Genomic DNA, 71,095 nt, shown 5'->3' on the forward strand with positions numbered 1-71,095 from the left:
AATATAGGGTCACTGCCAGTTTCTGCACCCTGCCCTATTAAACAGGGTGGTGACGTGTGGCCCTGGAAAGGTCCTTGCCCTCCTAAATCCCTTAATACAGGGGTGGCCAACGGTAGCTCTCCAGATGTTTTTTACCTACGACTCCCATCAGCCCCAGCCATTGGCCATGCTGGCTGGGGCTGATGGGAAAAAACATCTGGAGAGCTACCATTGGCCACCCCTGCCCTAACAAATGGGCTCAGCAACAGAATGTATTGGAAGGACAAAATGGTCACCCCTTGGCTTCTGAATAGTGCAGTCTTAATGTCAGATGTGTGTACATTTGTTCTTTTGCGTAGGAGCTGGCATTCATATTCCCTGTGGAGAGCAGGAATTCTCAGACAAAAAGAACTTCAAAGGGAGACTTCAGTGCAAAATTGCTGGATTAGAATTAAGAACCTAAAAAAGGTAAGGATATTCCTTCTGGATCAGACCAGTGACCCATCTAATTCAGCATCCCGTCTCAGGCATAAACCAGTCCTCTGGAGGACCAGCAACACGGCATAGAGCAGAAGAGACCTTTCTCTGATGTCGCCTTCTGGAACTGGAATTCACAGCTTCGCTGCCCCTGAAGCTGGAGGTTACCTTGAGTCACCATGGCTAGTAATCACAGCAAGAACCATCCTCCATGAATCTGTCTAATCCCCTTTCAAGCTGTCTGGGCCACTGGCATTACTCATGAATTCATTGAGAACGAATTAGAATTCGTTAAGTTCAAGATGATGTGCCTCCCAAGTCCTAACAGGGAGCTGGGATTCCTCACTCACATGCTATCCTGGAAGGTCTTCAACTATTGCTGATGTTTTATTAATGGCTGGATTTTAAATGTTAATTTATGGTCTATCTCCTGTTGTAAGCCTTCCTGTGTCCTGCTTGCAGAGAAGGGAGGCCTAGAAATTTCATGCAATAGATGAATATAAATACAACAGGAGCCAATACGGCCTGGGGTGTCTCCGTGGAAAGGGCTGCCCAGTCACAGTCAACTCTGCAGGGTTTTCAAGGCCAAGCGATGAAGCAGGGGTGGTCTGTCTTGGAGGTCAGCCATCCAAATACGGACCCAGCTTCACTTCCAGGAGTTGAGGAGAATGGCCTGTGCTATCTGTGGAACCAGTTTGGTAGAGTGGTGAAGTGTGTGGACTCTTATCTGGGAGAACCAGGTTTGATTCCCCACTCCTCCACCTGCAGCTGCTGGATTGGCCTTGGGTCAGCTATAGCTCTGGCAGAGTTGTTCTTGAAAGGGCAGTTGCTGTAAGAGCTCTCTCAGCCCCACCCACCTCACAGGGTGTCTCTTGTGGGGGGAGAAGATATAGGAGATTGTAAGCCGCTCTGAGTCTCTGATTCAAGAGAGAAGAGCAGGGTATAAATCTGCAGTCTTCTTCTAGTATCTTCAGCATGCCTGGTTCTTTATGGCAGTACAGAGAGCCAGTTTGGTGTAGTGGTTAAGTGCATGGACTCTTATCTGGGAGAACTGGGTTTCATTCCCCACTGCTCCCCTTACACCTGCTGGAATGGCCTTGGGTCAGCCATAGCTCTGGCAGAGGTTGTCCTTGAAAAGGCAGCTGCTGGGAGAGCCCTCTCAGCCCCACCCACCTCATAGGGTGTCTGTTGTGCGGGAAGAAGATATAGGATATTGTAAGCCGCTCTGCGTCTCTGATTCAGAGAGAAGGGCAGGGTATAAATCTGCAGTCTTCTTTCTGCCATCCCATGGGTGGACACAAGGACACATCACAGCTAGTCTGGCCCTAATCCTGGGCCATCTTGCAAGTTTTGTGTAGAGCCAGTTTGGTGGAGTGGTGAAGGGCACGGACTCTTATCTGGGAGAACCAGGTTTTATTCCCCACTCCTCCACTTGCAGCTGCTGGAATGGCCTTCTTGGGTCAACCATAGCTCTGGCAGCGTTGTCCTTGAAAAGGCAGCTTCTGGGAGAGCTCTCTCAGCCCCACCCATCTCACAAGGTGTCTGTTGTGGGGGGAGAAGATATAGGAGATTGTAAGCCGCCCTGAGACTCTGAAATTCAGAGTATAGGGTGGGATATCCATCCAATATCTTCCCATTCCACATCCTGCCAACATGGCCTGTTCTTCTGCAATTTCCTGTTGTCTGTAACATCTGGGAGCAGCAGGTTGTTACCCATTTTGAGGGAACTGTCACCTTTTTTATTGCCTCTTGCTTTAAACCCGCCTTCCTGCTGTGAATAGAAATGCATCGCACGGCTGGCTGAATGCTCTGTGTCGTGAATGAAGCAAGTTCTGACTCATGAAATGCCAGAATACATGTTGAGAGTCCTGAAGGTGCTGCTGGACAGGTTTCTGACAAAGAGGCCTGGCCTCTACGCAAGAGAAGCCCATCAGATGTTTAAAAAGCAACCGAGAGAAGCTGTGTCTTGCGCCAGGGAGGCTGCCTGGGAGAGGGTCTCTTCAGCTGAGCCGGGCACTTCACAGACAGCTTGGTGCAGGGGTTAAGTGTGCAGAGTCTTATCTGGGAGAACCGGGTTTGATTCCCCACTCCTCCCCTTGCAGCTGCTGGAATGGCCTTAGGTCAGCCATAGTGGTTAAGTGTGCAGTCTCTTATTTGGGAGAACTGGGTTTGATTCCCCACTCCTCCGCTTGCAGCTGCTGGAATGGCCTTGGGTCAGCCATAGCTCTCTTATCTTGGAGAACCAGGTTTGATTCCCCACTCCTCCCCTTGCACCTGCTGGAATGGCCTTGGGTCAGCCAGAGCTCTCTTATCTGGGAGAACCGGGTTTGATTCCCCCACTCCTCCACTTGCACCTGCTGGAATGGCCTTGGGTCAGCCAGAGCTCTCTTATCTGGGAGAACCGGGTTTGATTCCCCACTCCTCCACTTGCAGCTGCTGGAATGGCCTTGGGTCAGCCAGAGCTCTCTTATCTGGGAGAACCGGGTTTGATTCCCCACTCCTCCCCTTGCAGCTGCTGGAATGGCCTTGGGTCAGCCAGAGCTCTGGCAGAGGTTGTCCTTGAAAGAGCAGCTGCTGGGAGAGCCCTCTCGGCCCCACCCACCTCACAGTGTGTCTATTGTGGGAGAGGAAGGGAAAGGAGATTGGAGGCCGCTCTGAGACTCTGTCCTTGAAAGGGCAGCTGCTATGAGAGCCCTCTCAGCCCCACCCGCCTCCCAGGGTGTCTGTTGTGGGGGTGGAAGGGAAAGGAGATTGGAGGCCGCTCTGAGACTCTGTCCTTGAAAGGGCAGCTGCTGGGAGAGCTCTCTCGGCCCCACCCACCTCACAGGATGTCTGTTGTGGGGGGAGAAGATAAGGGAGATTATAAACCGCTCTGAGTCTCTGATTCAGAGAGAAGGGCGGGGTATAAATCTGCAGTCTTCTTCTTTCCACCTCTCCCTCCCTTTCCACTTCCCTTCTCCCTCCCTCCCTCCCCCCCTCCCTCCCTCCCTCCCTCCCTCCCTTCCTTCCTTCCTTCCTTCCTTCCTTCCTTCCTTCCTTCCTTCCTTCCTTCCTTCCTTCCTTCCTTCCTTCCTTCCTTCCTTCCTTCTCTGCAGCTCTCGAACATCCGACGTTCATGTCTTGTAACTCTCAGACATCTGACATTTATTCTATGTCTCTCTTACGTTAAGCAAGTTTGGCCACCCCGGTCTAGAATGGACTGAAATCCTTTCCCAGGTCCCATTCTGAAATCTTGGCAGCCACACTGCTCCCTCCCTTCTCCCCCCACAACAGACACCCTGTGAGGCTGGCTGGGGCTGATGGGAGTTGTAGGGGAAAAAAACGTCTGGAGAGCTACCGTTGGTCACCCTTGCTATATAGAGATCTATCCCCATAAGGTATAATGGAGAATTGATCTGTGAGTATCTGGGGCTCGGGGGGGCTGTTTTTTGATGAAGAGGCACCAGATTTTCAGCATAACATCTGGTGCCTCTCTTAAAAAACCCCCCAAAGTTTCAAAAAAATTGGACTAGGAGGTCCCGTTTTATGAGCCCTGAAAGAAGGTACCCCAATCCTTCTTTTTTCCCCCTAGGGAACACAGTCCCTTTAAATGTGATGGCCAGAATTCCCTTCGGAGTTCAACTGTGCTTGTCACAACTTTGCTCCTGGCTCCACCCCCAAAGTCCCCAGATATTTCCTGATTCGGACCTGAGTCGGGATCAGGGAGAATCCTGGAAGCTGAAAATCTCTGGTAAAAGGTCTGGAACGCCTCGTGGCATCTAACCTGGCAACCCTATTTGGTGGGTAGACATTTTAGAGGGAGAACTTACCCATTGGAGACCGGAGGGTGGAACCTGAGGAATAAAAAGTCTATATGGAGAGGTAGGAGGGCTCTCTTTGAAAAGGCTGGGCTGGAGGGAGGCTGCAGCTGGGAGAGTTCCCTCATCCAAAGAAAGTTGAGTGAGCTGGAAGGAGGATGCGTGCTTAGCTGCTTCAGGGCTTTTATTTTCTTTGTACCACAATTGCTGTTTCTCCCCTTTCCACTGTTGTACTAATAATTAAAGCCCAACTGTCTGTTGTTGAGCACTTACAATAAACTGATGGTGAGGAACTCCAAAGGGATCTGTTGAGGCTGGGTGAGTGGGCGTCAACGTGGCAGATGCGGTTCAATGTGGCCAAGTGCAAAGTAATGCACATTGGGGCTAAGAATCCCAGCTACAAATACAAGTTGATGGGGTGTGAACTGGCAGAGACTGACCAAGAGAGAGATCTTGGGGTCATGGTAGATAATTCACTGAAAATGTCAAGACAGTGTGCGTTTGCAATAAAAAAGGCCAACGCCATGCTGGGAATTATTAGGAAGGGAATTGAAAACAAATCAGCCAGTATCATAATGCCTCTGTATAAATCGATGGTGCGGTCTCATTTGGAGTACTGTGTGCAGTTCTGGTCACCACACCTCAAAAAGGATATTATAGCATTGGAGAAAGTTCAGAAAAGGGCAACTAAAATGATTAAAGGGCTGGAACACTTTCCCTATGAAGAAAGGTTGAAACGCTTAGGGCTCTTTAGCTTGGAGAAACGTCGACTGCAGGGTGACATGATAGAGGTTGACAAGATAATAGTAAGTAATAGGAAGCAGAGAGTGAGTATAAATGGGCAGTCTTCGCAGTGGAGGACGGTAAGCAGTGGGGTGCCGCAGGGCTCGGTACTGGGTCCCATCCTCTTTAACTTGTTCATAAATGATTTAGAGTTGGGAGTGAGCAGTGAAGTGGCCAAATTTGCGGATGACACTAAATTGTTCAGGGTGGTGAGAACCAGAGAGGATTGTGAGGAACTCCAAAGGGATCTGTTGAGGCTGGGTGAGTGGGTGTCAACGTGGCAGATGCGGTTCAATGTGGCCAAGTGCAAAGTAATGCACATTGGGGCCAAGAATCCCAGCTACAAATACAAGTTGTGGGGTGTGAACTGGCAGAGACTGACCAAGAGAGAGATCTTGGGGTCATGGTAGATAATTCACTGAAAATGTCAAGACAGTGTGCGTTTGCAATAAAAAAGGCCAACGCCATGCTGGGAATTATTAGGAAGGGAATTGAAAACAAATCAGCCAGTATCATAATGCCTCTGTATAAATCGATGGTGCGGTCTCATTTGGAGTACTGTGTGCAGTTCTGGTCACCACACCTCAAAAAGGATATTATAGCATTGGAGAAAGTTCAGAAAAGGGCAACTAAAATGATTAAAGGGCTGGAACACTTTCCCTATGAAGAAAGGTTGAAACGCTTAGGGCTCTTTAGCTTGGAGAAACGTCGACTGAGGGGTGACATGATAGAAGTTTACAAGATAATGCATGGGATGGAGAAAGTAGAGAAAGAAGTACTTTTCTCCCTTTCTCACAATACAAGAACTCGTGGGCATTCAATGAAATTGCTGAGCAGACAGGTTAAAACGGATAAAAGGAAGTACTTCTTCACCCAAAGGGTGATTAACATGTGGAATTCACTGCCACAGGAGGTGGTGGCGTCCACAAGCATAGCCACCTTCAAGAAGGGGTTAGATAAAAATATGGAGCAGAGGTCCATCAGTGGCTATTAGCCACAGTGTGTGTGTGTGTGTATATATATATATATATATATATATTTGGCCGCTGTGTGACACAGAATGTTGGACTGGATGGGCCATTGGCCTGATCTAACATGGCTTCTCTTATGTTCTTATGTTCTTATACTGTCTGGGTCCTCACGTCTCTTCGGTCACAGATAGAAGGTACCTGCTAAGAGGGAAGGCAGAGGGGTGGGTGGGTGCTCCGGGCTCTTCCCAATGGACCCGTACCAGAATGGTGGCAGGCTGTTGTGGCCCTCCCTGGCCACTGCTTGTGACAGATGGACAAAGGGGGATTTTCTCTGTTGCTGGTATCAGAGCACTCAGCGGCCTTTGGTGTGGTGGGCCAGGCCGGTCTGCGAAGGTACTTGGCATTCTGGTGGGCCTGGAAACCAATGGGGGGGGGAGATAATGCCCCAATAGTCCATGTGACCTTTTCTGGTATTTAATACCCATGATGAGGAGGGAATGAGAAGAACAGGGAGTCATAAACACAGCAGAACAGGACATGCAAGCAAATGCCCACCTGTTCTTTGATGGGTAAGTGACGGGCGGGTGGATGGATGGCCGCTAACAGCAAGCCCGTGGGTGGTGGGCAAAGAGAGGCCTGCCAGGGTTCCTACATTCCAATGCCCTGATTTTGGCTTATGCCTCCATGTTAAGTCCAGAGGCATGAAAAGCACAAGGAGTCCCCGAAGTGTCAGAACAAATGCGCCTTTTGGCCTTAGAACAAAGACCAGCGCAGTCTAGTTCAGGGTTGGCCAATGGTAGCTCTCCAGATGTTTTTTGCCTACAACTCCCATCAGCCCCAGCCATTGGCCATGCTAGCTGGGGCTGATGGGAGTTGTAGGCAAAAAACATCTGGAGAGCTACCGTTGGCCACCCCTCTCTAGCTCATTCAGGCAAGGAAGGGGAAGAGACCACAGAACGGAGTGTGGGGGGGGGTGTACAGAGAGTGTCTTGCTTTGCCTCTTCAAGAAAGACCCCTCCTTCCCTGCCAGCCCCCCCCCCCCCGCCGTGCTGAGGCTTTGCTCATGGGTGGGTCAGGCAGCAGCAATCTGGCAGAACGGTGCCTCGTGGCATCTAATCCACTGTGTGTGAGATTCCCTGTTGCAACCCCACAACACCTGCCCCCATGGAAAAGTCAGAAGTGGAGGCTGCATTAAAATGCTGTCTTGGAAATCCCGAGCCAAGGAGTTTCAACTTTCCCTTGGCACTTATATTTTTCCACAGCTGTGGTTTAGTGCAAAAGTCAAATGATTTTAAACAAAATATGGGGGGTGATGGGGGGCAGAGAAAAAAAAAACCACTCAGCTTATAGATGTGAAGTCCTCACCGCGAGGAGCTGGTGGGGCACAGAAAGGTCTTCAAGTAGCTCTTGTGATAGGGTTGCCAAGTCCAATTTAAGAAATATCTGGGGACTTTGGGGGTGGAGCCAAGATCAAGGCTGTGGCAAGCATAACTGAACTCCAAAGGGAGTTCTGGCCATCACATTTAAAGGGACCGCACACCTTTTCAATGCCTTCCTTCCATAGGAAATAATGAAGGATAGGGGCAACTTCTTTTGGGGCTCATAGAATTGGACCCCGTGGTCCAATCATTTTGAAACTTGGGGGGTATTTTGGGGAGAGGCACTAGATGCTGTACTGAAAATTTGCTGCCTCTACCTCAAACAACAGCCCCCCCCAGAGCCCCAGATATCCGCAGAACAATTCTCCATTATTTTCTATGGGAATAAATCTCCATAGGGAATAATAGAGTTACCAGCAGACATTCCCCCACTTTCTGATGACCCTGAAGTGGGGGGAGGGCCTCCAAACCGGGTGATCCCCTGCCCCCACCTGGAGATTGGCAACCCTATCTTGTGATCAGGTGGTCTGTGGAATAATCTTTTGGAGCAGAATATGTTCTTATGTGACACAGAGTGTTGGACTGGATGGGCCATTGGCCTGACCCAACATGGCTTCTCTTATGCTCTTATGTGACACAGAGTGCTGGACTGGAGGGGCCATTGGCCTGATCCAACACCGCTTCTCTTATGCTCTTATGTGACACAGAGTGTTGGACTGGATGGGCCACTGGCCTGATCCAACACCGCTTCTCTTATGTTCTTATGTGACACAGAGTGTTGGACTGGAGGGGCCACTGGCCTGATCCAACAGGGCTTCTCTTATGTTCTTATGCGACACAGAGTGTTGGACTGGAGGGGCCACTGGCCTGATCCAACAGGGCTTCTCTTATGTTCTTATGTGACACAGAGTGTTGGACTGGATGGGCCATTGGCCTGATCCAACAGGGCTTCTCTTATGTTCTTATGTGACACAGAGTGTTGGACTGGAGGGGCCACTGGCCTGATCCAACAGGGCTTCTCTTATTTTCTTATGTGACACAGAGTGTTGGACTGGAGGGGCCACTGGCCTGATCCAACAGGGCTTCTCTTATGTTCTTATGCGACACAGAGTGTTGGACTGGAGGGGCCATTGGCCTGATCCAACAGGGCTTCTCTTCTGTTCTTATGTGACACAGAGTGTTGGACTGGAGGGGCCACTGGCCTGATCCAACAGGGCTTCTCTTATGTTCTTATGTGACACAGAGTGTTGGACTGGAGGGGCCACTGGCCTGATCCAACAGGGCTTCTCTTCTGTTCTTATGTGACACAGAGTGTTGGACAGGAGGGGCCATTGGCCTGATCCAACAGGGCTTCTCTTATGTTCTTATGAGACACAGAGTGTTGGACTGGAGGGGCCACTGGCCTGATCCAACATGGCTTCTCTTATGTTCTTATGTGACACAGAGTGTTGGACTGGATGGGCCACTGGCCTGATCCAACAGGGCTTCTCTTATGTTCTTATGTGACACAGAGTGTTGGACTGGATGGGCCACTGGCCTGACCCAACATGGCTCCTCTTATGTTCTTATGTGACACAGAGTGTTGGACTGGATGGGCCATTGGCCTGACCCAACATGGCTTCTCTTATGCTCTTATGTTTAAACCACTACATCAACATCTGCTGGGCAGCTTTGTGGCAATTTAGCAGTGCATTGACTTGGTGACAAAGTCTGACTTCTTGGTGAGTGGCTGGGGGAGGGGGCTCATTTCCTTGCCTTGTGGGCACTTTTGCAGAGAAGCAGAAGTGTCCTTTTCATGCCTCTTGAATTAACGTGGAGGCATAAGCCAAAATCAGGGCATTGGAATGTAGGAACGCTGGCAGGCCTCTCTTTGCCCACCACCCACGGGCTTGCTGTTAGCAGCCATCCATCCACCCGCCCATCACTTACCCATCAAAGCACACATGGGCATTTGCTTGCATGCAGACAGACTGTCCTGTTCAGCTGCGCTTATGGCTCCCTGTTCTTCTCATTCCCTCCTCATCCTGGGTACTAAATACCAGAAAGGATCACATGGGCCCTTGGGCCATCATCCGCCCCCCATTAATTATGCTCAAGAACAGACGAGTGAACTTTAATTATTAGCACCATAGTGAAGAAGGGAGAAAAAGTCAAGGTGGTGCAAAGAAAACAAAAGTCCTGAAGCAGCTAACTACACTCCTGGACTTGGATGCAGCTTGAGGTGCCAATCTCCAGATGGGGCAGGGGTTCCCCTCTGGCAGAGGTTGTCCTTGAAAGGGCAGCTGCTGGGAGAGCCCTCTCAGCCCCACCCACCTCGCAGGGTGTCTGTTGTGGGGGGAGGAAGATATAGGAGATTGTGTGATGCTCTGAGTGTCTGATTCAGAGAGAAGGGCGGGGTATAAATCTGCAGTCTTCTTCTTCCCCACTCCTCCACTTGCAGCTGCTGGAATGGCCTTGGGTCAGTCATAGCTCTGGCAGAGGTTGTCCTTGACAGGGCAGCTGCTGTGAGCCCTCTCAGCCCCACCCACCTCACAGGGTGTCTGTTGTGGGGGGAGAAGACATAGGAGATTGTAAGCCGCTCTGAGTCTCTGTTTCAGGCAGAAGGGCGGGGTATAAATCTGCAGTTCTTCAATTCTTCTTCTCCCCCACTTCAGGGTAGCAGAAAGTGTGTGTGGAAATGTTTTCTGAGCACTCCATTATACCCTATGGAGATTCATCCCCTTAGGGTATAATGGAGAATTGATGCACAGGTATCTGGGGCTCTGGGGGGCACCACATTTTCAGCATAGCAACTGGTGCTTCTCTTAAACACACACCCCCCTCAAGTTTCAAAAAGGAGGTCCAATTCTATGAAAAAAGGTGGAGGGAGGGAGGGGATGTCTCTTGGGCACTCCATTATTCCCTATGAAGATTTATTCCCATAGGTAATAATGGAGAATTGATTCGCAGGTATCTGGGATTTTTTGGGGGGGCTGTTTTTTGAGGTAGAGGCACCAAATTTTCAGCATAGCATCTGGTGCCTCTCCCCAACCCCCCCCCAAAGTTTCAAAAAGATTGGACCAGGGGATCCAATTCTATGAGCCCCAAAAGAAGGTGTTCCTATCCTTCATTATTTCCAATGGAGGGGGGGCATTTAAAAGGTGTGCAGTGGTCCCTTTAAATGTAATGGCCAGATCTCCCTTTGGAGTTCAAATAGGCTTGTCACAACCTTTCTCCTGGATCCACCCCAAAGTTTCCTGGCTCCACCCTCAAAGACCCCAGATATTTCTTGAATTGGACTTGGCAACCCTGGGGGGAAGGGGCAGCTGATGAGCTGTGGAGTCTGTGAGGTTGCGGTGGGAGCGTATGCATCTAACTGCAAAAGTAAAAACTACAGTAAGGCCACCGTAACGGCCTGGCTCTCTGCAGCGACTGGAGTGGGGCACAATTCCAGCTCACCAGGTCAGAAGGTGCGTTGCTGTCCTTTGCAGCCCAAGAGTGCCCTCCCTTTCAAGCCACCAGAACCATCCTTCCAGGGGACCGTTGCAGAGGGGAGCTCGGTGGGTTTGCAGCAGGACAGCTGCCCGCTGCCTGCCCCACGTCCCCTTCCCTTCCCCCACTACACAGCTGACTGTGGAGTCCCTGAGAGACCAGCAAGATGGCTGGAGGGAAGAACACCTTTCAGGAGATCTCTGACTGACTATAGAGATCTACGGGTCAAGCTGGAACTGGTCCAGAGGAGGGTGACAAAGATGGTGAGGGGCCTGGAGACCAAGTCCTATGAAGAAAGGTTGAAGGAGCTGGGCATGTTTAGCCTGGAGAGGAGGCAGCTGAGAGGTGGTATGATTACCATCTTCAAGTACTTGAAGGGCTGTCCTATAGAGGATGGTGTGGAATTGTTTTCTGTGGCCCTAGATGTTAGGATCAGAACCAATGGGTTGAAATTAAATCAAAAGAGTTTCTGGCTCAACATTAGGAAAAACTTCCTGACCGTTAGAGCGATTCCTCAGTGGAACAGGCTTCCTCCTCGGGAGGTGGGGGGCTCTCCTTCCTTGCAGGTTCTTAAACAGAGGCTAGATGGCCATCTAACAGCAATGAAGATCCTGTGAATTTAGGGGGAGGTGTTTGTGAGTTTCCTGCATTGTGCAGGGGGTTGGACTAGATGACCCTGGAGGTATCTTCCAATTCTATGATTCTATGACTGTTAAGAGCAGTTCCTCAGTGGAACAGGCTTCCTCCTTGAGAGGTGGTGGGCACTCCTTCCTTGGAGGTTCTTAAACAGAGGCTAGATGGCCATCTGACTGCAATGAAGATCCTGTGAATTTAGGGAGAGGTCTTTGTGAGTTTCCTGCATTGTGCAGGGGTTGGACTAGATGACTCTGGAGGTCCCATCCAACTCTTCTATGATTCTAACACCTCCTTGGGAGGTGGTGGGCTCTCCTTCCTTGGAGGTTTTTAAACAGAGGCTAGATGGCCATCTGACAGCAATGAAGATCCTGTGAATTTAGGGGGGAGGGGTTTGTGAGTTCCCTGCATTGTGCAGGGGATTGGACTAGATGACCCAGGAGGTCCCTTCCAACTCTAGGATTCTATGAAGTGTGGGAACACCCGGCCTTTCTTCTTGCCATAAGGAAGAGAACTGATGTTGCCCCTCATACCGGCAAAAGAGAGCCTCACTCACTCTCAGCCCACTCCCGGGATTCCGAAGTCTTCAGAGAGGGAAATATTCCTGCCTGTGCCGGGTGTGTCCAGCCACCTCAGACATCCTGCTGCCCAGCAGAGATAAACTGGACTCCACGTTCTGAGCTGATCTTGTCCCATATATGGCCCAGATGCCCTGCCCAAGAGAAAGAACAGGCAGTGCCCTCTCCACCCACCCCTTCCCTCCCTTGCAGGGGCCGCACTTTAAGCCAGGCTTGGCTGGGCACTGGGCACTCACCCCCTGGCACCGCTATGGGTTCGAGAAGCACCTTCCTCCTTCTTGGGCTCCTGCTTCTCTCTGCTCAGCTGCTGTTAGTGGATGGCGCCTGTAAGTTTGGAGTGCAGCTGGGGCCCCTGGAGAACAGAACACACTTAGAACCCAGACTGTGTGTATGTGTGTGTGGGAAAACTAGTAGAGGCGGCAGTCCCATCTTTGTCCATTTGGGGGTTCTCTGGGAGTCTGCCTGGTGTGTCTCTGAAGCTGCCCTCTCCATTTCTTCATCACCTGGAGCATTGTGTTCAGTTTTGGGCACCACATTTTAAGAAGGATATAGACAAGCTGGAAGGGGTCCAGAGGAGGGTGACGAAGATGGTGAGGGGTCTGGAGACCAAGTCCTATACGGAAAGGTTGAAGGAGCTGGGGATGTTTAGCCTGGAGAGGAGGCGGCTGAGAGGTGATAGCATCACCATCTTCAAGTTCTTGAAGAGCTGTCCTATAGAGGATGGTGTGGAATTGTTTTCTGTGGCCCCAAAAGTTAGGACCAGAAACAACAGGTTGAAATTAAATCAAAATCCAACTCAGGTTAGGAAGAACTTCCTGACCGTTAGAGTGATTCCTCAGTGGAACAGGCTTCCTCGGGAGGTGGTGGGCTCTCCTTCCTTGGAGGTCTTTAAACAGAGGCTGGATGGCCATCTGACAGCAATGAGGATCCTGTGAATTTAGGGGGAGGCGTTTGTGAGTTTCCTGCATTGTGCAAGGGATTGGACTAGATGACCCTGGAGGTCCCTTCCAACTCTATGATTCTAGGAATTGTTTTTTGTGGCCCCAAAAGTTAGGACCAGAAACAACAGGTTGAAATTAAATCAGAATCCAGCTCAACGTTAGGAAGAACTTCCTGACTGTTAGAGCGGTTTCTCAGTGGAACAGGCTTCCTCCTTGGGAGGTGGTGGGCTCTCCTTCCTTGGAGGTTTTTCGACAGAGGCTAGAAGGCCATCTGACAGCAATACGGATCCTGTGAATTGAGGGGGAGGTGTTTGTGAGTTTCCTGCATTGTGCAGGGAGTTGGATTAGATGACCCTGGAGGTCCCTTCCAACTCTTCTATGATTCTAACAGGCTTCTTCCTTAGGAGGTGGTGGGCTCTCCTTCCTTGGAGGTTCTTAAACAGAGGCTATATGGCCATCTAACAGCAATGAGGATCCTGTGAATTTAGGGGGAGGTGTTTGTGAGTTTCCTGCATTGTGCAGGGGGTTGGATTAGATGACCCTGGAGGTCCCTTCAAACTCTAGGATTCTATCATTCTATGATTCTTCCATTCCAAAAAGAAATGAAGAGGACTTCCTTGGCTGTGCCATTGAGGCAACCAGTTCTGACAACCAAGGGCACCTAGAGAGGCAGGTCTGGAGGCTTCCCCACTCTTGGAAATTCCCTTCTGGGGTGGAGGCTTCTCCAAAGTCTTATCCCAGGGAATTCCCAATGGAGTAGGTATTGAGCAGGGGTCACCGGGGATGTGGGAGACGGGAGGTGTTTGTAAATTCCCTGCATCTCATTGGACTAGATGACCCTGCAGGACCTTTCCAACTCATTCTGTAACTGCAAAACATTCATGTCTGGGTTAGTCTTTTCGAGGCACAGGAGAAAGTGACCATTTTAAATCAGTTTTTGCTAGTTATTTCTATTTCGTTTCTATGGCATCTTGCTTTTCAAACTGGTGTCCGCTGCCAAAGTCAGGTACTGCTTGAGCCAAGGAGCTGCATTTGATCAGGACATCTAGGGTTGCCAACTCCAGGTCAGAAAATCCCTCGAGATTCAGGGATGGAGCTGGGAGGGACTGTCAGAGCACCGGTTTGACGTGCCCAGGGCCCCACGTTCAGCCCCTGGAATCTCCAGGTAAAAAAGGGCCAGGCAGGAGGCGATGGGGAAGACCTTTCTCCACCCGAGACCCTGGAGAGCAGCTGCCAGTCTGAGCAGCCAAGACTGAACCGGAGGGGTCACTGATGTGACACAGAAGAAGGAAGCTTCATGTGTTCATGGGAGGGTCTGGAGAGGAAAGGACTCCGCAGGGACGTGAAGCCATCGGGTTTACCTCTGAGGCAGCCATTTTCCCCTGTGGAAGATCGTTTCAAAGTGCAGCCATGTTGGCCTACAGTGGAAGTGCTGGATTCGAGTCCTGGAGCCCCTGAGAGACCAACAACATTTCTAGGGCAGAAGCTTCCGAGGGTCCAAGCACCCCTTGTCAGGTGTATTTTCTCCAGGTAGATTTAAGTCCTGGAGAACCTTCCCCAGGGAAATTTATCAGTGTTTTCTAGGGATTGGTTATAATTGCAAGAGATCTCCAGGTCCCACCTGGAGTTTGGATACCCTAACATGGGCTGTGTGGGCATCGTTGACGTACCCCCCACCCAGCAAAGACCTTCACCCATAACATGGCTCTAGGAAAGCTGTGGCATTTGGGGGACAGGGGGTTCCCTTTTGTAGCTCAGCCGGGGCTTTTTCTGAGCAGGAACACAGTTCCGTCTGGTAGGCTTGCCAATCCCCAGATCCCAGCGGGAGTTCTTCCGCTTTCCCAGACTCCTTCCCGCCCCCAGTCAGCTGGCCAGCAGGGGAAGCCCCGCCCCCAGAGGACCATGTGCCTTTGCACCTCCGGAGGCTTCAGTCTCCAATTGAAAGGCTTCCTCTTGGGATGGGGTGTCTGTGTCGCTTTGAAGAAGTTGGCAGCAACTCATGAGTAGAGAGGCCAGGCCCTCACTTCAGAGTTGCCAGAAACGGGGGGGGGGGGGGGGAGAACGTCTGCTGAGCACTTCGTTATTCCCTATGTGGAGATTGATTCTCATAGGGTATAATGGGGAATTGATCTGGAGGTTTCGGGGGCTCTGGGGGAGCTGTTTTTTGAGGTAGAGGCACCAAATTTTCAGTATAGTATCTATGGCTTCTCCCCAAAGTACTCCCCAAGTTTCAAACGATTGGACCAGGGGGTCCAATTCTATGAGCCCCCAAAGAAGGTGCCCCTATCCTTCATTATTTCCTATGGAAGGAAGACATTTAAAAAGGTGTGCTGCCCCTTTAGATGTGATGGCCAGAACTCCCTTTGGAGTTCAATTATGCTTGTCACACCCTTGTTCCTGGCTCCGCCCCCAATGTCCCCTGGCTCCACCCCCAGAGTTTCTAGATATTTCTTGAATTGGACTTGGCAACCCTACCGTCTGGCTTGGCATCAGGGGTGTGCGGCCTAATATGCAAATGAGCGGCTGGGATTTTTGTACAAAAGCCCTGAGCTTAGCCAACCTCCAGGTAGCGGCTGGAGATTTCCTGGGATACAACTGATCTCCAGGCAACAGAAATCTCTTCCCCTGGAGGAATTGGCTGCTTTGGAGGGTGGACTCTGGGGCACCGTAGCCCATCCCAAACGCCGTCCCCCTCCGGTTCCACCCACCCCTTAAATCTGCAGCCATTTCTCAAGCCAGAGTTGGCCATTCTAGGAGGAGGACAACTCTCTGCTCAGCCCTTTCCCAGGCAGTGCCCCCCTCCCCACTTTCTGGGGAGAGCCAGTTTGGTGTAGTGGTGAAGTGTGCGGACTCTTATCTGGAAAACCAGGTTTGATTCCCCCCTCCTCCGCTTGCACCTGCTGGAATGGCCTTGGGTCAGCCAGAGCTCTCACAAGAGTTGTCCCTGAAAGGACAGCTGCTGAGAGATCCCTCTCAGCCCCACCCACCTCACAGGGTGTCTGTTGTGGGGGAAGAAGATAAAGGAGATTGTGAGCCTCTCTGAGACTCTGATTCAGAGAGAAGAGCGGGGTATAAATCTGCAATTCTTCTTCTTGTTGTTGGCCCTCCAAAGGAACTGGTTGGCCACTGTGTGAGACAGGACGCTGGACTAGATGGGCCCTCACTGGTCTGACCCAGCAGAGCTCTTCTGATGTCCTTCTCAGGGGAAGGCCTCGACCTCTCTGCCCTGTTGAGAACCAGTTTGGTGTAGTGGTTAATTGAGTGGACTCTTATCTGGAAGAACCGGGTTTGGTTCCCCACTCCTCCACTTGCAGCTGCTGGAATGGCCTTGGGTCAGTCATAGCTCTGGCAAAGGTTGTCCTTGAAAGTGGCAGCTGCTGTGTGAGCCCTCTCAGCCCCACCCACCTCACAGGGTATCTGTTGTGGGGGGAGAAGATATAGGAGATTGTATGATGATCTGAGTCTCTGATTCAGAGAGAAGGGTGGGGTATAAATCTGCAATTCTTCTTCTTAGCAACACTTAGAATCCTAGGGTTGGAGGGGACTTCCAGGGTCATCTGGAGAGCCAGTTTGGTGTAGTGGTTAAGTGTGCGGACTCTTATCTGGGAGAACCGGGTTTGATTCCCCACTCCTCCTTTTGCAGCTGCTGGAATGGCCTTGGGTCAGCCATGGCTCTCTTATCTGGGAGAACCGGGTTTGATTCCCCCCTTCTCCACTTGCACCTGCTGGAATGGCCTTGGGTCAGCCAGAGCTCTCTTATCTGGGAGAACCGGCTTTGATTCCCCACTCCTCCACTTGCAGCTGCTGGAATGGCCTTGGGTCAGCCATAGCTCTGGCAGAGGTTGTCCTTGAAAGGGAAGCTGCTGTGAGAGCCCTCTCCAGCCCCACCCACCTCACAGGGTGTCTGTTGTGGGGGAGGAAGGGAAAGGAGATTGTGAGCCGCTCTGAGATTCTTCGGAGTGGAGGGCGGGATATAAATCAAATATCTTCTTCTTCTCTGCTTTCCTTTCCAGTTCGCTGCATTCTTCCCCTGGTCTATGGGAACTGCCGGGATCCCGTCAAAAGATACTACTACGACTCCACCTACAAGAAGTGCTGGCCCTTTACCTACCAAGGCTGCGGTGGGAATTCCAACAACTTCTGGAACTTAGAGCACTGCGAGCGTCACTGTGGGCCGAATGGTAAGCAGGCAGGAGCCTCCTCAGGAGAAGGCAGTGGCTGGACCCCCTGGAGCCACGAATGCCCCGTGGAAATCCCTCCCCTTCCCAAACCCCCCACCCTCAGGTCCCCCACCCCAGAATCTCCTTTGGGGTGGGCTACTGAACATAAGATCATCAGAGAAACCCTACTGGATCAGGCCAGTGGCCCCTCCAGTCCAACACTCTGTGTCACATAAGAACATAAGAGAAGCCCTGTTGGATCAGGCCAGTGGCCCTTCCAGTCCAACACTCTGTGTCACATAAGAACATAAGAGAAGCCCTGTTGGATCAGGCCAGTGGCCCATCCAGTCCAACACTCTGTGTCACAAAAGAACATAAGAGAAGCCATGTTGGATCAGGCCAGTGGCCCCTCCAGTCCAACACTCTGTGTCACATAAGAATATAAGAGAAGCCCTGTTGGATCAGGCCAATGGCCCATCCAGTCCAACACTCTGTGTCACAGAAGAACATAAGAGAAGCCCTGTTGGATCAGGCCAATGGCCCCTCCAGTCCAACACTCTGTGTCACATAAGAACATAAGAGAAGCCCTGCTGGATCAGGCCAGTGGCCCCTCCATTCCAACACTCTGTGTCACATAAGAACATAAGGGAAGCCCTGTTGGATCAGGCCAATGGCCCCTCCAGTCCAACACTCTGTGTCACATAAGAACATAAGAGAAGCCCTGCTGGATCAGGCCAGTGGCCCCTCCATTCCAACACTCTGTGTCACATAAGAACATAAGAGAAGCCCTGCTGGATCAGGCCAGTGGCCCCTCCATTCCAACACTCTGTGTCACAGAAGAACATAAGAGAAGCCCTGTTGGATCAGGCCAATGGCCCATCCAGTCCAACACTCTGTGTCACATAAGAACATAAGAGAAGCCCTGTTGGATCAGGCCAATGGCCCCTCCAGTCCAACACTCTGTGTCACATAAGAACATAAGAGAAGCCCTGTTGGATCAGGCCAGTGGCCCCTCCAGTCCAACACTCTGTGTCACAGAAGAACATAAGAGAAGCCCTGTTGGATGAGGCCAATGGCCCCTCCAGTCCAACACTCTGTGTCACATAAGAACATAAGAGAAGCCCTGCTGGATCAGGCCAGTGGCCCCTCCAGTCCAACACTCTGTGTCACATAAGAACATAAGAGAAGCCCTGCTGGATCAGGCCAGTGGCCCCTCCAGTCCAACACTCTGTGTCACATAAGAACATAAGAGAAGCCCTGTTGGATCAGGCCAGTGGCCCCTCCAGTCCAACACTCTGTGTCACATAAGAACATAAGAGAAGCCCTGCTGGATCAGGCCAGTGGCCCCTCCAGTCCAACACTCTGTGTCACATAAGAACATAAGAGAAGCCCTGCTGGATCAGGCCAGTGGCCCCTCCAGTCCAACACTCTGTGTCACATAAGAACATAAGAGAAGCCCTGTTGGATCAGGCCAGTGGCCCCTCCAGTCCAACACTCTGTGTCACATAAGAACATAAGAGAAGCCCTGCTGGATCAGGCCAGTGGCCCCTCCAGTCCAACACTCTGTGTCACATAAGAACATAAGAGAAGCCATGTTGGATCAGGCCAATGGCCACTCCAGTCCAACACTCTGTGTCACATAAGAACAGAAGAGAAGCCCTGTTTGATCAGGCCAATGGCCCCTCCAGTCCAACACTCTGTGTCACATAAGAACATAAGAGAAGCCATGTTGGATCAGGCCAATGGCCCCTCCTGTCCAACACTCTGTGTCACAGAAGAACATAAGAGGAGCCATGTTGGGTCAGGCCAGTGGCCCCTCCAGTCCAACACTCTGTGTCACATAAGAACATAAGAGAAGCCCTGTTGGATCAGGCCAGTGGCCCCTCCAGTCCAACACTCTGTGTCACATAAGAACATAAGAGAAGCCCTGCTGGATCAGGCCAGTGGCCCCTCCAGTCCAACACTCTGTGTCACATAAGAACATAAGAGAAGCCCTGCTGGATCAGGCCAGTGGCCCCTCCAGTCCAACACTCTGTGTCACATAAGAACATAAGAGAAGCCCTGTTGGATCAGGCCAGTGGCCCCTCCAGTCCAACACTCTGTGTCACATAAGAACATAAGAGAAGCCCTGCTGGATCAGGCCAGTGGCCCCTCCAGTCCAACACTCTGTGTCACATAAGAACATAAGAGAAGCCATGTTGGATCAGGCCAATGGCCACTCCAGTCCAACACTCTGTGTCACATAAGAACAGAAGAGAAGCCCTGTTTGATCAGGCCAATGGCCCCTCCAGTCCAACACTCTGTGTCACATAAGAACATAAGAGAAGCCATGTTGGATCAGGCCAATGGCCCCTCCTGTCCAACACTCTGTGTCACAGAAGAACATAAGAGGAGCCATGTTGGGTCAGGCCAGTGGCCCCTCCAGTCCAACACTCTGTGTCACATAAGAACATAAGAGAAGCCCTGTTGGATCAGGCCAGTGGCCCCTCCAGTCCAACACTCTGTGTCACATAAGAACATAAGAGAAGCCCTGTTGATAAGGCCAATGGCCCATCCAGTCCAACACTCTGTGTCACATAAGAACAGAAGAGAAGCCCTGTTGGATCAGGCGAGTGGCCCCTCCAGTCCAACACTCTGTGTCACATAAGAACATCAGAGAAGCCCTGTTGGATCAGGCCAGTGGCCCCTCCAGTCCAACACTCTGTCACATAAGAACATAACAGAAGCCCTGTTGGATCAGGCCAGTGGCCCCTCCAGTCCAACACTCTGTGTCACATAAGAACATCAGAGAAGACCTGCAGGATCAGGCCAATGGCCCCTCCAGTCCAACACTCTGTGTCACATAAAAACATAAGAGAAGACCTGCTGGATCAGGCCAATGGCCCATCCAGTCCAACACTCTGTGTCACACAGCAGCCAAAAAAACCCCAGGTGCCATCAGGAGGTCGATCAGTGGGGCCAGGACACTAGAAGCCCTCCCACTGTTGCCCCCCCTCCAAGCTCCAAGAATACAGAGCATCACTGCCCCAGACATAATAACATAAGAGAAGCCATGTTGGATCAGGCCAATGGCCCATTCAGTCCAACACTCTGTGTCACATAATAACATCAGAGAAATCCTGTTGCATTAGGCCAGTGGCCCATCCAGTCCAATGCTCTGTGTCACATAAGAACATAAGAGAAGCCCTGCTGGATCAAGCCAATTGGCCATCCAGTCCAACACTCTGTGTCACATAAAAACATAAGAGAAGCCCTGTTGGATTAGGCCAGTGGCCCCTCCAGTCCAACACTCTGTGTCACATAAGAATATCAGAGAAACCCTGTTGGATTAGGCCAGTGGCCCATCCATTCCAACACTCTGTGTCACATAAGAACATAAGAGAAACTCTGCTGAATACGGCCAATGGCCCATCCAGTCCAACACTCTGTATCACATAAGAACATAAGAGAAGCCCTGCTGGATCAGACCAATGGCCAATCCAGTCCAACACTCTGTGTCACACAGCGGCCAAAAAACCCCCAAGTGCCATCAGAAGGTCGATCAGTGGGGCCAGGACATTAGAAGCCCTCCCACTGTTGCCCCCCGCAAGCACCAAGAATACAGAGCATCATTGCCCCAGACATAAGAACATAAGAGAAGCCCTGTTGGATCAGGCCAATTGCCCATCCAGTCCAAAACTTTGTGTCACATAAGAACATAAGAGAAGCTATGTTGGATCAGGCCAATGGCCCCTCCAGTCCAACACTCTGTGTCACATAAGAACACAAGAGAAGCCCTGTGGGATCAAGCCAATGGCCCCTCCAGTCCAACACTCTGCGTCACATAAGAACATAAGAGAAGCCATGTTGGATCAGGGCAATGGCCCATCCAGTCCAACACTCTGTATCACACAGTGGCCAAAAAAGTCAAGTGCCATCAGGAGGTCCACCAATGGGGCCAGGGAAACCGTTTATCTGCTTTGCCCCAGCTGCCCCTTTCTTGGAGTGCCCCCCTCTCCCCATTTTCTGCTTTCTCTTCCAGCTCCCTGCAGGCAACGACGACTACGGGGACCCTGCCATGAACGTCATTACAGATACTACTATGACTGGGACCACCACAAATGCTTGCCCTTTACGTATGGAGGCTGTGGGGGGAATGCAAACAACTTCGAAAATTACAGCAAGTGCAAGTTTAAATGCGGGAGCACAGGTAAGGTCTCCAAAGCAGTCATAAGAACATAAGAGAAGCCACGTTGGGTCAGGCCAGTGGCCCCTCCAGTCCAACACTCTGTGTCACATAAGAACATAAGAGAAGCCCTGTTGGATCAGGCCACTGGCCCCTCCAGTCCAACACTCTGTGTCACATAAGAACATAAGAAAAGCCCTGTTGGATCAGGCCAATGGTCCCTCCTGTCCAACACTCTGTGTCACATAAGAACATAAGAGAAGCCCTGTTGGATCAGGCCAGTGGCCCCTCCAGTCCAACACTCTGTGTCACATAAGAACATAAGAGAAGCCCCGTTGGATCAGGCCAGTGGCCCCTCCAGTCCAACACTCTGTGTCACATAAGAACAGAAGAGAAGCCCTGTTGGATCAGGCCAGTGGCCCCTCCAGTCCAACACTCTGTGTCACATAAGAGAAGCCCTGTTAGATCAGGCCAGTGGCCCCTCCAGTCCAGCACTCTGTGTCATATAAGAACATAAGAGAAGTCCTGTTGGATCAGGCCAGTGGCCCCTCCAGTCCAACACTCTGTGTCACATAAGAGAAGCCCTGTTGGATCAGGCCAATGGCCCATCCAGTCCAACACTCTGTGTCACATAAGAACATAAGAGAAGGCCTGTTGGATCAGGCCAGTGGCCCATCCAGTCCAACACTCTGTGTCACATAAGAACATAAGAGAAGGCCTGTTGGATCAGTCCAATGGCCCATCCAGTCCAACACTTTGGGTCACTCAGTGGCCAATATATGTGTGTGTGTGTGTGTGTGTATACACACACACACACACATGTATATACTGGGGCTAGTAGCCACTGATGGACCTCTGCTCCATATTTTTATCCAAACCCCTCTTGTTGTTTTTAACAATTTATTGATATCATATGGTTACAAAACTTAATTATAAAATTTTCTGTACTAACCCATATGGTATTTCAATCCCCCCTCCCTCCAATGTTGACTTCCCCGAAGTTATAGATTTAAGTTCAATACTAAAGGTACTACTAACCGATCAAATTTCAATATTTTTTTTTCTCATTGATACTAAAAAATTGTCCAATGTCTTTTTACATTCCACTCTTTCTCCATATATCCTTTAAATTTCTTCCACTCCTTTTTGAATATATCCAAATCATAGTCTCTTAGAGTTCTAGTTAATTTGTCCACCTCACTCCACGATAAAACTTTCATAATCCAGTCCCATTTCTCTGGTATTTTTTCTAGTTTCCACAGCTGCGCATACAATATCCTAGCAGCTGAGAGCAAGTACCAAATTAAAGTCCTGTCTTCCTTTGGAAATTTTTCTAATTGTAATCTAAGCAAAAAAGTCTCTGCAGTTTTCTTGAAGTCGTAACCCAAAATTTTGGAGATTTCTTGTTGTATCATCTTCCAAAACTCTTTCGCTTTTTCACAAGTCCACCACATATGAAAGAAAGAACCTTCATGTTTTTTACATTTCCAACATCTATCCGACATCTTTTTACTCAGCCAGTTTTTTCGGAGTCATATACCACCTATACATCATCTTAAAACAGTTCTCTTTGATACTCTGACAAGTTGAGATCTTCATCGAGTTCTTCCAAAGGAGCTCCCACGTATCCATTTGTATTTCTCTATTCACATTGATTGCCCATTTGACCATTTGAGACTTTACTACTTCTTCTTCTGTAGACCATTTCAATAATAATTTGTATACTTTTGATATCAATTTTTCATTATCTCCAAGCAGGACCCTTTCCAGTTCCATTTGTTCTCGTCTGATTCCCTCCAATTTAATATCATTTTCCATCAAGCTTTTGATTTGTTGCATTTGAAACCAATCGTACTTATTATTTAGCTCTTCTGAGGATTTTAATTCAATTTTGTCTCCTTGGATCTTGAGCAGTTGATTATATGACATCTCTCTTTCTTCATCGGATTCAGCTGTTATTTTTATTACTTCTGCTGGCCCTATCCACAGCGGTTTTCTCTTGTCTCCATATTTCTTATATTTTATCCAAGTATTTAGTAAACTGTTTCTGATATAATGGTGAGAGAAAAAAACGTCCATTTTATTCTTCCCATAACACAGATACGCGTGCCAGCCGAATTTATTCCCATGAGCTTCTAACCATAAAGGTTTTTTATCTAACAGCATTATCCAATCTTTGATCCATGTCAAACAAACCGCATCATGATACAATCTTAAATCCGGGAGTTGAAAACCACCTCTCTCTTTGGCATCTATTAAAATCTTCATCTTAATCCTTGGTTTCTTTCCGGCCCATATAAAGTCAGACATATTCCTTTGCCATTTGTTAAATTGTTTGGCATCTTTTACAATCGGGATAGTTTGGAACAAATACATTATTCTTGGCAAAAAATTCATCTTAATTGCAGCTATCCTGCCCAGTAAGGACAAGTTAAGTCTATTCCATTTCATCAAATCCTTGTCCATCTTACACCACAGTTTTTCATAATTATTTTTGAATGGATCAATATTCTTCATGGTTATCTCTATTCCAAGATATTTGACTTTAGTAGTAACCTCACAGCCCGTCACCTTTTGCAATTCTTTTATTTTATTTGGTTGCATATTTTTACATAAAAATTTCGATTTCTCTTTATTTATATATAGTCCTGCTAACTCTCCATATTCTTTTATCTTGGCTAACAGCAACGGTGACACTTGGATCGGATTCTCTATTATGAACACAATGTCATCTGCAAAAGCTTTATATTTATAAGAGAATCCTCTGATTTTTAGTCCTTCTATTTCTTTATCCTTTTGTATTTGTTGTAGTAAAATTTCAAGAGTCATTATAAACAGCAATAGTGATAATGGACATCCTTGTCTTGTTCCTTTGCTTACTTTCAATTCTTTGGTAAGATCTGCATTTATACAAACCCCTCTTGCAGCTGGCTATGCTTGTAGCCGCCAACACCTCATGTGGCAGTGAATTCCACATGTTAATCACCCTTTGGGAGAAGAAGTACTTCCTTTTATCCGTTCGAACCAGACTGCTCAGCAATTTCATCGAATGCCCACGAGTTCTTGTATTGTGAGAAAGGAAGAAACGGACTTCTTTCTCTACTTTCTCAATCCCATGCATAATATTAAGAATATAAGAGAAGCCATGTTGGATCAGGCCAATGGCCCATCCAGTCCAACATTCTGTGTCACATAAGAACATAAGAGAAGCCCTGTTGGATCAGGCCAGTGGCCCCTCCAGTCCAACACTCTGTGTCACATAAGAACCTAAGAGAAGCCCTGTTGGATCAGGCCAATGGCCCATCCAGTCCAACACTCTGTGTCACATGAGAACATAAGAGAAGCCCTGTTGGATCAGGCCAGTGGCCCCTCCAGTCCAACGCTCTGTGTCACACAGAGGCCAAAGCACCCAGGTGCCATCAGGAGGTCTGTCAGTGGGGCCAAGACACTAGAGCCCTCCCACTGTGCCCCCCCTCAAACACCAGGAATACATAACATCAGTGCTCCAGACAGAGAGGTCCAACAATACACTGTGGCTTATAGCCACTGATGGACCTCTGCTCCAGATGTTTATCCAATCCCCTCTTGAAGTTGGCAATGCTTGTAGCTGCCGCCACCTCCTGTGGCAGTGAATTCCACATGTTAATCACCCTTTGGGTGAAGAAGGACTTCCTTTTATCCATTCTAACCCGACTGCTCAGCAATTTCATGGAGTGCCCACAAGTTCTCGTATTGGGAGAAAGGGAGAAAAGGACTTCTTTCTCTACCTTCTCTACCTTTGGGCTGTATCAACAGAAGAATAGTGTCCAGAACACGTGATGTGATGGTATCGCTTTACTCTGCTCTGGTAAGACCTCAGCTGGAGTATTGTGTGCAGTTTTGAGCACCACATTTTAAGAAGGATATAGACAAGCTGGAACAGGTCCAGAGGAGGGCGACAAAGACAGTGAGGGGTCTGGAGACCAAGTCCTATGAGGAGAGGTTGAAGGAGCTGGGCGTGTTTAGCCTGGAGAAGAGGTGGCTGAGAGGGGATAGGATCACCATGTTCAAGTACTTGAAGGGCTGTCCTATAGAGGATGGTGTGGAATTGTTTTCTGTGGCCCCGGAGGGTAGGACCAGAACCAATGGGTTGAAATTAAATCAGAAGATTTTCCAGCTCAACATTAGGAAGAACTTCCTGACCGTTAGAGCGATTCCTCAGTGATACAGGCTTCCTCCTCGGGAGGTGGTGGGCTCTCCTTCCTTGGAGGTTTTTAAACAGAGGCTGGATGGCCATCTGACAGCAATGAAGATCCTGTGAGTTTAGGGGGAGGTGTTTGTGAGTTTCCTGCATCGTGCAAGAGGTTGGACTAGATGACCCTGGAATTCCCTTCCAACTCTATGATTCTGTCCCGTGTATAATCTTGTCGACCTCTCTCATGTCACCCCGCAGTCGACGTTTCTCCAAGCTAAAGAGCCCCAAGCGTTTTAATCTTTCTTCAGATTCTCTTGCCTTCTCTCCGCCCCCCCCCACCCCCGCGGGGCCTGCTGTTACCATTTCCAGGTGCAGAAATCCCTGGAGATTTGGAGGTGGAGCCTGGGGCAGGGGTGGGGGAACTCAACAGAATCACAGAATCATGGACTTGGAAGGGACCTGCAGGGTCATCTAGTCCAATGCAGGAAACTCACAGACCCCTCCCCCTAAATTCACAGGACCTTCATTGCTGTCAGAGGGCCATCTAGCCTCTGTTTCAAAACTTCCAAGGAAGGAGAGCCCACCGCCTCCCGATGTCGGCAGCCCTGGCATCTCCCTGTTCCTAGAGCTGACCTTCGAACCACCTCACCACCACGCTGCCTCCTGCTACAAGGTTTGGCAGGACTTGTGAGTGCTGGCAGCAAGCCCCCTCCCCATACTCCCCCTGCCGAGTGCTGCCCGAGGAGCAAAGCAGAAAGCCCCCTTCCAAGAAGCCCCCCTTTGTCTTGGGAGCTCTGGCAGGGTTGCTCAGGCCACCAAGAGGAGAGCTGCTCCTCTGGGCACTGAGCCTCGGGTCGGTCCAGTGACCTGTGCGCCTCTGAGGGGCAGGAGTTCCTCCAGTGCCCCAGGCTGAGTCTGCGGAGGAGCAGAGCGAGTCCAAGGCCAAACCCAGGCTGCCCCCTTCAGGAGCTGCATGAGCACTGCAAGAGAAACGCCCTCTGACTTCCACATCCCAAGTGTGGGGCTCCTTTGGTCGCCTGCTCCATGAAGGCTACGGCTGAACTCAGCTTTCAGGGCCCATTTCCTGGTCTCCCCTCCCCCTCCTCTTTCCCCAGGGTGTGCGGGTGTGTGTATGTGTGTGTGTGTGTGAGAAGAGGCATCTCATCCAATGAAGCGAGGGGCAGCAGATTCAGGACAGACAAAAGAGAACACTTCTTTACACAGAGAGAGATTGAAGTGTGGCATTCACTGCCAGGGTGCGTGTGCAATGAGGGCCACCGGTGCAGACAGCTTCAGAAGGGGGTTTCATAGATTCCTGCTGAAGAGGTCTATCAGTGGCTACTTGCCCTGGTGACAGAGGGGAACCTCCATGTTCAGAGGCAACCTTTGAACCCCAGTCCCTGGAGGCAGCATCAGGGGAAGACCTTGGCCTCCATGCAGTTTTTGCTTGGCCCTGGCGTTCTGGGTTCTCCCTTCCCCATTTTGCCCTTCATTCTTGCCCGCCCTTCTATGCCCCCTTCATTTGCTCTGCCTTCCATCAGAGGAGGAGTGTTCCTCCCGTCCCCTTTATAAGAAAACAATTTTGGATACAAATATGGAGCAGAGGTCCATCAGTGGCTATTAGCCGCAGCATATTATTGGAACTGTCTGGGGCAGTGATGCTCTTCTGATCCAACATGGCTTATCTTATGTTCTCCTCCAAGCAAAGTGGCTAACTCAGTTCGAAATAACTTGGCAAAGGCATAACAACAGCCTGAAAAATAGGGGTGAGAGTGGAATGCAATGCTCTTTTAATAGAGGCTTAGCAGGATGTCATTTCCCAGGTGATATTACTTATCCCCAAACCTCAAAGAGATTCACCTGCCCATTTCCACCCATTAAACTTCTATTAAAGGGATGAGACATTTCCTCTCCAGCTTGTTGGCAACCCATTCCAGAATTCCCTACAATTTCTCGACCGTTCCTTCCCACTCTGTTTCCAAGTGTGGATTTTCCATCTTTACATTAAACCACGTTCAGTCTTTGAACAGACTTTAAACTTCATGCTAACACCTAATTGACAGAGGCCTCTCCAAATTGGTCTTCTCTCGCTCTACTGAGGAGGAGGAGGAAGAAGAAGACATTGGATTTATATTCCACTCTCCACTCAAGAACATAAGAACATAAGAGAAGCCATGTTGGATCAGGCCAACGGCCCATCAAGTCCAACACTCTGTGTCACACAGTGGCAAAAATTTTTATATACACACATACACTGTGGCTAATAGCCACTGATGGACCTGTGCTCCATATATTTATCTAAACCCTTCTTGAAGGTGGCTATACTTGTGGCCGCCACCACCTCCTGTGGCAGTGAATTCCACATGTTAATCACCCTTTGGGTGAAGAAGTACTTCCTTTTCTCCGTTCTAACCTGTCTGCTCAGCAATTTCATCGAATGCCCACGAGTTCTTGTAGTCAGAGCGACTCACAATCTCCTTTATCTCCCTCCCCCACAACAGACACCCTGTGAGGTGAGTGGGGCTGAGAGAGCTCTCCCAGGAACTGCCCTTTCAAGGACAGAGTCTCAGAGCGGCCTACAATCTCCATTCCCTTCCTCTCCCCCAACAGACACCCTGTGAGGTGGGTGGGGCTGGAGAGGGCTCTCACAGCTGCTGCCCTTTCAAGGACAACCTCTGCCAGAGCTCTGGTTGACCCAAGGCCATTCCAGCAGGTGCAAGTGGAGGAGTGGGGAATCAAACCTGGTTCTCCCAGATAAGAGTCCGCACACTTAACCACTACGCCAAACTGCACCAAACCAAACTGCACTACACCAAACTGGAGAGACAGAAAGTGCTGAGTTGCCAAATGCCCAGTGACCAGGTGTTATCCCCCCCCCCACACACACACTGCTACACTCTCCACCGAAAGTTGTCTGAAATGAAAAGTTCTTGAGTAGGTTTCTGTAGACTGGGGAACCCATGTGCCCTTTCCCCAACCATATCCTGGACAGTCCCTGCAAGTAACTCTCCCCCTCTCCAACACACACACACACACACACACACACACACACACACACACCCCAAGGATGCCATTTCCTCTAAGATGAGTTCGTGGGAGCTAGCTCAGTTTTTAGCCCGTGGCTCACACATTTTTGTCTTAGCTGTGGAAGGATTGCTCCAGAGCAAACTCATTTATACAGTAACCAAATCACTTGCTCACAACTTTAATGCCAGTATCTCATGAAGCAGAGTTTTGGCTCACAAGACTCCACAGTTTAGAGGGAACATTAGAGCGCAAGCTAGCTCACAGTTTTTTTAGCCTCTGGCTCACACATTTTTGTCTTAGCTGAGGAAGAATGACCCCAGAGCAAACTCATTTATGCCAGTAGCTCACAACTTTAATGCCAGATCCAAGCGGGCAGCTGGGTTGGTTTGAAGCAATAGGACAAAGCAGTAGACAAGTTCACCTTTAAGACCAAGTAAGTTTTATTCAGAATGTAGTCTTTCCTATCCTCTTAAGCAGACTTCATCAGACAAAACTGGAATGGCAAGCCATCCTCAAATATAGAGAGAGCGGGCAGTGAGTTGGTATGTAGAGTCATGAGAATGTTTTTAGCAGATTAAAAGAATCACAAATTGGGGTCTTTGTTTGTTTGTTAGTAATGTTAACTGGGCTGTAACAGCAGTGGAGGGTGATAAAAAGCAGACATGTCATAGTTATGAAGTGCCATAAATCTGGATGTCATTCTGGCTTCTTAGTTGTGGGTTTAAATGGACTTTAAACTTTAATGCCAGCAGCTCACAAAACAGAATTTTTGCCGTAGCTTAGAGGAAACATGTCAGGAAACTGACCCAGCTTCGAAAAGAAGAAGAAGACTGCAGATTTATATCCCGCCCTTCTCCCTGAATCAGAGACTCAGAGTGGCTTACAATTTCTCATATCTTCTTCCCCCACAACAGACACCCTGTGAAGTGGGTGGGCTGAGAGGGCTCTCACAGCAGCTGCCCTTTCAAGTACAACTCCTGCAAGAGCTGTGGCTGACCCAAGGCCATTCCAGCAGCTGAAAGTGGAGGAGTGGGGAAGAAGAAGAAGAATTGCAGATTTATACCCCGCCCTTCTCTCTGAATCAGAAACTCAGAGCGGCTCACAATCTTCCTCCCCCACAACAGACACCCTGGGAAGTGGGTGGGGCTGAGAGCTCTCACAGCAGCTGCTCTTTCAAGGACAACTCCTACAAGAGCTATGGGTGGGTGGGGTGGGGCTGAGAGGGCTCTCACAGCAGCTGCCCTTTCAAGTACAACTCCTGCGAGAGCTGTGGCTGACCCAAGGCCATTCCAGCAGCTGAAAGTGGAGGAGTGGGGAAGAAGAAGAATTGCAGATTTATACCCCGCCCTTCTCTCTGAATCAGAAACTCAGAGCGGCTCACAATCTTCCTCCCCCACAACAGACACCCTGGGAAGTGGGTGGGGCTGAGAGCTCTCACAGCAGCTGCTCTTTCAAGGACAACTCCTACAAGAGCTATGGCTGACCCAAGGCCATTCCAGCAGCTGCAAGTGCAGGAGTGGGGAGTTAGAAAAGTGCAGTTAGAGCATATTGGGAGAGGTGGTCCACTGTGCATTAGGGAGCATTCTCATGTGAGGAGGGAGGGGCTGCCTCCCACATCCAGGACTGGTCAGTGGTTGGGAGATGGTCAGCTCTGGCCCCTGGACTGAAACTGACATGTCTGCCTTTCTCTCACAGGGAGGGACGACTGAGGAAACCAGTGAGGAAGCGAGACAGTGAGGACCGTCTTCAGTGCATCTTTGGCCCCTCTGCCCCCCCTCCAGGCCCCTCTTTCTGCAGTGGGGCAGCCCAAAAGGGAAATAAAGTGAAGTCTGGGCATACTCCACTGTGGGTGGCTTGGGAAATACCTGGAGATTTGGGGGGGGGGGGTGGAGCCTGGGGAGGGGAGGGTTTGGAGAGGGGAGGGGCCTCAGCAGACGACAAGGCCACAGAGACCACCCTCCAAAGCAGCTGCTTTCTCCAGGGGCAGTAAATACAACTGGAACCGGCGTGAAGATAAACAATATATGAGATAACCACCGGAAGCAATGAAACTTTCCCACAAAGCGTGTAAATATGGATAGTTAGTGAGATTAAACAAAAACAGAACTAAGGAACACTGAACATTCTTGAAATTTTCCCCACAAAGTTTCTCAGCCGTCGCAAAGAATGATAGCCTCTTCAAATAGGACTTAATGAAGATGTGCGTGAAGTCTTTAATTTCCCCGTGTTCCACTCGTGATGGTGCAGAGAGAATAAGGCACCGCTTTTAAAAGGACTCCTCACGGTTTCAATAGTTAGTTCTTCCTCAGCCTCTTTCTCCCAACATTACACAGAGCCACAGCACTACTCTTTGCAACATAGATCCACGCGTGCTCTGATTTGCTGCTGCCGGCTCTCTCACTAAGAAATTAAAGACTTTACCCACGTCTTCGCTAAGTCCTATTTGAAGAGGCTGTCATTCTTTGTGACGGTTGACTTTGTGGGGAAAATTTCAAGAATGTTCAGTGTTCCTTAGTTCTGTTTTTGTTTAATCTCACTAAAAACACATATTTACATGCTTTGCGTGAAAGTTTCATTGCTTCCTGTGGTTATCTCATATTGTTTTCTCCAGGGGCGCTGACCTCTATAGTCTGGAGAATAGTTGTAATTGTGGGGGATCTCCAGGAGTTATCAGGAGAACACAGGGCAGGGAGGTAAAGCAACCTGGAAACAAACAAGAACTCTCCCCAAAAATATGAAATAAAGTATTATTGGCATCCGCTCTAGGCGTTTCCGGGAAAACTCTATGATTTTCCTAGATGCTCAAGCCTTTTGGGAGGGAAAACTCTATGGTACAATTGGTATACATACACTATATAACACTAAGGCTGTTTTCGCACTCACCTTAATCGGTAGCGACGCCCCTCTTCACCGCGCAGGATCTGCGCGGATTTCGCACTAATTGCCGCGGAGCACCCGGAAGAGCCGGAAAGTCCCGTGGCTTTTGCGGCACAAATGAAAACTGGTTTTTGGCAGTTTTCGTTTGCGCCGCAAAAGCCGCGGGACTTTCCGGCTCTTCCGGGTGCTCCGCGGCAATTAGTGCGAAATCCGCGCAGATCCTGCGCGGTGAAGAGGGGCGTCGCTACCAATTAAGGTGAGTGCGAAAACGCCCATAGTGTTTCCTTTTTTGCATATGTTCAAAAGTCCAATTGGGTTACTACGTCCAATTCAAGAAATATCTAGGGACTTTGGGCATGGAGCCAGGAGACACTGGGGGTGGATTAAGGAGCAAGGTTGCAACAAGCATAATTGAACTCCAAAGAGAGTTCTGGCCATCACATTTAGAAAAAGAAGAAGACTGCAGATTTATACCCCACCCTTCTCTCTGAATCAGAGACTCAGAGCGGCTTACAATCTCCTATATCTTCTCCCCCCACAACAGACACCCTGTGAGGTGGGTGGGGCTGAGAGGGCTCTGACAGAAGCTGCCCTTTCAAGGATAACTCCTGCAATAGCTATGGCTAACCCAAGGTCATTCCAGCAGCTGTAGGTTGAGGAGTGAGGATTCAAACCTGGTTCTCCCAGATAAGACTACACCAAACTTGCTCTCCAGGGACCGCACACCTTTTAAATGCCTTCCCTCCATTGGAAATAATGAAGGATAGGGGCACCTTCTTTTGGGGCTCATAGAATTGGACCGCCTTGTCCAATCATTTTGATACTTGGGGGGGGTCTTTTGGGGAGAGGGACTGGATGCTTTACTGAAAATATGGTGCATCTATCTCAAAAAATAGCCCCCTCCAGAGCCCCAGATACCCACAGATCAATTCTCCATTATTTCCTATGAGAATGTCTCCATAGGGAATAACGAGTTCCCAGCAGATATTTCCCTCCCCTCCCCCTGCTTTCTGACGACCCTAAAGCGGGGGGGGAGGGCCTTCAAACCGGACTATCCCCTGCCCCCACCTGGGGATTGGCAACCCTACTAAGGGAATGCTGCTGCCAATTTCCTATCTGTCAGCATTTGGTCGCACTCCAACCCTAATTTCCCTGGGTTTTTGGCAAGAGGCTCCTCCTAGCTCTTTCCTCCCTCCCTCCCCGCCCCTCCCCGCAGCCTCCTGCCCTTCTCTCTATGGGTGGCTGGCAGGGGGAGGCCTCCGCAGGAGGGAGGCAGGCGTGTGTCAGGCTCCTCCAACACCGTGTGGCAGGGCTCTTGGCCAAAAAGCCCAGCTGCGGCTTCCCCGGAGGGGCCCTGCTGTGTGCAGATGCTCTGCCAGGCTCTGCTGCCCTCTTCTATGTTGCTCGTAGCCTCCTTGGCAGTCTCAGGGCCACTCCCTGAGAGTTGGCACTCTCTGGGCAATATTTCACAATGCAATCACAATACAAAACGTCTGGCTCTGACCTCTCTCCCCTCCTCAAGTGGAGTTGCGGGACCTGACCTGGAGAGCGAACCACATATGGTTGCCAACTCCAGCCCTGGGAATTCCTGGGGAATGATGCCGATGGAGGGGGTACAATTTGGGGTCCTAACCTCTGCTCACGACCTGACTTCGATCCCCGGTGGAAGCTGGGTTTTCAGGTAGCCGGCCCAAGGTTGACTCAGCCTTCCATCCTTCCGAGGTCAGTCAAATGAGTCCCCAGCTTGCTGGGGGGAAAGTGTAGAGGACTGGAGAAGGCAAGGGCAAAGAAAGGAAAGGTCCCCTGTGCAAGCACCAGTCATTTCCGACTCTGGGGTGACGTTGCTTTCACAACATTTTCATGGCAGACTCTTTATGGGGTGGTTTGCCATTGCCTTCCCCAGTCATCTATGCTTCCCCACCAGCAAGCTGGGGACTCGTTTGACCGACCTCGGAAGGATGGAAGGCTGAGTCAACCTTGGGCCGGCTACCTGAACCAGCTTCCACTGCGATCGAACTCGGGTCATGAGCAATGGCAAACCACCCCGTAAAAAGTCTGCCGTGAAAACGTTGTGAGAGCAACGTCACCCCAGAGTCGGAAACGACTGGTGCTTGCACAGGGGACCTTTCCTTTCCTTCTCCTAAAATCTGTAATTTTCCCATAGAGCCTGCCATTTTTCTCCAGGAGGACTTATCTCTGTGGTCATAGACTCTGTGCAGTAGACAAGAAGGACTTCCAATAGCTCAGGCCAGAATCTTCCAGAATAGTTCAAGCCAGAATCTGACTCAGCCTTCCAACCTTCCGAGATCGGTTAAATGAGTCCCCAGCTTGCCGGGGGAGAAGTGTAGATTACTGGGGAAAGCAATGGCAAACCACCCCGTAAAAAAAAAAAAAAATCTGCCATGAAAACGAGATGCAACATCACCCCAGAGTCGGAAATGACTGATGCTTGCACAGGGGACTACCTTTTCTTACCTTTGTGCTCCATCTATATACTTTTTGAACTTTGGATACTGACCACAACTGTGATTCCAGTTTTGGATACATTGTGTCATCTTGAGAAAAGAACACTCACAATGGTGAATATCCAATTAGGTTGAGAGAGATACATATATGGGAGATGGAATAACTCTTCATAGAATCATAGAGTTGGAAGGGACCTCCAGGGTCATCTAGTCCAACCCCCTGCACAATGCAGGAAACTCACAAACACCTCCCCCTAAATTCACAGGATCTTCATTGCGGTCAGATGGCCATCTAGCCTCTGTTTCAAAACCTCCAAGGAAGGAGAGCCCACCACCTCCTGAGGAAGCCTGTTCTGAGGAATCACTCTAACTGTCAGGAAGTTCTTCCTAATGTTCAGCCGGAAACTCTTTTGATTTAATTTCAACCCATTGGTTCTGGTCTTACCTTTTGGGGCCACAGAAAACAATTCCACACCATCCTCTTTATGACAGTCCTTCAAGTACTTGAAGATGGTGATCCTATCACCTCTCAGCTGCCTCTTCTCCAGGCTAAACATGCCCAGCTCCTTCCACCTTTCCTCATAGGACTTGGTCTCCAGACCCCTCACCGTCTTTGTCGCCCTCCTCTGGACCCGTTCCAGCTTGTCTATATCCTTCTTAAAATGTGGTGCCCCAAACTGAACACAAGACTCCAGGTGAGGTCTTACCAGAGCAGAGTAAAGCGATACCATCACATCACATGATCTGGACACTAGACTTCTGTTGATACAGCCCAAAATTGCATTTGCCTTTTTAGCCACCGCATCACACTGTTGACTCATGTTCAGCGTACAATCCACTAAGACCCCAAGATCCTTTTCTCACATGCTACTGCTAAGACAAGTCTCTCGTATCCTATAACCATGCATTGGATTTTTCCTTGTTACAGTTTTTGATGTGGAAGATTTTTGCTGGAACTTTTGGAAGTCCATACCATCTACCGGACTTTGGAAAACTTGTTTTTATATTCACATGTGTATCCCTGTATTATTATTGGTTTGCATTTTTTGCATTTTTGTTAGTGGTGTATAAAATAATACTTTATTTCATATTTTGGGGGAGAGTCCTTGTTGTTTCTGAAGGGGACGCCTGAATAATTAATGAATACCTCTATAATAATAATAAATGAAAATATGGTTTTTGTGCCTTCAGAAGAGAATGTCTGATTTGAAGCAGCTGTAACTGTTAAAAACGACAGGCTAAGGGTGGAATCCAAGGCTGTAAAATAGATAACAGACAAGGGCCCCGCAGAGAAGGAGCATCTTGCTGAAAGCTGATAGCAGACTCATACAGGAAGGTGGGGCATTTGAATCGATAAGGCTGGTGGGCTTGTCTGCTTGTTTTGAGTTGTGAATGAAAATGGTCAGAAGGCTGATGATTTTAACTTAGGCATTTTGAGCTTATGCTGACAAGTTCTACTTTGATGTCAAAGTAAAATACCTCGTTTCAAACCAAGCAATGTGTGGGGCTTCGTTATTTACCTGAACATAAGAACATAAGAGAAGCCATGTTGGATCAGGCCAGTGGCCCCTCCAGTCCAACACTCTGTGTCACATAAGAACATAAGAGAAGCCCTGTTGGATCAGGCCAGTGGCCCCTCCAGTCCAACACTCTGTGTCACATAAGAACATAAGAGAAGCCCTGTTGGATCAGGCCAAAGGCCCCTCCAGTCCAACACTCTGTGTCACATAAGAACATAAGAGAAGCCCTGTTGGATCAGGCCACTGGCCCCTCCAGTCCAACACTCTGTGTCACGTAAGAACATAAGAGAAGCCCTGTTGGATCAGGCCAGTGGCCCATCCAGACCAGCACTCTGTGTCACATAAGAACATAAGAGAAGCCCTGTTGGATCAGGCCAGTGGCCCCTCCAGTCCAGCACTCTGTGTCACATAAGAACATAAGAGAAGCCCTGCTGGATCAGGCCAATGGCCCCTCCAGTCCAACACTCTGTGTCACATAAGAACATAAGAGAAGCCATGTTGGATCAGGCCAATGGCCCATCCAGTCCAACACTCTGTGTCACATAAGAACATAAGAGAAGCCATGTTGGATCAGGCCAGTGGCCCCTCCAGTCCAACACTCTGTGTCACATAAGAACATAAGAGAAGCCATGTTGGATCAGGCCAATGGCCCATCCAGTCCAACACTCTGTGTCACACAGTGGCCAAAAATTTATATATATACATATATATATATACATACTGTGGCTAATAGCCACTGATGGACCTCTGCTCCATATTTTTATCTAACCCCCTCTTGAAGCTGGCTATGCTCGTAGCCGCCACCACCTCCTGTGGCAGTAAGTACTCCTGTGGTACCTGCTACATTTCCAGGTTGCCTTACCTCCCTTCCCTGCGTTCTTCTGATAACTCCTGGCAGGGCCTGTAAATCCCCCATTATTACAACTATTCTTCAGACAACGGGGCTCAGTTCCTTTGGAGGACACGGCTGCTTTGGAGGGTGGACTCTGTGGCCTTGTACCCTTCTGAGACCCCTTCCTTCTCAAAACCTTCCCCTCCCAGTCTCCAGGTATTTCCTGACCCAGAGCTGACAACCCGACTGTGTGTGTGTGTTGGGGGGAATCAGGAGAGAAAAGGGCCAGATGTTGAGGGTGAAAAATTAAGATGCAGCCGCCCAAGTCATTGCAAGGCACCCACAGTGGAGTACGCCCAGGCTTCACTTTATTGTCCTCTCCGGCTTCCCCATTGCAGAGGGAGAGGGGGCTGGGGGGGGGCAGAGGAGCAGGAGCCATTGGACAGGAGGAGGGCAGGGGTGCGCTGGGGATGGACATCGCTGACTTGCATTCCTTGGATTCTTCATTTGCTCTACCCTCCTGTGAGAGAAAGGCAGACATGTCAGATTTAGTCCAGGGGCTTCCACACCGTGGCCAGAACTGACCACCACCCAACCACTGACCCTCCACACAAAGCTCCCAAGAATGCTGCACAACACATATCGAACTGCCTCTCCCCGGATTCTCCAACTGCCCTTTTCAAACTTTTCTGACAGTTGCAAGATTATGCATGGGATGGAGAAAGTAGAGAAAGAAGTACTTTTCTCCCTTTCTCACAATACAAGAACTTGTGGGCATTTGATGAAATTGCTGAGCAGTCGGGTTAAAACGGATAAAAGGAAGTCCTTCTTCACCCAAAGGGTGATTAACATGTGAAATTCACTGCCACAGGAGGTGGTGGCGGCTACAAGCATAGCCAGCTTTAAGAGGGGATTAGATAAAAATATGGAGCAGAGGTCCATCAGTGGCTATTAGCCACAGTATATGTGTGTGCGTGTATATATATGTATATGTATGTATGTATATGTATACACATATATTGGCCACTGTGTGACACAGAGCGTTGGACTGGAGGGGCCACTGGCCTGATCCAACAGGGCTTCTCTTATGTTCTTATGTGACACAGAGTGTTGGATTGGATGGGCCATTGGCCTGATTCAACAGGACTTCTCTTATGTTCTTATGTGACACAGAGTGTTGGAATGGATGGGCCACTGGCCTGATCCAAAAGGGCTTCTCTTATGTTCTTATGTGACACAGAGTGTTGGATTGGAGGGGCCATTGGCCTGATCCAACATGGCTTCTCTTATGTTCTTATGTGACACAGAGTGTTGGATTGGAGGGGCCCTTGGCCTGATCCAACATGGCTTCTCTTATGCTCTTATGTGACAGGGAGTGTTGGACTGGAGGGGCCACTGGCCTGATCCAACATGGCTTCTCTTCTGTTCTTATGTGACACAGAGTGTTGGACTGCAGGGGCCATTGACCTGATCCAACAGGGCTTCTCTTATGTGACACACAGTGTTGGACTGGATGGGCCATTGGTCTGATCCAACAGGGCTTCTCTTATGTTCTTATGTGACACAGAGTGTTGGACTGGATGGGCCATTGGCCTGATCCAACATGGCTTCTCTTATGTTCTGATGTTCCCTCCCACAGACTCAGTTGCTCAGGAAATGCGAGACAGACAGCTTTCTTGGTGTGTGTATGTGGGGGCGGGCGAGTTACTTACAGGGACTGGCCAGGATATGGCGTGGGAGGGAGGCACCTTCATTCCCTGCTCTGCAGAAAGCTGCTCAAGAACATTTCATTCCAGAGAGCTTCAGGAAAGGTTCTAGCGTCTGTTGTTCAGCAGAATGTAGGACAGAACTGTCCAAGAAAGCATTTGAATGCAATTAACAACATTCATGCCTCTGGGATTGAAGGTAGACTTCATTGTGTGTGCATGTGCCTAGGATATTATCATTTTCATTGTGTATTTTTAATATTGCCCATTGATATTCTCATCCAACAGGATTGCAGCTTTGTAAAGCAGGATGTTTCCTTGCCTCGTTTTCTACACTGGGAATAGGGTTGCCAATCCCCAGGTGGGGGCAGGGGATCTCCCGGTTTGGAGGCCCTCTCCCCACTTCAGGGTCATCAGAAAGCAGAGGGGGGGGGAGGAGAAGGAAATATCTGCTGGGAACTCTATTATTCCCTATGGAGACTTATTCCCATAGGAAATAATGGAAAATTGATCCACGGGTATCTGGGGCTCTGTGGTGGGGCTGTTTTTTGAGGTAGAGGCACCAGATTTTCAGCGTAGCATCCAGTGCCTCTCCTCAAAGTACCCCCCAAGTTTCAAAAAGATTGGACCAGGGGGTCCAATTCTATGAGACCCCAAAGAAGGTGCCCCTCTCCTTCATTATTTCCTATGGCAGGAAGGCATTTTAAAAGGTGTGCTGTCCTTTCAAATGTGATGGCCAGAACTCCCTTCGGAGTTCAATTGTGCTTGCCACGCCCTTGCTCCTGGCTCCACCCCCAAAGTCTCCTGGCTCCGCCCCCAAAGTCCCCAGATATTTCTTGCATTGGACTTGGCAGCCCTCCTTGTGAAGCAGTTTTATTTTGGGTACGTTGGGTACGTTCAACGCATGGCACTGTTCATATTGCATGTTTTTTTAAGTTGTACTGCACCCAGAAATGGTAACCCTAGGCCCTGGGGGAGGGATGGAGGGAGGAGAAGGCAGCAGTGGCTTCTTACTGCAGGGCCATGATCAGTGGCCACCCACCCTCAACTGCATTCTGCTGCTTTATTTCTGGTCCAGTGTGGCATTTTCTAATGTTGCTGGTTCCAGGTATGGCACTGTTCCAGCTGCATGCTTTTTGGCTGTCCTCTCTCTTTCATCTCGGCAAGAAAGGCCAGCTAGCGATGAAGTCAGTTGTTGTGTCCTAGGCTCAAATGGGAGAACTGTTACTTTTGGAGGGAACTGTTACTTTTGGAGGGAAGCCGAACAAGCCAGAGCTTGAACTTCACACCAGGGTTCCAGAGAAGGCCTAAGCATGCCCAATCAGGAGAAGGATTGAAACATAAGTAGCCAATCAACATCCAGGCTCATACTGTACCCTGATAGGCCCTTAGGGCCCTGTAAATAGCCAATCCATGTAGATAGTTAAGGACCAATCAGAAGGGGGGAAGAATGGTATAAAGGAGTAGGAAGTTTGAACAGAGCTCAGTCTGTGTGTGTGTGTTCCTGAAGTAAAGCTTGCTGAAATCACTCTCCGACTCTGGTCTCTTACTGTGCCGATCCCAGTACATTACATCAGTCAATGGAGAGGTTTGTTTTCAGCCGCTCCAAAATAATTGAAATGCTTCCCAACATGACAGTCTAATCTTTAAAATAATACAAACTTAATAAATATGCAGCTGGGGACCTGCGAGGACTTCTGGAGGGGAAGGGATTCTCATTTCTCCCTCTCCAATATTGATTTTTCCCCCACCCTGGAAGGCCTCATAGTCTCTCCCCTTTTCTGGCTTCCTTCTCTCCTTCCTTCCTCCCCCCACAACCTACCTCAATCTGCCTCCCTGTCTTCAGCTTCCCCTCCTTCTCTCCCCCAGAAGCCTCAGTTCAGGAGATCTATGGTCCAGGGACAAGGTGCTGGTGCCACGTGCCAGGCCTTTGGGTGCCAGCTGCAAGGACTTGTGGGGACACTTTCCCCTCTATCTCCCTTCCCACACTACTTTCTCTTTTCTTCTTCCTGGCAACCCCCATATCCTCACCTTTCCCTATGCTGCTTTCCACCCACCCACCTATTTTTTATCGCCCCCTCAGCTATATTTATAATTTACTTATCAAACCTGTGTGTGTGTGTGTGTGTGTGCTGTATTTGCCTTTCCTTAATTGCTGAGGAGATTTAGCTATTGTGTAGCGTGGTGCCTGCCTCAGAGAGTGTGGTTTCTGTTTTTGTCTGTTGCCTGGGTGTGATTTGCATTTGATTGCCTGGGTGAAACTGGATTGGCTGCTGGCCCAGCCCTCTGCTGGGTGAGGCTTCTTTTGTGTAAGGCTCCTCCTTGCCAAAGGCATGAACCTTTGGTGTGAGCTGAAAGGCAAGAACAAAAAGGCTCTTGCCCTGTGGCTCTCAGCCCAGGGGGGGGGGTCTATCCTGGGGGCCCTGCAGGAAGGCTATTCAATGGTAGTCTTGGGAGGTAGTGTGGAAATGATCAGGGAGGTACAAGTTAACAGGACTAGTATGGATTAGATTTGAAGTGTGAAATGGATTGCAGCAGCATGGCTGGTGAAGGAGCAGAGGCAGTGATGTGCATGGTCTGTGGCATGTTTGTATTCTTATCTAAGAGCAATGGCACTTGCAGCAAGTCTAAGTTTGCAGCCCTGCTGGGAAAGAAGATACAGGGACTCAAGGCACTCTTGTCCACACTCCAGTCTATAAGGGAAGGTGAAGATTTCCTGGACAGAACCCATAAAGTGCTCTTGAAAAGGCAACAGGAGGAGGAGGAGGAAAAGGTACCACAATGAACAGGAGAGCGACCGACACAGGATGAAGAGGCATGGATAAAGGTATCCCACAGAAGCAGGCCAATCAGGAGACTTTCTGAGCCTCTGTTGCTAAGCAACCAGTTCCAGGATCTCCTTATCAATATTGATTCAGGACCCCTGGAATGAGGGGAATTTCCCCGGCCTCCACAAAGCTTGAAAGAATCTTCTCAGACCCCCGAGAATGAGAGGACTCGAACTTCTGCTCCCCAATATAGGAGAAGGTGTGTACTGGTAATTGGGGGTTCCTTACTGTGAGGGGTAGAGCCTGAAGTGTGTCAACCAGACTAGAGAGGTATGCTGTCTGGGTAAGAAAGTGAAGGACCTGGGAGTGCAGGTTGTGCTTTCATCAGCTGTTCCTGTTGAAGGCATATGCTTAGGAAGTGTCATGGGAGATTTCAATTACCTGGATATCTGCTGGAAGTCCAACTTTGCTAAAAATGAAAGGTCCAATACATTCCTGCCTTGCCTGGCTGACAATTTTCCAGAAAGTGGAGAAGGAGACAAGGGGATCTGCTCTCTTGGACTTGATTCTCACCAGAGCCAGTTTGGTGTAGTGATTAAGTGTGCTGGACTCTTATCTGGGAGAACCAGGTTTGATTTCCCACTCCTCCACTTGCACCTGCTAGCATGGCCTTGGGTCAGCCATAGCTCTGGCAGAGGTTGTCCTTGAAAGGGCAGCTGCTGTGAGAGCCCTCTCCAGTCCCACCCACCTCACAGGGTGTCTGTTGTGGGGGAGGAAGGGAAAGGAGATTGTGAGCCGCTCTGAGACTCTTCAGAGTGGAGGGCGGGATATAAATCCAGTATCTTCATCTACCTCACAGGGTGTCTGTTGTGGGGGAGGAAGGGAAAGGAGATTGTGAGCCGCTCTGAGACTCTTCGGAGTGGAGGGCGGGATATAAATCCAATATCTTCATCTACCTCACAGGGTATCTGTTGTGGGGGAGGAAGGTAAAGGAGATTGTGAGCCGCTCTGAGACTCTTCGGAGCGGAGGGTGGGATATAAATCCAATATTTTCATCTACCTCACAGGGTGTCTGTTGTGGGGGGAGGAAGGGAAAGGAGATTGTGAGCTGCTCTGAGACTCTTTGGAGTGGTGGGCGGGATATAAATCCAATATCATCACCAAGAGGGAAGAACTGGTTGATGAGGTGAAAGCAATGGACACCCAGAGTAGAAGCGACCGTGAGATTTTGGAGTTTACAGTCTTGGAGAAGGGAAAAGCTGTATGTGGTCAGACCTTTGGTTGGACTTCAAGAAAGCAAATTTTGACAAACTTAGACTGATGCTGCGTGGTCCCATGGTCAGAAATACTTAAGGGGAAGCGAGTTCAAGAGGGGTCGGAGTTTCTGAAAAGTGAAATATTGAAGGCACAATCACAGATGATTCCTATGAGAAGAAAAACTGGGAGGACCTAAAGAAGCCAAGGTGGCTCCATAAGCAGCTCTCTAAAGACTTGAGAAATGAAAAAGACTCACTTAGAAAAATGGCAGGTCTTATAACCAAGGATGAATATAAACAAACGACCAGTGCTTGTAGAGAAAGAGTAAGGAAAGCTAAAGCTCAGTATGAGCAAGGAGCACACTACCCGGGCTGGTGTGTGGGAGTCAGTGAACTAGGTGACAGCCTAGAGCGCCGGCTCCCACAGGGGTGCCTCCCTCCCTCCCGGGAGGATCGGTGACTGCCCCTCTGATCCCGCCTCCCCCTCCCCACGGTGCGATCGGCTGCACCTTGGCCCTTCCTCTGCCGCTTCCTCCCTCCTGGGGCCATTGGCTGCCTCTGTGATCCTGCTAGTTAACAAGTCCAATTCAAGAAATATCTGGGGACTTTGGGGGTGGAGCCAGGAGATTTTGGGGGTGGAGCAGGGAGACATGGGGGGCAGAGCCAGGAGCAAAAGTGTGATGAGCATAATTGAACTTCAAAGGGAGTTCTGGCCATCACATCTAAAGGGACTGCACACCTTTTAAAATGCCTTCCTTCCACAGGAAATAATGAAGGACAGGGGCACCTTCTTTTGGGGCTCATAGAATTGGACCCCCTGGTCCAATCTTTTTGAAACTTGGGGGGTATTTTGGGGAGAGGTACTATATACTATACTGAAAATTTGGTGCCTCTACCTCCAAAAACAGCTCCCCCAGAGCCCCTGAAACCTCCAGATCAATTCCCCATTATGCCCTATGAGAATCGATCTCCACACAGGGAATAATGAAGTGCTCAGCAGACGTCCCCCCCACCCCTGCTGTTTCTAGTGACTCTGAAGCGAGGGATTGGCCTCTCTACTCATGAGTTGCTGCCAACTTCTTCAAAGTAACACAGACACCCCATCCCAAGAGGAAGCCTTTCAATTGGAGACTGAAGCCTCCGGAGGTTGAAAGGCACATGGTCCTGTGGGGGCGGGGCTTCCCCTGCTGGCCAGCTGACTGGGGGTGGGAAGGAGCCTGGGAAAGCAGAAGAACCCCTGATGGGACCTGGGGATTGGCAAGCGTAGATCCCACCTCCCCCCACCCCGGCGCGATCGGCTGCACCTCAGCCCTTCCACTTCCACTCCCACCCCCACCCGATGAGATCACAGCACGCCATGCCCCCGGGCAGCGCAGGGGCTCTAAACACGCCTGCTGCCTTCAGGACTTTGCAAAGTTGGGCAGGGGGCGGGGTGCGTTGCGGAGGCTGCTCGAGCGGCCTTCGCAAAGTTGGTGCGTGTGGCAGTGATGTCATCATGACATCATCAGCATGTGCGCATTGTGCACGCGCAAATTTGATTAGGTGGGGATGGAGGAGCAACATCTAGCCTGGGGTGCTGGAAATTCCAGCACCGGGCCTGCACACTACGCAAGCATCACAGCACCCCTAACCCCTCTCAAACTTCCCGCAATGGCAACGCAGGAAGCCTGAATGGGGCCAGGAGCCGTGCCAGAGCTTGTGTAGCGTGATCCTTAGAATGTTCCCCTGACCCCGCTCAGGTGACTCCCGTTGCAAACAGAGAGGGTGGGGAGGAAGATCAGCTCTTGTGTGGCCCGGTTGCCGACAATCCATGGACAGGTAACAGTCCGTGGACGGGGGGTTAGGCACCCCTGATATAGAGAATGGTGCAGAATTGTTTTCTGTGGCCCCGGAAGGTAGGACCAGAAGCAATGGGTTGAAATTGAATCAAAAGAGTTTCCTGCTCAACATTAGGAAGAGCTTCCTGACCGTTAAGAGCGGTTCCTCAGTGGAACAGGCTTCCTTCTTGGGAGGTGGTGGGCTCTCCTTCCTTGGAGGGCTTTAAACAGAGGCTAGATGGCCATCTGACAGCAATGAAGATCCTGTGAATTTAGGGGGAGGGGTCTGTGAGTTTCCTGCATTGTGCAATGGGTTGGACTAGATGACCCTGGAGGTCCCTTCCAACTCTAGGATTCTAAAAAAGGTTGAAGGAGCTGGGGATGTTTAGCCTGGAGAGGAGGCTGCTTAGAGGAGATAGGATCACCATCTTCAAGTACTTGAAGGGCTATCCTATAGAGGATGGTGTGGAATTGTTTTCTGTGGCCCCAGAAGGTAGGACCAGAACCAACGGGTTGAAATTAAATCAGAAGAGTTTCCAGCTCAACATTAGGAAGAACTTCCTGACCGTTAGAGCGATTCCTCAGTGGAACAGGCTTCCTCCTCGGGAGGTGGTGGGCTCTCCTTCCTTGGAGAGGAATGCTGATTGCCAATTTGGGGTCAGTTTGCAATTTCTTTCCAGGCCAGTTTTGTAAGGATCCTGGAGATTTTTGCTATCTTCTGGACATGAAGCAGGGGTCACTGTGTGTGTGTGTGTGGGGGGGGGAGCTATTTGTGAACTTCCATCAGTGTACAGTGGGTTGCACCTGATGACCCTGGAGGTTCCTTCCAATTCTGTGTCTCTGTGATTCTAAGGAAAAGGGCAGAGACTTTCTTTTCAACAAAATGAAAGCTGGTCGCTCAGGCAGTGATCCTGATGGTCTGTAAGGAAAGGAAAGGTCCCCTGTGCAAGCACCAGTCGTTTCAGACTCTGGGGTGACGTTGCTTTCACAACGTTTTCACGGCAGACTTTTGACGGGGTGGTTTGCCATTGCCTTCCCCAGTCATCTACACTTTCCCCCTCAGCAAACTGGGGACTCCTTTGACCGACCTCGGAAGGATGGAAGGCTGAGTCAACCTTGGGCCGGCTACCTGAATCCAGCTTCCGCTGGAATCGAACTCAGGTCGTGAGCAGAGAGTTCAGACCACAGCACTGCTGCTTTATCACTCTGCGCCCCGGGGCTGCTGTGTCTGTAAGGAGTGGGGTTAATGCCCCCGTCATTCAGGCCTGCTGCAGCCCTGCGTTCAAGTCCTGCAAAACTATTTCAAAACTTTGTGTCTGCCAAAAAAGACTACCCCCCTCCCCAATTAATGGTGCCAGAGAGGCCAACCCCAGCCTTCGCATGAGAAGGGCTTCAGACAACTTACCTATGTCCCCGCAATGAAACATGCAGTCCTTGTGAGCCACGAAATTGTTCGCATTCCCCTCGCAGCCTCCATACATGAAGTGCAGGCACCTCTTGTGATACCAGTCGTAGTAGAATCTGTCGTGACGCTCATGGCAGGGCCCGCGTCTCCGAGGTTGTCTGCAGCGAGCTGGAAGGGGGAGCAGAAAATGGGGAGAGGGGGGCACTGCCAGGGAGGGGGCAGCCTGGGGCCAAGCAGAGAGTCGGTTTGCCTGGCCAAAGTCACCAGTGGCCCCACTGATGGACCTCCTGATGGCACCTGGGATTTTTGGCCACTGTGTGACACAGAGTGTTGGACTGGAGGGGCCACTGGCCTGATCCAAGATGGCTTCTCTTATGTTCTTATGTGACACAGAGTGTTGGACTGGATGGGCCATTGGCCTGATCCAACATGGCTTCTCTTATGTTCTTATGTGACACAGAGTGTTGGACTGGAGGGGCCACTGGCCTGACACAACATGGCTTCTCTTATGTGACACAGAGTGTTGGACTGGAGGGGCCACTGGCCTGATCCAACATGGCTTCTCTTATGTTCATATGTGACACAGAGTGTTGGACTGGATGGGCCATTGTGTCAGAACTTGTAACTTTCCTATATGCTGTTAGCCTAACTGACTCCATATTGTAACCAGATACTAACTCAATGTGCTCTTAGCTAGGCCACTAACCAGACCGCTATGCATTTCAAACAAACTGTGATCACTGAAGGGTGGCAGATAGCCTCTGGTCAACATCTGCAGGTGCCCTTTGAAGCCGGCCGGCAAGGACATCTCAGCAAGACTCCATCCTCCCTCGCTGATAACAGACCCTGGGAAACAGACAGTTGTCTCTGGCCCTGTGAAAGATCGTTTTATTGTTGCTGCCACAACCACATAAAAAATGTAACCAATGCTAACTTCGTTATCAGTGTTATTCTGTGCCTTCAGTACTGTAGTTCTCAATAAACGTCTATACTTTTGTAACGAAGTCCTGGGCCTCGATTGAAGTTCTTCCAGTTCTGACACATTGGCCTGATCCAACATGGCTTCTCTTATGTTCTTATGTGACACAGAGTGTTGGAATGGATGGGCCACTGCCCTGATCCAACATGGCTTCTCTTATGTTCTTATGTGACACAGAGTTTTGGACTGGAGGGGCCACTGGCCTGATCCAACATGGCTTCTCTTATGTTCTTATGTGACACAGAGTTTTGGACTGGAGGGTTCACTGGCCTGATCCAACATGGCTTCTCTTATGTGACACAGAGTTTTGGACTGGAGGGTTCACTGGCCTGATCCAACATGGCTTCTCTTATGTTCTTATGTGACACAGAGTATTGGACGGGATGGGCCACTGGCCTGATCCAACAGGGCTTCTCTTATGTGACACAGAGTGTTGGACTGGATGGGCCACTGGCCTGATCCAACATGGCTTCTCTTATGTTCTTATGTGACACCGTGTTGGACTGGATGGGCCACTGGCCTGATCCAACAGGGCATCTCTTATGTTCTTATGTGACACAGAGTGTTGGACTGGATGGGCCACTGGCCTGATCCAACATGGCTTCTCTTATGTTCTTATGTGACACAGAGCGTTGGACTGGATGGGCCATTGGCCTGATCCAACAGGGCTTCTCTTATGTTCTTATGTGACACAGAGCGTTGGACTGGATGGGCCATTGGCCTGATCCAACAGGGCTTCTCTTATGTTCTTATGTGACACAGAGCGTTGGACTGGATGGGCCACTGGCCTGATCCAACAGGGCTTCTCTTATGTTCGCATGTGACACAGAGTGTTGGACTGGAGGGGCCACTGGCCTGATCCAACAGGGCTTCTCTTATGTTCTTATGTGACACAGAGTGTTGGACTGGATGGGCCACTGGCCTGATCCAACAGGGCTTCTCTTATGTTCTTATGTTCAGTAGCCCTCCCCAAAGGTCTGTCAGCTCTGGATTAAGAAATGCTTTGCCCTGAGAGGGGCTTCTGACAGCTTACCATTCGGCCCACAATAATACTCGCAGTGCGCTAAGGTCTTGTACCGGTTCAGATTCCCAAAGTAGCCTCCATAGATAAAGGTCAGGCACTTCTGCTGTGACATGTTGTAGTAGTATCTGGTGAGACGTTGATTGCCCGACCCACGGACCAGAGGCAGAGTGCAGCGAACTGGAAGGAAAAGCAGAGAACGGGGAGAGGGGGGCAGCCTCGGGCTGAGCAGAGAGTTGGTTTATCTGGCCAAAGCCACCAGGTGCCCTCCCCAGAGCTCTGAGTTTGGAAATACCTGGAGATTTTGGATGGGGGGTGGTGGTGGAATCTGAGGAGTGTGAGGTTTGGGGATGGATTTCAGTGGGGTGGACTTAGGGTTGCCAACTCCTCTTCATCACCCGGTGGGGGACATTCGCATGTGTGATGTGCGTGTGACAAAATGACCTCACCCAGAAGTGACGTCATCAAAACACTGGTGCCTCTGTGGGGCTGCTCTAGGCATTTCTGGAAAAACTCTATGGTTTTCCCAGATGCTCTAGCTATTTGGGAGGTTTAAACTCTATGGTACCTATTGTACCATAGAGTTTTACCTCCCAAATGGCTGGAGCATCTGGGAAAACCATAGAGTTTTCCCGGAAATGCCTAGATAGGGTTGCCAAGTCCAACCCCAGAAATATCTGGGGACTTTAGGGGTGGAGCCAGGAGACACTGGGGTGGGGCTAGGGGGGAGGGGGAGAAATGGTGCCGGGGAGCGTGGCGAGCCGCCCCGTCTCGGAGTGGGCAATGTCGCTGCGCAGCTGCCGCCTCTTCTCCGCTCGCCGTGGCTGCTCCTCCGAGATGGGCTGAGCCTGGGCCCATCTCTGAGGAGCAGCTGCGGTGGGTGGGGAGGGGGCGGCAGCAGCGCGGCGGCCTCGCCCGCTCCGGGATGGGGCGGCTCGCCATGCTCCCCGGCACCGTTTCCCCCCTCCCCCCGCTTTTGTTTTTTTTGGGGAGCGGGGGAAGAGGGTGGAAATCCTCCACCTTGACCATGCCATGATGGACTCCCCCCACCTCCCAAAGTCCACAGCTTTCCTAGAGCCACGTTGAGGGTGAAGCTCTTAGGTGGAGGGGGCATGTCAAGGATGCCCACACAGCTCCTGAATTAGGGTTGCCAAACTCCATGTGGAACGTGGGGATCTCTTGGGACGACACAGACAACTTCCCCCAGAGAAGGTGCTCCTAGATTTGAATCTACCTGCAGAAAATATATCTGATGAGGGGAGGTTGGACCCTTGGAAGCTTCCACCCTGGAAACTCCTGCCCCAGGACTCGAATCCAGCTCTTCTCCTGCAGACTAACATGGCTGCCCCTTGAAATGATCTTCCACAGGGGAAAATGGCCGATGGCTTCACGTCCCTACTGAGCAACTTTCCTCTCCAGACACTCCCATGAAGACACTGAAGCCGCCTTCTTCTGCATCAGACCACTGACCCCTCTGGTTCAGTCTTGGCTGCTCAGACTGGCAGCTGCTCTCCAGGGTCTCGGGTGGAGAAAGGTCTTCCCCATCGCCTCCTCCCTGGCCCTTTTTTACCTGGAGATTCCAGGGGCTGAACGTGGGGCCCTGGGCACGTCAAACCGGTGCTCTGACAGTCCCTCCCAGCTCCATCCCTGAATCTCTAGGGATTTTCTGACCTGGAGTTGGCAACCCTAGAAGTCCTGATCAAATGCAGCTCCTTGGCTCAAGCAGCAGCTGACTTGGGCAGTGCACTCCAGTTCGAAAAGCAAGACGCAGTAAAAAATGAAATAGAAATACCTTGCAAAAACTGATTGAAACGATCACCATCCTGCGTCACCCGTGCCATTAAAAGGTTAACCCAGACAAGAATGTCTTGCAGTCACAGAATGATAGAGTTGGAAGGGACTAGCAGGGCCACAGAGTCCAACCTGATGCAGGAAATGTAGAAATCCCTCCCCCCCCTCCCACATCCCCAGTGACCCTTGCTCAATACCCCCTCCTTTGGGAATGGCCTGGGCTCAGACCATGGAGAAACTCCCCCCCCCCCCCGTTCCCTGGATGGCGCAGCCGTGGAAGCCCTCTTCATTCCTTTTCAGAAAGGAAGAAGTGGTAAGGCAGCAGCCTCAGAGACACGCCAGGCAGACTCCCAGAGAACCCCCCATCAGACAGAGATGCTGGTCTTTCCCCACAGCCTGAGTTCCAAGGGTGTTCCGCTCTCCAGGGGCCCCGGCTTCACCCCCAACTTACAGCCACCATCCACTAACAGCAGCTGAGCAGAGAGAAGCAGGAGGCCAAGAAGGAGGAAGGTGCTTCTCGAACCCATAGCGGTGCCAGGGGGTGAGAGTGCCCAGTGCCCAGCCAAGCCTGGCTTAAAGTGCGGCCCCTGCAAGGGAGGAGAGGGGTGGGTGGAGAGGGCACCGCCTGTCCTTTCTCTTGGGCAGGGCATCTGCGCCATATATGGGACGAGATCAGCTCAGATTGTCCCGTTCAGTGTATTGCTAGTGGGCATGAGGTAAGTGACTTCTGTAAGGCTGTGCTCTGACTATAAAATGCAATAGGTGTACAGCTGTGAGCTCTCCACACATCTGGTGAAATGAACTCAGTGAAAATATTATTAGTATTATTATTTTATTTCTTTTCTGCCCCTTCCCCCTTTTGGGGGGCTCAGAGCGGAGTACAACAATTTAAATTAAGAAGAAGATCATTTTGGATTTATATCCCACCCTATACTCTGAATCTCAGAGTCTCAGAGCGGTCATGATCTCTTCTACCTTCCCCCACAACAAACATCCTGTGAGGTAGGTGTGGCTGAGAATGCTTTTATAGCAGCTGCCCTTTCAAGGACAATTCTTACGAAAGCTCTGGCTGACCCAAGGCCATCCCAGCAGCTGCAAGTGGAGGAGTGGGGAATCAAACCCGGTTTTCCCAGATAAGAGAGCTCTGGCTGACCCAAGGCCATTCCAGCAGGTGCAAGTGGAGGAGTGGGGAATCCAACCCGGTTCTCCCAGATAAGAGAGCTCTGGCTGACCCAAGGCCATCCCAGCAGGTGCAAGTGGAGGAGTGGGGAATCCAACCCGGTTCTCCCAGATAAGAGAGCTCTGGCTGACCCAAGACCATTCCAGCAGCTACAAGTGGAGGAGTGGGAAATCAAACCTGGTTCTCCCAGATAAGAGAGCTATGGCTGACCCAAGGCCATTCCAGCAGGTGCGAATGGAGGAGTGGGGAATCAAACCCGGTTCTCCCAGATAAGAGAGCTCTGGCTGACCCAAGGCCATTCCAGCAGGTGCAAGTGGAGGAGGGGGGAATCAAACCCGGTTTTCCCAGATAAGAGAGCTCTGGCTGACCCAAGGCCATTCCAGCAGGTGCAAGTGGAGGAGGGGGGAATCAAACCCGGTTCTCCCAGATAAGAGAGCTCTGGCTGACCCAAGGCCATTCCAGCAGGTGCAAGTGGAGGACTGGGGAATCCAACCCGGTTCTTGCAGATAAGAGAGCTCTGGCTGACCCAAGGCCATTCCAGCAGGTGCAAGTGGAGGAGTGGGGAATCAAACCCAGTTCTCCCAGATAAGAGAGCTCTGGCTGACCCAAGGCCATTCCAGCAGGTGCGAGTGGAGGACTGGGGAATCCAACCCGGTTCTTGCAGATAAGAGAGCTCTGGCTGACCCAAGGCCATTCCAGCAGGTGCAAGTGGAGGAGTGGGGAATCCAACCCGGTTCTTGCAGATAAGAGAGCTCTGGCTGACCCAAGGCCATTCCAGCAGGTGCAAGTGGAGGAGTGTGGAATCCAGCCCGGTTCTCGCAGATAAGAGAGCTCTGGCTGACCCAAGGCCATTCCAGCAGGTGCAAGTGGAGGAGTGTGGAATCCAGCCCGGTTCTCGCAGATAAGAGAGCTCTGGCTGACCCAAGCCCATTCCAGCAGCTGCAAGTGGAGAAGGGGGGAATCAAACCCGGTTCTCCCAGATCTGCACACTTAGCTAGGTTTGCACACTTAGCCACTACACCAAACTATCTAAGAAGATATTGGATTTATATCCTGCCCTTCACTCTGAATCTCAGAGTCTCAGAGCGGCTCACAATCTCCTATATATTCTCCCCCCACAACAGACACCCTGTGATGTGGGTGCAGCTGAGAGAGCTTTCACAGCAGCTGCCCTTTCAAGGACAACCTCTGCCAGAGCTATGGCTGACCCAAGAAGGTCATTCCAGCAGGTGCTAGTGGAGGAGTGGGGAATCCAACCCGGTTCTCCCAGATTAGAGAGCTCTGGCTGACCCGAGGCCATTCCAGCAGGTGCTAGTGGAGGAGTGGGGAATCCAACCCGGTTCTCCCAGATTAGAGAGCTCTGGCTGACCCGAGGCCATTCCAGCAGCTGCAAGTGGAGGAGTGGGGAATCAAACCCGGTTCTCCCAGATTAGAGAGCTCTGGCTGACCCGAGGCCATTCCAGCAGCTGCAGGTGGAGGAGTGGGGAATCATACCCGGTTCTCCCAGATATGAGAGCTATGGCTGACCCAAGGCCATTCCAGCAGCTGCAAGTGGAGGAGTGGAGGGCGTTGAAGATGGTGAGGGGTCTGGAGACCAAGTCCTAGGAGGAAAGGCTGAAGGAGCTGGGCATGTTTAGCCTGGAGAGGAGGCGGCTGAGAGGTGATAGACTCACCATCTTCAAGTACTTGAAGGGCTGTCCTATAGAGGAAGGTGTGGAATTGTTTTCTGTGGCCCCGGAAGGTAGGACCAGAACCAATGGGTTGAAATTAAATCAAAAGAGTTTCTGGCTCAATATTAGGAAGAACTTCCTGACCATTACAGCGGTTCCTCAGTGGAAGCGGTTTCCTCGGGAGGTGGTGGGCTCTCCTTCCTTTTAGGTTTCTAAACAGAGGCTAAATGGCCATCTGAAAGCAATGAAGATCCTGTGAACATATGAAGCTGCCTTATACTGAATCAGACCCTTGGTCCATCAAAGTCAGTATTGTCTTCTCAGACTGGCAGCAGCTCTCCAGGATCTCAAGCTGAGGTTTTTCACACCTATTTGCCTGGACCTTTTTTGGAGATGCCAGGGATTGAACCTGGGACCTTCTGCTTCCCAAGCAGATGCTGTACTACTGAGCCACCGTCCCTCCCCTGTGAATTTAGGGGGATGTGTTTGTGAGTTTCCTGCATTGTGCAGGGGGTTGGACTAGATGACCCTGGAGGTCCCTTCCAGCTCTATGATTCTTTGACTTTCTCTGGTGTTTGGCATGCAGGATGAGGAGGGAATGCGAAGAACAGAGCGATATTAGCTTAGCAGGTCAGAACAGTCTGATGGCATGCAAGCAAATGCCCACCTGTTCTTTGATGGGTAAGTGAGGGGTGGGTGGATGGATGGCTGCTAACAGCAAGCCTGTGGGTGGTGGGCAAAGAGAGGCCTGCTAGAGCTCCTATCCTTCAATGCCCTGATTTTGGTTTATGCCTTCAAGTTTACTCAAGAGGCATGAAAAGCACAAGAAGTCCTGAGAGTTCCAGAACAAATGTGCCTTCTGGTCGTAAAACAAAGACCAACACGCTCTAGTCCATTCAGGCAAGGAAGTGGATTGGCAACCCAATGTGCAAGACACAGAGTGTCCCTGCAGGAACTGGGGAGGGAGTGGGGGGTGGGCTTCCACAAGGCTCTTCTGCCTGCCCTGTTGCTAGGGTTGCCAATCCCCAGGTGGGGGCAGGGGATCCCCCGGCTTGGAGGCCCTCCCCCCCCTTCAGGGTCATCAGAAAGCGGGAGTGGTGGGGGGGAGGGAAATGTCTGCTGGGCATTCCATTATTCCCTATGACGACCGATTCCCATAGGGGATAATGGAGAATTGATCTGTGGGTATCTGAGGCTATGGGGGGGGGGGCGCTGTTCTTTGATGTAGAAGCACCAGATTTGCAGCATAGCATCCAATGCCTCTCCTCAAAACACCCTCCAAGTTGAAAAAGGATTGGGCCAGGGGGTCCAATTCTATGAGCCCCCAGATAAGGTGCCCCTATCCATAATTTCCAATGGAAGGAAGGCATTTAAAAGGTGTGCAGTCCCTTTAAATGGAATGGCCAGGACTCCCTTTGGAATTCAATGATGCTTGTCACACCCTTGCTCCTGGCTCCACCCCCAGAGTCTCCTGGCTGCACCCCCAAAGTCTCCTGGCTCCACCCCAAAGTCTCCTGGCTGCACCCCCAAAGTCCCCAGATATTTCTTGAATTGGACTTGGCAACCCTACCTGTTTCAGGTGTCCTCATTGGCTTTGTCTCTGAGGCTGGTCTCCTGTCCTGACCTGGGGTGGGGGGTGGGGGTGAGCCGAGATATCTGTGGTGGTCTAAGGAGAAAATAAGAGCAAGCCTCCCCCAGCATACAGGTTCAGGGGCTGCTTCTGTTTTGCAAAATGCAACATTAGGCTTCCTTCCTTCCTTCCTTCCTTCCTTCCTTCCTTCCTTCCTTCCTTCCTTCCTTCCTTCCTTCCTTCCTTCCTTCCTTCCTTCCTTCCTTCCTTCCTTCCTTCCTTCCTTCCTTCCTTCCTTCCTTCCTTCCTCCCTCCCTCCCTCCCTCCCTCCCTCCCACAATGGTGGACAGCAAACGAGGCTCCTGTATGGGATGTCCCGGTGTAGGGATATCAGCAGCCAGGTGAACTGGGGATTTCCTGGAGCTCATCTCCAGATATCAGCTTGCCTGGAGAAAATGGAAGATTTGGAGGGCGGGCTCTTTTGCATTGTGCCCCATTGAGCCCCCTGTCCTCTGTAAGCTTCACCTCCACTCCCAGATCTCCAGGAGTTTCTCAGCCTGGATCTGGCCATCCTCCTTCTTCAGTTGTCATTGAGTTCAAAACCTTGTCTCCTCCCCCCCCCCCCAAATTCTTCGCAGCATCTCCTGCCCACTGCAGGCCTGATGAGGGGTTGGGCGATCTAGATTAGGGGTGTCAAACATGGGGCCCCGGGGTGTCAAACATGGGGCCAACACTCTGTGTCACACAGTGGCCAAAAAAAACCCCAAGTGCCATCAGGAGGTCCACCAGTGGGGCTAGAAGCCCTTTCACTCCCCCCCCTCCCCGTAAGCACCAAGAATACAGAGCTATGTTTGTAGCTGCTGCCACCTCCTGTGGCAGTGAATTCCACATGTTAATCACCTTTTGAGTGAAGAATTACTTCCTTTTATCCATTCTATCCTGACTGCTCAGCAATTTCATTGAATGCCCACGAGTTCTTGTATTGTGAGAAAGGGAGAAAAGGACTTCTTTCTCTACTTTCTCCATCTGCATAATCTTGTCAACCTCTATCACGTCACCCTGCAGTCGACATTTCTCCAAACTAAAGAGCCCCAAGCGTTTCAACCTTTCTTCAAACTTGGAAATAGTCCATCTGAAATTCACAAGGTGAGTGCTCCTGAGGAGTGTAGCTTCAATGCAATCGCTTTCTTAAAAAGACGTCTCTATAGATTTTGATGATTTTTCAGTTCTTTCTTCAGTTTGACAGCTTTATATATATATATTTGGACGCTGTGTGACACAGAGTGTTGGACTGGATGGGCCACTGGCCTGATCCAACAGGGCTTCTCTTATGTTCTTCTGTGACACAGAGTGTTGGACTGGAGGGGCCACTGGTCTACTCCAACATGGCTTCTCTTATATTCTTATGTGACACAGAGTGTTGGACTGGAGGGGCCACTGGCCTGATCTAACATGGCTTCTCTTATGTTCTTATGTGACACAGAGTGTTGGACTGGAGGGGCCACTGGCCTGATCCAACAGGGCTTCTCTTATGTTCTTATGTGACACAGAGTGTTGGACTGGATGGACCACTGGCCTGATCCAACAGGGCTTCTCTTATGTTCTTATGTGACACAGAGTGTTGGACTGGATGGGCCACTGGCCTGATCCAACAGGGCTTCTCTTATGTTCTTATGTGACACAGAGTGTTGGACTGATGGGCCATTGGCCTGATCTAACATGGCTTCTCTTATGTTCTTATGTGGCACAGAGTGTTGGACTGGAGGGGCCACTGGCCTGATCCAACACGGCTTCTCTTATGTGTTGGACTGGAGGGGCCACTGGCCTGATCCAACAGGGCTTCTCTGATGTTCTTCTGTGGCACAGAGTGTTGGACTGGAGGGGCCACTGGCCTGATCCAACAGGGCTTCTCTTATGTTCTTATGTGACACAGAATGTTGGACTGGATGGGCCACTGGCCTGATCTAACATGGCTTCTCTTATGTTCTTAATTATTTAGGAACCCCATTCTACATTCTCTAATAACAGCATTAAGCTTCTCATTTCAGTGTGAGCATCAGGCTCTTTCAAAGATGAAAGACTATTTCCAGTTGGACTATCTCCAAGTTTTCTGTTACTTTAAAAGACCCCACCACCTCCGGCCTCTATCATTATTGTATTGTTGATTGTGTGTTGTACACAATCCTTATAATGTATTTTTGCAAACTGAAAGACAGTGTAGTACTTGGTGGCTTTGATCAGCTGACTAATTACACCAAGTGCCCTTCAAGTAGCAGCTCTCTTCCTTCTACTGGCTGAGGCTCTTCCCTCTCCTGGTGCCCTGGGGAAGAAAGAAAAGAGACAGAGTTTCCTTTGCCCAGTTCCCTGGACCCCACGGGAGAGATACTAAGAAAGCACCCTTAAGACCAATGAATGCTAATGTTTTAAACATGTTTTACAAACACGCTACCAGCTCTTCCATTGTCCCCCTACAAGTTTGCTCAAAGTCCAGCAGTGACGGAACCCTTTCCCTGGCTCAGCCTTAGTTCCCTGCCCCCTCCAACCCCACACCCCGCTGACAAGGAAGAGGGGAGAAGTAAGACACCCTCAAGCTCCTCTCAAGACAAAACAAGCTGTATCTTAGTGTCAGGAGCCAGCCAGACAGGTCTGTGTAGGACCCGTTATGAGTCCAGGATTAGGAAACACCGGAGGTGCCATCCACCAGATCAGGCCCCCTCAGCCCCTCCCTCAGGGTCAGTCTCCTCTACTCAGACTGGCAGCTGCTCTCCAGGATTTCAGGCAGAGAAAGAAGAAGAAGACGACCGCAGATTTATACCCCGCCTTCTCTCTGAACCAGAGTCTCAGAGCGGCTTACAATCTCCTATATCTTCTTCCCCCACAACAGAAGCCCTGTGAGGCGGGTGGGGCTGAGAGAGCTCTCCCAGAAGCTGCCCTTTCAAGGACAAGCTCTGCAAGAGCTATGGCTGACCCAAGGCCATTCCAGCAGCTGCAGGTGGAGGAGTGGGGAATCAAACCCGGTTCTCCCAGATAAGAGTCCGCACACTTAACCACTACACCAAGCTGATATTCCCTATAACCTCCTGCTTGACCCTTTCAATTGGAGATGCTGCTGGGGATTGAACCGGGGACCTTCTGAATGCTGAATGGATGTTCTGCCACTGAGCCACAGCCCCTCCCTGTGTGGCAGGGTTGCCAACATCCTGGTGGGTCCTGGAGATCTCCCACTAGGCTTGCCAATCCCCAGGTCCCAGCGGGGGTTCTTCCGCTTTCCCAGGCTCCTTCCCGCCCCCAGTCAGCTGGCTGGCAGGGGGAGCCCCGCCCCCAAAGTCACCATGTGACTTTCCCCCTCCGGAGGTTCCAGTCTGCTGAGCACTTCATTATTCCCTATGTGGAGATCGATTCTCATAGGGTATAATGGGAAATTGATCTGGAGGTTTTGGGGGCTCTGGGGGAGCTGTTTTTTGAGGTAGAGGCACCAAATTTTCAGTATAGTATCTAGCACCTCTTCTCAAAGTTTCAAAACAATTGGACCAGGGGGTCCAATTCTATGAGCCCCAAAAGAAGGTGCCCCTATCCTTCATTATTTCCTATGGAAGGAAGACATTTAAAAAGGTGTGCTGTCCCTTTAAATGTGATGGCCAGAACTCCCTTGGAGTTCAATTATGCTTGTCACACCCTTGTTCCTGGCTCCACCTCCAATGTCTCCTGGCTCTACCCCCAAAGTCCCCAGATATTTCTTGAATTGGACTTGGCAACCCTATCTCCCACTATTACACCTGTCCTCTAGATTACAGAGGTCAGCTGTCCTGGAGAAAACGGCTGCTTTGGAGGGTGGTCTCTGTTGCCTGGTACCCTGCTGAAGCCCCCCCCCCCTCTCCTAACCCTCCCCTTCCCAGCCTCCGCCCCCAATCTCCATGTATTTCATGACCCAGAGCTGGCAATGGCAACCCGACTGGTGGGGGGGGGAGTCAGGAGAGAAAAGGGCCAGAAGTTGAGGGAGAGAAATCAAGACGGAGCCGCCCAAGTCATTGCAAGGCACCCACAACAGAGTACACACAACAGGGTTCACTTTATTCTCCTCTCCGGCTACCCCATTGCAGAGGGAGAGGGGGCTGGAGGGGGGGGGCAGAGGAGGAGGGGGCACGGAGCAGGAGGGGGCCAGGGATACACTGATGACGGGCATTGCTGACTCGTTTCCTCGCTGGATTCTTCGTTTACCCTACCCACCTGTAAGAGAAAGACAAGCATGTCAGATTCATAGAATCACAGAGTTGGAAGGGACTTCCAGGGTCATCTAGTCCAACCCCCTGCACAAAGCAGGAAACTCACAAACTCCTCCCCCTACATTCACAGGATCCTCATTGCTGTCAGATGGCCATCAAGCCTCTGTCTAAAAACCTCCAAGGAAGGAGAGCCCACCTCCTCCCAAGGAGGAAGCCTGTTCCACTGAGGAATCGCTCTAACGGTCAGGAAGTTCACTCTAACAGTCAGGAAGGACTTGAAGATGGTGATCCTATCACTTCTCAGCCGCCTCCTCTCCAGGCTAAACATGCCCAGCTCCTTCAACCTTTCCTTATAGGACTTGGTCTCCAGACCCCTCACCATCTTCATCGCCCTCCTCTGGACCCCTTCCAGCTTGTCTATTTCCTTCTTACAATGTGGGGCCCAAAACTGAACACAAGACTCCAAGTGAGGCCTTACCATTGGTTCTGGTCCTACCATCTAGGGCCACAGAAAACAATTCCACACTATCCTCTATATGACAGCCCTTCAAGGACTTGAAGATGGCGATCCTATCACCTCTCAGCTGCCTCCTCTCCAGGCTAAACACGCCCAGCTCCTTCAACCTTTCCTCATAGGACTTGGTCTCCAGACCCCTCACCATCTTCATCGCCCTCCTCTGGACCCCTTCCAGCTTGTCTATTTCCTTCTTACAATGTGGGGCCCAAAACTGAACACAAGACTCCAAGTGAGGCCTTACCATTGGTTCTGGTCCTACCATCTAGGGCCACAGAAAACAATTCCACACTATCCTCTATATGACAGCCCTTCAAGGACTTGAAGATGGCGATCCTATCACCTCTCAGCTGCCTCCTCTCCAGGCTAAACACGCCCAGCTCCTTCAACCTTTCCTCATAGGACTTGGTCTCCTGACCCCTCACCATCTTTGTCGCCCTCCTCTGGACCCGTTCCAGCTTGTCTATATCTTTCTGGGGGCTTCAGTCCGGGGGCTTCCAGACCATGGCCAGAGCTGACCACCACCCAACCACGGACCTTCCACATGAAGTTCCAGACCACCTGTCCCCAGACGCTCCAACTGCCCTTTTCAAAGCCGGGTGACTTTCCTGTCTGTTGCCTCCCAAAGGCTCAGTTGTTCAGGAGCTGAGAGACTCACCTTTCTTGGCGGGTGTGCATGTGGGGAGGGGAAGTGACTCGCAGGGGCTGGCCAGCAGTGGCGAACTGGGTCTAAAAATATTGGTTGCCAGGAGACAAAGGGGGCCCACCCACAACTATAAGGCTATCATTTTTATAAGAAATAATTTTTTTCAAAAAAAACGTAAGTGGAAAAAAAGGTACAATCAAAACTTTTGCGAAATAAGTGTGTGTGTGTGTGTGTGTGTGTGTGTGTGTGTATATATATATATATATATATATATATATATATATATATATATATATATATATATATATATATATATATATATATATATATATATATGTGTGTGTGTGTGTGTGTGTGTGTGGGTGTGTGTGTGTAATTACAGTGTACATATGTTGTACATTTTACTGGCAGTCTGCAGTAGATATTAAATGTAAATCCAGACTGCATTTCCTCCAGGGGAGCTGATCTCTGCCAGCTGGAGATCAGCTGGAAAAGCAGGAGACCCCCAGGTCCCACCTGGAGACTGGCAACCCTAAATACGACATACATTTTAGTTGCATTACAGTAGTAATACTGGAGCCTCTATTATATTTACAAGCTACTCAAAGGACAGCAACATTTTTAACATATTGTCTAATGTTTAGGGGGGCCCACTTCATCGGGCGAGCTGACACCTTGGCCAGTCTGCCACTGCTGGCCAGGATATGGAGGGGGGCACCTTCATTCCCTGCTTTACAGAAGCCCCCTCAAGAACATTTCATTCCAGACAGCTTCCTGTGGAGAGTTTAACAGTGTGTGTGTGTGTGCATGCATGCATGGAGAAAAAACACCTGGTTACAGGGCATTTGGCAACGCAGCGCTTTTGGCCCTCCTCCTCAGTAGAATGAGCAAAGGCCAAGGTGGAGAGAGCTCTGCCAATTAGGTGTCAGCATGAAGTTTAAAGTCTGCTCAAAGTAAGGTTGCCAAGTTCAATTCAAGAAATATCTGGGGACTTTGGGGGTGGAGCCAGGAGACTTTGGGGCGGAGCCAGGAGCAAGGCTCTATCAACTGATATTAGCGCCAGAACATTTTTTAACTCATTTAATGGATTTAATAACGTAATATCAACTGTTCTGTCTTACAAGGTGTGGGCTGCCCTGAGCCTGCTCCGGCGGGGAGGGCGGGATATAAATCCAATAAATCTAAATCTAAGCATCACATCCAGCATCCAAAGGGAGTTCTGGCCATCACATGTAAAGGGATCGCACACCTTTTAAATGCCTTCCCTCCTAGGGTTGCCAAGTCCAATTCAAGAAATATCTATGGACTTTGGGGGTGGAGCCAGGAGACACTGGGGGTGGAGCAAGGGTGTGACAAGCATAATTGAACTCCCAAGGGAGTTCTGGCCATCACATGTAAAGGGACTGCACACCTTTTCGATGCCTTCCCTCCATTGGAAATATCCCCCTTCAGCAGTATTTATTGTTGACTTCAAGTATACCGAGCCTTTCTCCACAATGGGGGCACCAAGCCCCTGACATCTCCCTTGGGGGCAGATTTCCAGAACTTCTGGGCTCAGCTGGGGGGGGGGAGGCAGCTTTTAATTTTATTTCCTTCATTTCTCCCCACCAGGACTCCAAGCAGCTGCTGTTATTCTCTGCTCAGTGCCAGATTCAGCCCTGTGGAGGCCCCTAGGCAGTCAAAATCTTGGGGCTCCCCTCCCAAATTATCTTAAATGAGCAGCTGCCCCACTACTCATGGCCCCCGCTGCAGCCTGCAGCCACCTTCTTAAAAAAAAGGTCAAGGTAGTCCCCTGTGCAAGCACCAGTCGTTTCCGATTCTGGGGTGATGTTGCTTTCACAATGTTTTCACGGCAGACTTTTGATGGGGTGGTTTGCCGTTGCCTTCCCCAGTCCTCTACGCTTTCCCCCCAGCAAGCTGGGGACTTCTTTGACCGACCTCAGAAGGATGGAAGGCTGAGCCAACCTGGAGCCGGCTACCTGAACCAGCCTCCGCCAGGATCGAACTCAGGTCGTGAGCAGAGGGCTCCGACTGCAGTACTGCAGCTTTACCGCTCTGAGCCACGGGGCTCTTAAAAGCCCCTTTGACCAAGCTGCGGGGGAGAGGCAGAGAGAGGCAAACTTGGCGACATTGCCAGCAGCAGCTGCACCAGGTCCTGCGCATGAAGGCTGGGTGGGCTGCAAGCAGGGGGGAACGGGGTGGGAGGGGGAGAGTTGGCCTGGGCCCCTGAAGGCATGGGGGCCCATAGGTCAGTGCTTACTTGGCCTAATTGTTAATCCAGCTCTGCTCTTCTCCCCCCTTTTCTCCAGCTTGCTGGGGGGCACCTTGGGGACCAGGCCCACATCTCAGCCTCCCTGACCTCGCAGGAGTAAAAGATGGGGATAAAAGGGAGCAGAGGAGACTGAGGGAAGCTCTCTGTTGAGGAGAAAGGCTCAGCACCAATGGACACCAATGATGATGACCATAAGGAAAACCTTCCCTTATATCTCTGCAAGGAAAAGGGCTAGAGACATCATTAGGGTTTGTAGAATCTTTCGGGCTCAAGTGCCGTGTTCTACTGGAGAAAGTTTTTCTTCCAGACGTTTCGTTCTCAGCTGCGGAGAACATCCTCAGTGGCGTTGCAGCCGGAGCAGGTGCTCTGACCTTCTTGGCTGCTGTGCATTGAGTGGGGCCAGGGCTGCTGGAGAGCTGCTATTTCTAGGCTGGAGGGGGTGTGGTGAAAGGGCAATGGGTTTGTGGATGTGTCCATTGTTTGGTGGGGCTTCCTGTGAAAGGGCTTCAATTGCCCTTTCACCACACCCCCTCCAGCCTAGAAATAGCAGCTCTCCAGCAGCCCTGGCCCCACTCAATGCACAGCAGTCAGGAAGGTCGGAGCACCTGCTCCGGCTGCAACGCCACTGAGGATGTTCTCCGCAGCTGAGAACGAAACGTCTGGAAGGAAAACTTTCTCCAGTAGAACACGGCCCTTGTTCCCGAAAGATTCTACAAACCCTAATGATGTTACCAGCCGTGAAAACCTGAAATCTTTGCTAGAGACATCCTTTTCGAAAAAAATGAAGGCTAAGGGTTCTGGTAGAGCTCTTGATGTGTGTGTGTATGAGGGGGTTAACGCCCTTGTCATGAAGGCCAGCTGCACCCCCACATTCGCATCCTGCAAAACTCTGTTGCGGTACCAACATGCAACCCTTTGTATCTGCCAAAGAAAGACTCACCCCCCCACCAGCCCATTCGTGGCCCCAGAGAGCAGGGCCGGATCTAGGGTGGGGGAGGGCAGATGGTGGTGCTTGCCGCGGGCACCGACAGAGGGGGGGCACCAAATTGGGTTTGGAGCCCATTGCATTCTATGGGACCATGGGATCTGGTCCTGCCAGAGAGAGTCAGCCCCACCTTGGAGGGCTTCGGGCCCCTTACCGTAGTTCCCGCAGTAAAGCTCGCATTTCTTCATGGTTTCGAAGTTATTGTCGTTCCCTCCGCTGCCCCGATACGAGAAGATGAAGCACTGCTTGTGGTACCAGCTGTAGTAGTATCTTTCGTAACGCCCGTTGCCGGTCCCACGGTCTGCTCGCTTCCTGCAGCGAGCTGTAAGGAGGAGCAGAGAAATAATGGGGAGGGGGCACTGCCAACCGAGGGGCAGTCTGGGGCTCAGCAGAGAGCCCAAGCCACCAGTTGCCCTCCCTTGCCAGCCAATACTCCCTCTAAGCTGTGTTGTCTTGCGAGCAAAACTTGTCCTGGCATTAAAGTTTTGAGCTGCTGCATAAATTAGTTGGCTCCGGGTCCATTTTTCCTGAGCTGAGACAAGAATGGGTGAGCCAGAGGCTAAAAAGCTGTGAGCTAGCTCACACTAACTCAGCTTAGAGGGAACTCTGTGGCTTGGGAAATGCCAAGAGATTAGGGGTGGGGGGTAAAAAGGTCAAGATAGTCCCCTGTGCAAGCACCAGTCGTTTCCGCCTCTGGAGTGACGTTGCTTTCACAATGTTTTCACGGCAGACTTTTTATGGGGTGGTTTGCCATTGCCTTCCCCAGTCTTTTACACTTTCCCCCAGCAAACTGGGTGCTCCTTTTACCGGCCTCAGAAGGATGGAAGGCTGAGTCAACCTCAAGCCAGCTTTCTGAACCCAGCTTCCGCTGGGATTGAACTCAGGTCGTGAGCAGAGGGCTCGGACTGCAGTACTGCAGCTTGACCACTCTGCACCACGGGGCTCCTTGGGTGGGGGGCAGGGGAGGGATTTCAGAGGGGTCCATGGCCCCAGAGAGGGCCAGCCATAATGTTGGCTTGAGGAGGGCTTGCACGACTTACCATTCGGCCCACACCGCCTCATGCAGCGTTCAAAGGTCGTGAAGCGGTTCTGATTCCCACTGTAGCCTCCATAGATGAAGCTCAGGCACGTCTTTGCGTACTTGTTGTAGTAGTACCTGGTGAGCTCCATAGAGCCGGACCCGGTGACCAGAGGAAGGGTGCACTCATCTGGAAGGGAAAGCAGAGCAGGGGGAGAGGGAGGTACTGCCAGGGAAGGACCAGCCTGGTGCCAGGTACTGGTACCAGCAGGCAGTCGGTTTGCTTGGCCAAAGCCAAGGAGCCTAGGAGCTCTCTTAGGGTTGCCAAGTCCAATTCAAGAAATATCTGGGGACTTTGGAGACATTAGGGGCGGAGCCAAGATCAAGGCTGTGGCAAGCATAATTAAACTCCAAACGGAGTCCTGGCCATCACATTTAAAGGGACCGCACACCTTTTTAAATGTCTTCCTTCCATAGGAAATAATGAAGGATGGGGCACCTTCTTTTGGGGCTCATAGAATTGGACCCCCTGGTCCAATCTTTTTGAAACTTGGGGGGTATTTGGGGGAGAGGCACTGGATGCGATACTGAAAATCTTGTGCCTCTACCCCAAACAACAGCCCCCCCCAGAGCCCCAGATACCCACGGATCAATTCGCCATGATTTTCTATGGGAATAAATCTCCATAGGGAGTAACAGAGTTCCCAGCAGACATTTCTCTCCCCTCCCCCCGCTTTCTCATGACTCTGAAGTGGGGGCAGGGCCTCCAAACTGGGGGATCCCCTGCCCCCACCTGGGGATTGGCAACACTACCCAGGAGATCTCCAGCCATCACCTGGAAGTTGGTTAAGCCACAAAAGGGCACCTCCTTGCCTTGAACACGGCCTGGTAGGCTTTGCCCTGCCCCCCAAACGCCACAGCTTTCCTAGAGCCCCATGGAGGGTGAAGCTCTTTGGTGGGGGGAATGTCAAGGATGCCCCCACAACCCCAGTTAGGGTTGCCAAACTCCAGGTGCGACCTGGAGATCTTTTGGAATTTCAACTGATCTGCAGACAACACAGACAAGTTCTCCTGGACTTGAATCTGCCTGGAGAAAATAGATCTGAGGAGGACGCTTGGACCCTTGGAAGCTCCTATCCTGAAAATGGCGATGGTCTGTCAGGGGCTCCAGGACTTGAAGAAGAATTGCAGACGTATACCCCACCCTTCTCCCTGAATCAGAGACCCAGAGTGGCTTACAATCTCCTATATCTTCTCCCCGCACAACAGACACCCTGTGAGGTGGGTGGGGCTGAGAGGACAACCTCTGCCAGAGCTATGGCTGACCCAAGGCCATTCCAGCAGGTGCAAGTGGAAGAGTGGGGAATCAAACCCGGTTCTCCCAGATAAGAGTCCGCACACTTCACCACTACACCAAACTGGCTTGAATCCAGCTCTTCCACTGCAGACCAAAATAGCTGCCTCTTGAAACAATCTTACTGGGGGAAATGGCTGCTTTGGAGATGGACCCAATAGCTTCACATCCCTGCGGAGTCCTTTCCGCCTCAGACCCTCCCATGAATACATGAAGCCGCCGCCTTCTGTATCAGATCAATGACCCCTCCGGTTCAGTCTTGGCAGCAGCTCTCCAGGGGCAGGCAGAAAAGGGTCTTCCCCATTGCCTCCTGCCTGGCCCCTTTTAACCTAGAGTTTCTGGGGGCTGAATCTGGGGCCCTGAGCTTAAGAACATAAGAGAAGCCATGTTGTATCAGACGAATGGCCCATCCAGTCCAACACTCTGCATCACATAAGAACATAAGAGAAGCCATGTTGGATCAGGCCAGTGGCTCATCCAGTCCAACACTCTGCGTCACATAAGAACATAAGAGAAGCCATGTTGTATCAGACGAATGGCCCATCCAGTCCAACACTCTGCATCACATAAGAACATAAGAGAAGCCATGTTGGATCAGGCCAGTGGCTCATCCAGTCCAACACTCTGCATCACATAAGAACATAAGAGAAGCCATGTTGGATCAGGCCAGTGGCCCCTCCAGTCCAACACTCTGCGTCACATAAGAACATAAGAGAAGCCATGTTGAATCAGGCCAGTGGCCCATCCAGTCCAACACTCTGTGTCACATAAGAACATAGGAGAAGCCATATTGGATCAGGCCAGTGGCCCCTCCAGTCCAACACTCTGTGTCACATAAGAACATAAGAGAAGCCCTTTTGGATCAGGCCAGTGGCCCCTCCAGTCCAACACTCTGTGTCACATAAGAACATAAGAGAAGCCCTGTTGGATCAGGCCAATGGCCCACCCAGTCCAACACTCTGTGTCACATAAGAACATAAGAGAAGCCCTGTTGGATCAGGCCAGTGGCCCATCCAGTCCAACACTCTGTGTCACATAAGAACATAAGAGAAGCCCTTTTGGGTCAGGTCAATGGCCCACCCAGTCCAACACTCTGTCACATAAGAACATAAGAGAAGCCCTGTTGGATCAGGCCAGTGGCCCATCCAGTCCAACACTCTGTGTCACATAAGAACATAAGAGAAGCCCTGTTGGATCAGGCCAGTGGCCCATCCAGTCCAACACTCTGTGTCACATAAGAACATAAGAGAAGCCCTGTTGGATCAGGCCAGTGGCCCATCCAGTCCAACACTCTGTGTCACATAAGAACATAAGAGAAGCCATGTTGGATCAGGCCAGTGGCCCATCTAGTCCAACACTCTGTGTCACATAAGAACATGAGAAGCCATGTTGGATCAGGCCAGTGGCCCATCCAGTCCAACAGTCTGTGTCACATAAGAACATAAGAGAAGCCCTGTTGGATCAGGCCAATGGCCCCTCCAGTCCAACACTCTGTGTCACATAAGAACATAAGAGAAGCCCTGTTGGATCAGGCCAGTGGCCCATCCAGTCCAACACTCTGTGTCACATAAGAACATAAGAGAAGCCCTGTTGGATCAGGCCAGTGGCCCATCCAGTCCAACACTCTGTGTCATATAAGAGAAGCCCTGTTGGATCAGGCCAATGGTCCCTCCAGTCCAACACTCTGTGTCCCACAGTGGCCGATATATGTGTGTGTGTATACACACACACACACATATATATATATACGCTGTGGCTAATAGCCACTGATGGCTTGTCAAACAGATGCCCTGCCACTGAGCCGCAATCCCTCCCAGCTCCATCCCTGAATCTTGAGGGATTTTCTGACCTGGAGTTGGCAACCCTAGAAGTCCTGATCAAATGCAGCTCCCTGGCTCAAGCAACAGCTGACTTTGGCAGCGAACACCAGTTTGAAAAGCAAGATGCCATAAGAATGAAATAGAAATAACTTGCAAAAACAGAGTAAAACAATCCTAATCCCACATCACCTGTGCCACGAAAAAGGTTAACCCAGACAGGAATGTTTGCAGTCGTTTGGGAAAGGCTCAGACCTTGGAGAAATGCCCCCCACCCCTCAGAAGGGAATTTCCAAGAATGGGGAAGCCTTTGAACTTGCTTCGATAGATGCCTTTTCCAGTTGCAACTGGTTGCCCAAATGACACGGCTGAGGAATGATGAAATCATAGAGTTGGAAGGGATCTCCAGTGTCATCTAGTTTAACCCCCTGTACAATGCAGGAACTTCATAAATACCACTTCCCCCACCACACACACATCAACCCCCAGTGACAACTGCTCCATGCCCAGAAGATGGCAAATACCTTCAGGATCTCTTGCCAAACTGGCCTGGAGAGAGACTGCTGACTGACCCCAAAGTGTCAATCAACACTTCCCTGGGTTTGTGAGAAAGGGCGTTGAGAACTAAGCACTGATGCAGCCCCCTCGTGCCCTCCTTCTCATAATCCACCAAATTCACAGGATCCGCATTGCTGTCAGAGGGCCATCCAGCCTCTGCTGAAAAACCTCCAGGGAAGGAGAGCCCACCACCTCCCCAGGAGGAAGCCTGTTCCACTGAGGAACCACTCTAACAGTCAGGAAGTTCTTCCTCATGTTGAGCCGATAACTCTTTTGGTTTAACTCCAACCTATTGGTTCTGCTCCAACCATCTGGAGCAACAGAAAACAATTCTGCCCCTTATTCTATATGGAAAAGGAAAAGTCCCCTGTGCAAGCATCAGTCGTTTCCGACTCTGGGGTGACGTTGCTTTCATGTTTTCACGGCAGACTTTTTACGGGTGGTTTGCCATTGCCTTCCCCAGTCATCTACGCTTCCCCCCCAGCAAGCTGGGGACTCATTTTACTTACCTTGGAAGGATGGAAAGCTGAGTCAACCTGGAGCCGGCTACCTGAACCAGCTTTCGCTGGGATAGAACTCAGGTCATGAGCAGAGAGTTCAGATCACAGTACTGCAGTACTGCTGCTTTACCACTCTGTGCCACAGGGCCTCTTTCTTCTATATGACAGCCCCTCAAATACCTGAAGGTGGTGACCCTATCACCTCTCAGCTGCCTCCTCTCCAGGCTAAACACACCCAGCTCCTTCAGCCTTTCTTCCTAGGACCTGCTGTCCAGACCTGTCACCGTCTGCACTGCACTCCTCTGGACCCGTTCCAGCTTGTCTATATCCTTCTTAAACTGTGGTGCCCAGAACTGAACACAAGACTCCAGGTGTGGTCTAACCTGAGTGCACCAAAGCGTGATCTGGACACTACACTTCTGTTGATAGAGCCCAAAACTGAATTTGTCTTTTTAGGCACCGCATCACGCTACTAACTCATGTTCAATGTATGGTCCACAGGAAGCCGTCTTCATTTCTTTTCAGAATGGAAGAAGCGGAGAGGGCAGTTTCAGAGACACAACAGGCAGACTCCCGGAGAATCCCCAGCTGGACAAAGATGGCGGCTGCCGCCTCTGCTGAGTTCTAAGGGCGTTCTGCTCCCCGGGGCCCCAGCTGCACCCCCAACTTACAGCCACCATCCACTAACAGCAGCTCAGCAGAGAGAAGCAGGAGCCCAAAGAGGAGGAAGATGCTTCTTGAACCCATAGCGGTGCCAGGGGGTGAGTGCCCAGTGCTCAGTCAAGCCTGTGTTTAAGTTCTGTCCCTGCCGGGGAGGGGAGGGCGGGGTAAAAAGGGCACCGCCTGTCCTTCCTCTTGGGTAAGGGCATCAGCGCAGAATGCCCAGTCCAGTTTTTCCTGGGCAGCAGGTTGTCCGAGGTGGCTGGCTGTACGTGCGACAGGCAGGAACGTTTCCCTCTCTGAAGCCTTGGGAATCCCTGGGGTGGTTTGAGTGAGTGGAGGTCTCTCCTGCTGCTATGAGGGGAGCACCATTTCTCTTCCGCGTGGCAGGAGGAAAGGTTGGGTGCTTCCACACGTAGCTGTTTCCTCTCAAGTGTGGATCCCCCTTTGCCCACCCAGGAATTCTGGAGAACACAGATAACCTTGTTGCTCCCAGGTTGCTGCATTCCACTGCTTTCCCTCTTGTCTACTCATTTTTTAAAACCTCACTCTGTGGCTGTTTTCCTACTTTTCCTCTGCAATTTTAGCAATATGGGCTTGCGAATCACCAGGGTTGGCGCTGGTGACTCGGTGAGGTAGGCCTTCATCTACAGCAGCATCTGGTCACAGGGGTGGCCTCCTTGCAGATAGCTCCCTTCTCCCCTGGTGGAGGCTTTCTACCTGGAGGGTGGGCGGGGTGGAGTGGCTGTTTGCAACTCAGGTTGGACAGGGCAGGAAGCAGGGGCTGCCGTGTTGCTCAGCAGGCCTGTGGCCAGTCCATATCTGGCTCCACTTCCGCCGCTGCCTGCTACTGGGGTCTCCTGCCAGGAATGGCGTGGCTCCCCTCATCCCAGCGTTGCCTCTAGGCTGATGTCGGGCAAGCCCACCCAGCATGCTGTCTCTGCACTTTCTCTCCCTGGCTGGCTGGTGGACTGGTATCCTCTCCCCGGGGAGGATGACAATGGAGTGACACACTGCCCGGTCACTGAGAGCTCCTCATCAGGACAGTGGGAGGACGTGGAGGTTTGCTCCCACTGATGGACCTCCTGATGGCACCTGGTTTTTGGGCCACTGTGTTGGATTGCAGGGGCCACTGGCCTGACCCAACATGGCTTCTCTTCTGTTCTTATGTGACACAGAGTGTTGGACTGGAGGGGCCATTGGCCTGACCCAACATGGGCTCTCTTATGTTCTTATGTGACACAGAGTGTTCGACTGGATGGGGCATTGGCCTGATCCAACAGGGCTTCTCTTATGTTCTTATGTGACACAGAGTGTTGGACTGGAGGGGCCACTGGCGTGATCCAACAGGGCTTATCTTATGTGACACAGAGTGTTGGACTGGATGGGCCATTGGCCTGATCCCACATGGCTTCTCTTATGTTCTTATGTGACACAGAGTGTTGGACTGGAGGGGCCATTGGCCTGATCCAACAGGGCTTCTCTTATGTTCTTATGTGACACAGAGTGTTGGACTGGAGGGGCCACTGGCCTGATCCAACATGGCTTCTCTTATCTTCTTATGTGACACAGAGTGTTGGACTGGAGGGGCCATTGGCCTGATCCCACAGGGCTTCTCTTATGTTCTTATGTGACACAGAGTGTTGGACTGGATGGGCCATTGGCCTGATCCAACATGGCTTCTCTTATGTGACACAGAGTGTTGGACTGGATGGGCCATTGGCCTGATCCAACAGGGCTTCTCTTATGTGACACAGAGTGTTGGACTGGAGGGGTCACTGGCCTGATCCAACATGGCTTCTCTTATGTTCTGATGTGACACAAAGTGTTGGACTGGAGGGGCCACTGGCCTGATCCCACAGGGCTTCTCTTATGTTCTTATGTGACACAGAGTGTTGGACTAAATGGGCCATTAGCCTGATCCAGCATGGTTTCTCTTATGTTCTTATGTGACACAGAGTGTTGGACTGGAGGGGCCACTGGCCTGATCCCACAGGGCTTCTCTTATGTTCCTAAGTGACACAGAGTGTTGGACTGGATGGACCAGTGTCCTGATCCAACAGGACTTCTCTTATGTTCTTTTGAGACACAGAGCATTCTCTTATGTTCTTATGTGACACAGAGTGTTGGGCTGGAGGGGCCATTGGCCTGATCCAACAGGGCTTCTCTTATGTGACACAGAGTGGGCCATTGGCCTGATCCAACATGGTCTGATCCAACAGGGCTTCTCTTATGTTCTTCTGTGACACAGAGTGTTGGACTGGAGGGGCCACTGGCCTGATCCAACATGGCTTCTCTTATGTTCCTAAGTGACACAGAGTGTTGGACTGGAGGGGCCACTGGCCTGATCCCACAGGGCTTCTCTTATGTTCTTATGTGACACAGAGTGTTGGACTGAATGGGCCATTGGCCTGATCAACAGGACTTCTCTTATGTTCTTTTGAGACACAGAGCATTCTCTTATGTTCTTATGTGACACAGAGTGTTGGACTGGATGGACCAGTGTCCTGATCCAACAGGACTTCTCTTATGTTCTTTTGAGACACAGAGCATTCTCTTATGTTCTTCTGTGACACAGAGTGTTGGACTGGAGGGGCCACTGGCCTGATCCAACATGGCTTCTCTTATGTTCCTAAGTGACACAGAGTGTTGGACTGGAGGGGCCACTGGCCTGATCCCACAGGGCTTCTCTTATGTTCTTATGTGACACAGAGTGTTGGACTGAATGGGCCATTGGCCTGATCAACAGGACTTCTCTTATGTTCTTTTGAGACACAGAGCATTCTCTTATGTTCTTATGTGACACAGAGTGTTGGACTGGAGGGGCCATTGGCCTGATCCAATAGGGCTTTTCTTATGTGACACAGAGTGGGCCATTGGCCTGATCCAACATGGTCTGATCCAACAGGGCTTCTCTTATGTTCTTCTGTGACACAGAGTGTTGGACTGGAGGGGCCACTGGCCTGATCCAACATGGCTTAAATATGGTCCAGAACAGCTGGGTTTTTGTAAAGGCAAAACTACTCTCACAAACATTTCAAACATAAGAATAATGCTGCGGAACCTTCTTTGTGGCAGCAGCAACCTGTTTTGTTTTATTAAAGTCCAGTCGATCCATCTCAACATCTCGTCTTCCCCTTTTGTCATTTCTAAATA

The 71,095-nt window shown here is 50.6% G+C and overlaps 1 protein-coding gene across 1 annotated transcript; it reads left to right on the forward strand.

Annotated features, from left to right (window-relative positions):
• The first annotated feature begins 2,276 nt into the window (after window positions 1-2,276).
• Window positions 2,277-30,394, forward strand: LOC132567827 (actinia tenebrosa protease inhibitors-like). The gene is made up of 5 exons (XM_060233509.1): window positions 2,277-2,450; window positions 4,194-4,317; window positions 17,023-17,190; window positions 21,191-21,358; window positions 30,231-30,394. The coding sequence occupies exons 1-5, from the start codon at window positions 2,277-2,279 to the stop codon at window positions 30,242-30,244; spliced, it is 648 nt and encodes a 215-aa protein (XP_060089492.1). The 3' UTR covers window positions 30,245-30,394.
• Window positions 30,395-71,095: the final 40,701 nt, after the last annotated feature.

The sequence above is a fragment of the Heteronotia binoei genome, chromosome 2 (genome assembly GCF_032191835.1).
Source record: "Heteronotia binoei isolate CCM8104 ecotype False Entrance Well chromosome 2, APGP_CSIRO_Hbin_v1, whole genome shotgun sequence".
In the NCBI taxonomy this organism is placed as follows: Eukaryota; Metazoa; Chordata; class Lepidosauria; order Squamata; family Gekkonidae; genus Heteronotia; species Heteronotia binoei.

Excerpts from the sequence above, each read along its gene's own strand:
- LOC132567827 (XM_060233509.1), top strand. The coding sequence starts at position 2,277 with ATGAAGCAAGTTCTGACTCATGAAATGCCAGAATACATGTTGAGAGTC. Across the intron at positions 2,451-4,193 it reads GGGAGGCTGCCTGGGAGAGG|GTCTGGAACGCCTCGTGGCA; the intron begins GTCTCTTCAGCT and ends CTCTGGTAAAAG. Across the intron at positions 4,318-17,022 it reads TAAAAAGTCTATATGGAGAG|TTCGCTGCATTCTTCCCCTG; the intron begins GTAGGAGGGCTC and ends TTTCCTTTCCAG.